Source organism: Aethalodelphis obliquidens, unplaced genomic scaffold (genome assembly GCF_003676395.1).
Source record: "Aethalodelphis obliquidens isolate GAN/ISIS:26980383/991018 unplaced genomic scaffold, ASM367639v1 scaffold90, whole genome shotgun sequence".
NCBI lineage: Eukaryota > Metazoa > Chordata > Mammalia > Artiodactyla > Delphinidae > Aethalodelphis > Aethalodelphis obliquidens.
Window position 1 is genome coordinate 860,153 of NW_020838034.1, and position 68,324 is coordinate 928,476.

The 68,324-nt window shown below is 43.5% G+C and overlaps 4 protein-coding genes and 2 non-coding genes across 31 annotated transcripts; 4 read left to right on the forward strand and 2 right to left on the reverse strand.

Annotated features, from left to right (window-relative positions):
* Positions 1–4,455: 4,455 nt before the first annotated feature.
* On the reverse strand, positions 4,456–8,535 carry CFAP141 (cilia and flagella associated protein 141). The gene is made up of 3 exons (XM_027095112.1): positions 7,898–8,535; positions 5,440–5,569; positions 4,456–4,887 (listed from the first exon to the last, which is right to left on the reverse strand). The coding sequence occupies exons 1-3, from the start codon at positions 8,107–8,109 to the stop codon at positions 4,786–4,788; spliced, it is 444 nt and encodes a 147-aa protein (XP_026950913.1). The 5' UTR covers positions 8,110–8,535; the 3' UTR covers positions 4,456–4,785.
* A 120-nt stretch (positions 8,536–8,655) lies between these two features.
* On the reverse strand, positions 8,656–17,441 carry LTAP1 (lipid transport auxiliary protein 1). Of its 3 annotated transcripts, none has more exons than XM_027095109.1 (7): positions 17,082–17,441; positions 16,589–16,690; positions 12,895–13,012; positions 12,628–12,681; positions 11,804–11,970; positions 11,658–11,716; positions 8,656–9,598 (listed from the first exon to the last, which is right to left on the reverse strand). In XM_027095109.1, the coding sequence occupies exons 1-7, from the start codon at positions 17,145–17,147 to the stop codon at positions 9,403–9,405; spliced, it is 762 nt and encodes a 253-aa protein (XP_026950910.1). In that variant the 5' UTR covers positions 17,148–17,441; the 3' UTR covers positions 8,656–9,402. The 3 variants fall into 3 exon arrangements, with proteins under 3 accessions (XP_026950910.1, XP_026950911.1, XP_026950912.1); XM_027095111.1 differs by having other exon boundaries at positions 9,487–9,598; positions 11,610–11,716; positions 17,082–17,423; XM_027095110.1 differs by lacking the exon at positions 16,589–16,690 and having other exon boundaries at positions 9,042–9,598; positions 17,082–17,423.
* A 149-nt stretch (positions 17,442–17,590) lies between these two features.
* UBAP2L (ubiquitin associated protein 2 like) lies at positions 17,591–60,161 on the forward strand. 23 transcript variants are annotated; one of them, XM_027095088.1, is made up of 29 exons: positions 17,693–17,778; positions 21,783–21,912; positions 23,131–23,208; positions 23,746–23,856; positions 27,441–27,642; positions 28,013–28,108; positions 28,534–28,579; positions 29,102–29,214; positions 31,007–31,066; positions 33,289–33,341; positions 35,309–35,394; positions 37,963–38,134; positions 42,157–42,355; positions 42,964–43,241; positions 43,399–43,571; positions 44,591–44,780; positions 45,510–45,564; positions 45,966–46,140; positions 46,957–47,029; positions 48,098–48,293; positions 48,384–48,472; positions 49,737–49,790; positions 50,415–50,496; positions 51,251–51,468; positions 51,853–51,958; positions 56,689–56,756; positions 57,846–58,043; positions 58,460–58,510; positions 60,030–60,143. In XM_027095088.1, exons 2-29 carry the CDS (start codon positions 21,823–21,825, stop codon positions 60,066–60,068), a joined length of 3,351 nt encoding a protein of 1,116 aa, XP_026950889.1. In that variant the 5' UTR covers positions 17,693–17,778; positions 21,783–21,822; the 3' UTR covers positions 60,069–60,143. The 23 variants fall into 23 exon arrangements, with proteins under 23 accessions (XP_026950898.1, XP_026950896.1, XP_026950894.1 ...); XM_027095090.1 differs by having other exon boundaries at positions 27,441–27,609; XM_027095084.1 differs by lacking the exon at positions 60,030–60,143 and adding an exon at positions 59,363–60,002.
* LOC113614126 (small nucleolar RNA SNORA58) lies at positions 45,070–45,206 on the forward strand. The gene has a single exon (XR_003430456.1). It is a non-coding gene; the product is annotated as a small nucleolar RNA SNORA58 (small nucleolar RNA).
* On the forward strand, positions 50,195–50,330 carry LOC113614125 (small nucleolar RNA SNORA58). The gene has a single exon (XR_003430455.1). It is a non-coding gene; the product is annotated as a small nucleolar RNA SNORA58 (small nucleolar RNA).
* Positions 60,162–61,127: 966 nt separating the features above from the next.
* On the forward strand, positions 61,128–63,894 carry HAX1 (HCLS1 associated protein X-1). Of its 2 annotated transcripts, none has more exons than XM_027095107.1 (7): positions 61,128–61,392; positions 61,918–62,174; positions 62,341–62,528; positions 62,979–63,030; positions 63,158–63,264; positions 63,393–63,483; positions 63,633–63,894. In XM_027095107.1, the coding sequence occupies exons 1-7, from the start codon at positions 61,340–61,342 to the stop codon at positions 63,716–63,718; spliced, it is 834 nt and encodes a 277-aa protein (XP_026950908.1). In that variant the 5' UTR covers positions 61,128–61,339; the 3' UTR covers positions 63,719–63,894. The 2 variants fall into 2 exon arrangements, with proteins under 2 accessions (XP_026950908.1, XP_026950909.1); XM_027095108.1 differs by having other exon boundaries at positions 61,323–61,438.
* The last annotated feature ends 4,430 nt before the right edge of the window (positions 63,895–68,324 follow it).

Here is a 68,324-nt window from a genome sequence, read left to right on the forward strand (position 1 = left end):
CACCATACAATCTGACAATATGCCAGGGAGAGGTGGGCACTGTTCAAGGTGACCAGAGCTAACAGGGAAGAATATAAATGGCTCTAATTAGTCATTATGTCAAGGATAGATGGGTAGTATTAATACTAGGCCCCAACAATGGGGTGACTGAAACACCCACCAGCGTAGAGGGCAAAACTGGAGTCCACTCAGGAGAGCTTCCAGTCAATAGAGGTAGATACGCAGATAGACCATCAGCTGACTCTTGAAGGAAAGCAGAAAAACCGAAGACCCCTACTGTTGCCCTTAGGGAACGGAATGAGAGAGTCCCAGGGACAGGAAGCAGTGGATAATAAGGTGGGGGGATTGAATAAGGAGGAGAAAAACACAAGGACAGGAAAAGATCAGAGCCATATCCCTTCTAGTATAAGGGAAAGGTATAGGAAGATTTGATACTCAGACTTCAGCTCTCTCCTGCTCCCACACTAGCCCTCCAGTTCAAGACTGAAATCCACATAGGTTGCAGCGACTGGTCTTCCAAAGGGGTCCTGGAGAGAAGAGATTCAGTAAAAAAGACAGGAGCCCCAGAGCCCCAGAGGTTGAGGTAGGAAAGGGTGTGATGCTAAATTGCCTACTGCTGTAAGAATATGTTTGACATTTAGTTGGTTCCTAATTAAACAACCCAATATCAAACATATCACACAGAAGCTGGCAGGAGAGTTTTGGTGGTCCTCTGCCTTCCTCCCCACTGCAAAGAAAGGACAGAGCAGAGACACCAGGCACCAAGCATGGCTAGATGGAGAGCCATCTCCTTGGGGAAGGGCACTGACCCTTGCTCTTTGCCTCCCAAGACAGCCGGCTCTTATTCATCTTCTCTTCGTGCCATCCCGGTCCCGGCTCCTCTCCTACTAGTGCCTGGCCTTCGCTGGATCACATTGGCCTAAACCAGGAAGAATATCTGGCAGGGCTCCACATCTGGGCACCTATTCTTCCCCAAAGCTCCAACACGGAGCTTCTCCCTATCATGTCACGGCCCCAGTGCCCAGAGGATCAGCAGTGTCAGCAGGTCCTCATCAACCTTGCCACCTGTTCTCAACTCCCCTCCTGTTGCCCCAAGGCTTTGCCAGAGTGGGGGTGAGGACTTGCACATCCTGCTTTCCCTTTCCAACACCCACACAAGGCTGCTGACAGCCTTTCAGCGGACACCTTCCTGGAACCCTCCTGCTCTTAAGTATGACAGATTAGTAGCCATGAGAAACTTCCAGAAGGCTTGGCTGCTTCTTCCCACCATCTTGTCCCTTCTCACCTTCTCCCCATGTGAGATTAAAGGCATCCTCCTTAAAGCCACCCTTGGGTGTCCAGAAGAGAAGAGTGACCTGTCTCACTAGCAGGCTCCAGCCTGGGCTCCAGAGAAGAAATATGGTCTCTCCCGCCTGGCGGAATTAGAAGTAAGATTTTAGGAGATCAAAGGGAGGGAGGAAACCCCCTCTGACAGGAAACAGCCTGCAGTCCTTGGGACTCTCCTCCTCTTCTGGGGCTTTTTACAACGCAAGCTCCTGGGCTGGCTTCTCTCATGGTCTTCCCTCACAGGGATCCAGCCTGGTGCCTGCTTTTCTGCGAGATTTTTCTTCTGAAGAGAACCAGGTCTGTTGAATGTCATGTGGCAGGCAGATTCTTCTCTCTACTGTGGCAGAAAGGAGCCCGAGTTATAGCTACACTGGTGGGGTGGGGGGCTTGGGTGGAAGTATGGGGTGGGAGGAGGATGCTCTGCTTCAGCCCCCAGGCCTGTTCCATGTGTCCTTGTTCCCATTAGGCTGAACACCTCCACACCCCCTCAACACACACACACACACAAACACATATGCCAACTCGACAGTGCCCTTGGTCTAGATCGATAGCTTGTCCCAAGCCCCAGTCAATTCCTATTGTGTGGCTCTTACCTTCCAGAGGAAGACTAACAAATGGGCATACAAGCTCCAAGGTAGGCACCTGTGGTGTTGTCTTATGGGTTTCAGTCTGTGTGTAATTTTTACTTTCTTGACCTTCCTTTTTATCCTTAACACCCCCTCCCCCAAGTTCTAGTTCCCTTCTCTGGGAACCTTGATTGTCCTGGAGAACCACAGGCTGGAGGGAGAGAGGCTGGGAAAGGGACTAGCAGGAATTGAAAGGACTTTAGTGTTTGGGGCACTGGGGAAACAGAGGCAGAGACAGGAAACATTGACGTAGGGGACGAGTAGCTCTCTTAGGAGGAGACTGACAGGATGGCATATCCAGGCCGAAATCTCAGATTGCCTTTGATGAAAGCTTTCTAGCTCTCCTGGAAGTAACTTCTGTGTAGCCATTTCAAGCAAGACTGAGTCCTTCTGAGCCTGAGGAGTTGGGTAAGGCACCAGCCACAGAGGGAAAAGGGGCTGCGTGGGTATGATGGGGTGAACTACTCAGTTGATGTGATGAGAGCGGACAGAGTAGGCAGAGAGGATCAGAGGAGATGGGCTCCGGAGGGGGCCAGACTGCCAATACTGGAGCCAGCCTGGCACTGACAAGCCCTGGGGAGAGAGGACAAGGTCAGGGATCAAGGCAGAGGGGGCTGGGCATTCTGTGGGCCCAAATGAACAGAGGAAAGAGGAATAAAAGGGGTTGATGAGAGAGTGTGGTGGGAGGTTGGGGGGGCAGCCAGGTAATGGAGAGGAAATAAAAAGAGAAAGACTATCACAGGGCAGGAAAACATCATTATGACTTAGCATTTATTGCATATTATATGCCACTTCTCTGCTAAGTGCTTTATTTAATCTCCACAGTGATCCAGTGGGGTAGGCGTTATCTCCATTTTACATATAAAAAACCCCCTGTGACCCAGAAAGTTAGTTATGTGCTCAAGGCCACACAGGCAGTAAGTGACAGCCAGAATTCAAACCCAGCTCTGACATGTGGAAGCCTGTTCTCCTAACGCCAGGCTATGCTGTCATATATAAGAGGCGGGGGGCAGCTGGGAGACAGATACAAGGGAAGATAAAAGGAGTGAAGGCAAGGTGGACCCGCAGGGAATAGAGGGCGGGGGAACAGGCAGAAGGAATGGGAGACTCAGCCAGGTTTGCGGGTCAAATCCAGGACATGTGTGTGGTTTTTCTCCTATAAAACTCTCATCATACCTGTCATGATTTGGTCAACGCCTGCCTCTCTGACCAGCCTGTGAGCTCCGTGTCTTGTTTGGTGTCACAACACTTGAGTAGTTATTGACTAAAGATAAGACGGCTTGGGAAGCAGGGCTGATGGGGACTGGAGGATGAATGGATATATAGAACAGAAAGACAGGCCTGGGATGGAGAATGACATTTGAGCTGCATAAGGGGGCTGGCCAGGGGGCCAGTAGGGGACCTGTGAAGGGCTTGGTCACGGGGAAATCTCCTAAGAGGGAAGAAGGAGGATACCTATTGCGTGCCAAGCGCTGGGCTTGCTCTCTACATAATCTTATTTAATCTTCATAATGTTCCTCTGAGATGGGTATTATCCCCATTTTCAGAAGAGAAAATTGAGGCTCAGAGATGTAACTTACACATGGTGACACAATTAAGAGGTGAAGTCAGACTTTGAACGCACACCTGACTCCATAGCGTGTGTTTTTCTCTTTATACCTTGCTGCTTCTCTGTGCTCCTCATCAGTGGGGTGTGTAGGGAAAGGAGGAAGGAGAAGCTCTGAGCTAAGATGAAAAATGCATATTGAAGGACAGAGGCAGACTTGGGGGAGGGGGGAAAGAAAAGGTGCGAGTTTTGCAGTGCAGACAGAGCCACATGGAGTTTGAGGGCAGGAAACCATCAGTGTGGAAAGGATGAGTAACCAATGAGCATGCAGATGGCAAGGTGAGGGAACAGGGAAAAGTACATACGATGGCAATTACATCAGAGAGTGAGAGCGTGTTCCTGCACCTGTTACTGGATGCAGGGTGGGAGTCTCTCTGGCTTGAGATGTCATTTGTATGTAAAGCGGATCTTTATAAGTAAAGTTCTCTATGGCCTATAGATGCAAATGATTAATCAGTACTTTTAAGAATTTTGAATGCATTTAGATTTCACATGCTCTTTCCAGTCCCCCATAAATCCCACCATCCCTTATCCCCTTATAACTGCCGGACTCCTGAAGGCATTTGAGTCTGGAACCCCGTTATTTTGCCAAGGTGGGAATTCAGGCAGAAATCCAGATGAAAGAGACTTGTCCAAGGTCTCACAATAACTGCCAAGTCAGAACCTAAAATCCAGGCCTACTGACATCAAGGACCATAGTACCTGTGGATTAATAGCCATATTCAGAGCTATTTGTCCAAGTATACAGAAAAAATCAGTGGAAGTGAGATCAGAGAGGTGGTGAGCAAAATCCAGAAAGCTCTATTAAGATTATGGCAGCTGTGAATAAGCACTTTTGAAACAGATCAAGATTTAGGGCTGAAAGAATGAGCCAGTAGTCCAGGTTTGAACCTTTAAGAACTAGCTTTATTTGTTAAACCAAATCAGGATTCGCTTCTCACATTGTGCCTCTATCCACCTCCCCTCCCCCCACTCACATCAACACTGCATATGTCATTCTGACCACAAGGCGTCACTCTTGTTTTTACCATTGTTTAATAGATTGTTTCCCCTATAGCACCAGGGGGTTGACAGGGGCACCAGAGGTGAGAGTTGGAGCATTGTCTTGAGTCCTGGGCACATAACTAGATCCAGGTGAGTTTTGGGAAGGAAGCTGAAGGTGGTGGGGCTCAAGAAATCTAGGTTAGCAGGTATGGTGAGAATGGAAGGACAATGTTTCAAATGCCATTAGAGTCTCTCCACATAAAAAGCTTTGCCCATCTGATTTAGTTCCTGTTGGTACTGCCGATGCTCCTTTTCAAACAGCTGGTGCAGGGCAGCTTGACGGACCTGGTGGGGAGGGGAGAATAGAGTGTCATGTTTGCCCTCTGTTTACCCACCTTTCTCATTCTTTCTCCCTGGTTGCTTTCCCATCACCTGTGTTCTCTTGGATCTGGACTTAGCTGTGACATAAGCTAGGCAGTAGCATAGAGGCTGAACCATTGGAGGGAAAGCCTACCCATTTTTTTTCCCCATGGGTGAAGCTCCAATGTTCAGCAAATATTTGCTGAGAACATACCATGAACCAGAAACTTTTCTAGGCACCTTGGATACAAAGATGGTGACATGACAGCAACTGGGGACTCCAGGGAGAGAGAGGTTCCAAGAGGCAGGTATTAGGCACTAAGAAGCAGTCTTACCAAGGCGAGAGGAGCAAAGACTAGACTTCAGTTTGGGACTCTGCAACTGGATGCAAAGAATCAATGAAAAGGAGCTTTGGTTTTACAGTTAAAGAGTTGCTGCTCTGGTATAACGGCAGAGACTAAGAGCTTGGGAATCCCAGTGGGCAAAGGCACAGGGCAGTAGGGGCTGAAACTTCAGGTCACCCTTGCTAGAACTCACCATCAGTAATTGCTTGTTGGCCAGTGCCAACTCCTGCACCATAGTGTCCTGCATCCTTAGGATGGCATATGGGTTTCTCCTCTGGCTTAATGTCATCTGCCACAGACAGTGAGTGTGTGAATTACGCCACCTGTCCCAGGCAGAAAGGTAGGGGTTGAATGGGTTAAAGTCAGGAGTGGAGACAAAAACGCCATCAGTGAGGCTGCTTCTTCACCAGAACTTCTGTGCCATCCTGAGAAGACTGCAAACTCCTTGAAAGGATAACTAGAACTGACTTAGAACCTAGTATATTATGTCACTCAATCATCATAATAACCATGTGTCATAGATATTAATTTTTGCATTATACAGACAAGGAAACTTTAAAGTTCAGGTGAGTTGCCCAAGGTCACTTAATGGTAGACCTGGGTATCAAATCCAATCTAAGGATTAATTCCTTCCATCATACCAGTGATACTTAGTCCTGGCTAGGTCTGAATTAAGGTTTTCTAATATATAAGAGGAATATATGTATGTCTCTCACACACACACACACACACACACACACACACACACACACACACACACACACACACACACACACACACACATCCTCTGTTCAGATAATCCTGTTGACTTTTTTTTTTTTGCGGTACGTGGGCCTCTCACTGTTATGGCCTCTCCCGTTGTGGAGCACAGGCTCCGGACGCGCAGGCTCAGCGGCCATGGCTCACGGGCCCAGCCGCTCCATGGCATGTGGGATCTTGCCCGACCGGGGCATGAACCCGTGTCCCCTGCATCGGCAGGCGGACTCTCAACCACTGCGCCACCAGGGAAGCCCCTCCTGTTGACATTTTTTTAAAAAATCAAGTATTTTTTACAGATGGCTGAAAAATTAAATTGATAACAGAAATAGATATTAAACAAAAAGTGAAAGCTTCATTCTTCGGCCCCAGTCCTTCTCAACAAAGTTATCAGTTTCCTGTGTATCCTTACAGAAAACTTCTCTATATCAGCAAGTGTTATCTTTTAATTTTTTTTAACATGAAATCATGTTTACATAAGCAGTATTACTTAACAATTTGGACTTTCTGTATCAGTACAAAGAGATTTACTTTGTTCTGTTTAAAGGCTGTCTAGTATTTTTGTATCATAATTTAACCAGCTACATGTTGTTTCTAGCTTTTTTATTTTCATAAACAATGCTGTCATGAATACTCATGTATGTACATTCTAGTGCTTTTGCAGGTATATGTGTGTAAAGTAAATTCCTAGAAGTAGAGTTGCCAGTTCAAAGGATATGTGAATTTAAAATTTTGATAGATTTCATAAAAAAGGCTTCATAAAAAAGGCTGCATCAGGGACTTCCCTGGTGGCACAGTGGTTAAGAATCTGCCTGCCAATGCAGGGGACACGGGTTCATAGCCCTGGTCTGGGAAGATCCCACATGCCGTGGAGCAACTAAGCTGGTGCACCACAACTACTGAGCCTGTGCTCTAGAGCCCGTGAGCTACAAGTACCGAGCCTGTATGCCACAGCTACTGAAGCCTGTGCGCCTAGAGCCCGTGCAACGCAACAAGAGAAGCCACCACAATGAGAAGCCCATGCATTGCAATGAAGAGTATCCCCGCTCACTGCAACTAGAGAAAGCCTGCGCGCAGCAAAGAAGACCCAACGCAGCCAAAAATAAACAAACAAAATTAAAAGAAAAAAGGTTGCATCAATCTTGATTCCCACTAACACTATATGCATTCTTCTTACCTCACATCCTTGCTACCTCTGGATATAACCTGTGAAACCTTAAAAAACAGGCTTATCCTATCTAATCCCAGACCATCTTAGAATCTTCTGGGTTAAGACGTGTGTTTTTTAAAAAAGCTCCCATGGGCTTCCCTGGTGGCGCACTGGTTGAGAGTCCACCTGCACACGGGTTCGTGCCCTGGTCCGGGAAGATTCCACATGCTGCGGAGCGGCTGGGCCCATGAGCCATGGCCACTGAGCCTGCGTGAGAGGCCACAACAGTGAGAGTCCCGCATACCGCAAAAAAAACAACAACAACAACAAAGAAAAGAGCTCCCCAGGTGATGGAGATATACAGCCTAATCTTTTGAGTTTTCTCATTCATTCATTCAATAAATACCGACTGCATACCTACCACATGGTTAGTGCAATGCTGGGCAACAAATACTTGAATTTTCCTTAAAAAGTAAAAAAAGAAAACAACAAAAACTTGCTCCAATTTTCCTTCAGAGAATGGGAAGCCAGGGACAATAACCATTGCCTACGTAGCCTAACCGAGTGGGCACTACGAGGCTGATCTCTGCTTGTGAGAACAAGGACTGCTTCTTGCCCCTCCCATACCTGTTTGCATTCTTCAGGAGCCCCTAACAAGATGGAGCAGATCTCAGAAGTGGCTTCAGGACAGGAGGGTGAAAAGGTCAATCTGAAGGCTAAGGGAAGGGATAGAAGCAGAGATTACCTGTCCACCATCTTCTTAAGTCCCGGGGCCCTTTGAAAACTCTGCAAGAAAAGGGAGTTCTGTTGATCTGCCTTGATCTCCAGTACCTCACTCAGTACCCTATCATAGTGGGAGACACATAGACCTTTCCCTTTAGAGACAGGGAGTAGCCAATTTCCTAGGGGAGGTGGGGAGAAAGTCCTACTCCTTTCAGAATGGATCAAAGGTAACATGCAGTGGTTAGTATGCAACAAATATCTGAACACCTACTATGTGCCAGACATCATCTCCCACTCCTGCTACTACCCTTCTGTTACATCTGTCCATTTCTGGTAAATTGATCTGGAAACCTCATCCAGGGAAACGCATCCAAACCAGCCCCTTTTCCAACTCTGCATACTTCTACTTTTACCATCTTTTCCACAGACATGTCTACAAACTTGCTTGATGTAGTCTTAGGAGACTGAACAGGCTCTACTTTGTTTTCAGTCACCAAGGTTTCAGTAGTCATAGCAACACTTACACCTCCAACAATGAGCCTAGGCCTAGGAGTTGATTGGTCACCTGGCCTGTTGCCCAGGAGACCTGAAGGGAATCCTCGTTCTCCAGCCTTCTATTAGTGACACAGGCAATTCTATGAGCAAGGACCACAGTCACATTTCAGGATTTCTTCTTTTGTGGTCCCAAGGAGTATCTGTATGGTTCTAGGTCCAGAGAGCATATCACATGCCTGTTTTATTAAAAGACAACTATAAAGGAATGAATCATTTGCTTTATTCTTTAATTGTTCATTTTATTAAATAGTTTATATAAAGTCAGACCAATATATTGGTCTGACCATTCCTTCACACTACCCCACACATGAGGAGGGATGGGATTATGTCAGGTGTCAAAACATTCCCTTTTCACTTTATTCATGATGGTATGGAATGAAAGTAGAAGGCAGATCCTTGCACGCCAGGGAAGTTGTGTTAATGTTTCAACACATCCTGGTTTAAGTGGAGCACCAGGGTAAGTTGTTCCACATACCACTCATGGCCTCACCCAATCTCCCCACCAGTTCCTGTATACCTTTCCCACCAATGAACTCTTAGATGTCTCAAACCCAAATGGTTCCCATTCAACTGTGTTCGAAGGGACAGATACAGAAGACAAGACACCAAGTCCCATCATCCCAACTCTCACCCTTGGGATTATTTATAGTCTGGAAAAGAACAGATGAACCATGATTAAAACCAAGTGAGGATTTTTAAGGAAGCTTTAACAGAAATATTAAGAAAAACATCTGAATTCAACTCCAGAGAAAAGTGCTACCAAGGGAAAATAAAGTCTTAACTGATGTTCTGAAACTGGCCGTAAGAGAGGGTGGGAGAATGATCTCTAGGCATGAACTCTAAGAGCTCTGAACTTAACCAGAGCTTCAGCTGATCCAGTCCGGGCTGCTGAGCCAGATTGACCTGAGGGCTGCCTGGCAAGCACACTGCAGTCTGTCTGGCTTCATCAACAGTGAGAGTTCTTCAGCTCCATCACAGAGTACTCTCCAGTGTGTTATAGTTGTCCTTAAAGCTTTTCAATTCGAGGAAGTGCTTGGCACGTTTACTCTTCTGACTGGAGGGGAGGTATGTCACCTGGATGGTTGTTGGGGAGACTTCAGGAGACTGGGTTAGGTCTTTGGCTGCTGACTGATGTTGTCGCTGAGAGCTCCCACTTCGGGCTTTGACCCTGAAGAAAACAAAGACGGCAGGTCACGGACAGAATGAGGACTAATGGAGGAAAACAATTCAAGGCTTATCCATCCTATAAATGCAGCTGTAGCCACAAATGGTCTCTGTCCTACCTTATAAACTAGTTACTAAAATCTCATCTGGTAGCCTAGAAATAGCAGAGAAACCAATTTTCCCACTGAGTCCCTGCCTCTGACTCAACCTCTTCATTTCACTGTGCTTAAAGAAAACTTTTAATTCTGCTGATCCACCTAATGTGTGCATGCCATTAATATACTCCCAGTCCCTTGAAACAACTGAATAACAAAAAATAATATTGAAGTTAACTACTGAGCACTTATTAGGACATTAAACCTGGTGCTTTACCAACATGTAATTTACTAACATCCCACTATTCCTATAGGGTGGTATCATCCCCTTTTGCAGGTTAGGAAACTGAGGGTCCATCCAGTAAGTTGCCTGAGGTCACAAAGCTAGTAAGAGACAGACAGCTGGGATTCAAACCTAAGTTTGTCAGATTTCAGAGCCTTTACTCTTCAATATACTCATTGAAACTTTCTAGAAACTAGAGATCAAAGAAACTAAATTTTTTTTAAATTGTGGTAAAATACACGTAAAATTTACCATCTTAACCATTTTTAAATGTTTACAGTTCAGCAGTGTTAAGTACATTCACATTGTTGAGCAACCAACCTCCAGAATTCTTTTCATCTTGTAAAACAAACTCTCTGCCTATTAAACAACTCCCTATTCCCCCTTTCCTTCAGCCCCTGGCAACCACCACTCTACTTTCTGTCTCTATGAATGTGATTACTCCAGATACCTCACATAAGTGGAATTATACACTATTTGTCTTTCAAAGAAACTGAATTTTGAACAGGCCTCCTGCCTGACTTCTAGACCAAATGCTCCTTTCCACATGTTCATTTTTATTAGTTTTCTAAGTAGTTTTTACTAGAACCTTTTGTCTTTAGAACAAGGTAGTCTATTTTTAAGAACAGAGAGAAGACAGGACAGACATACCCCTTATCTTCGGAGAAAGAGCCATAATCAACACAGCAGAAAACAGATGTACTCTTTTCACGGCTGGTAACTAACTTTTTATTCTAGACTGGCTTCCCCTCTTTACTCTTTCAGTTACACGTATGCATAAACAACATAATGAAGGTTTGTTAGTACGTATATAAAATGTTCCCAGTGAGGGACTTCCCTGGTGGTGCAGTGATTGAGAATCCGCCTGCCAATGCAGAGGACACGAGTTTGATCCCTGGTCTGAGAAGATCCCTCACGCCGTGGAGCAACTAAGCCAGTGCGCCACAACTACTGAGCTTGCAGTCCAGAGCCTGAGAGCCACAACTACTGAAGCCCGCATGCTCTAGGGCCCGTGCTCCGCAACAAGAGAAGACACTGCGATGAGAAGCCCGTGCACCGCAACGAAGACCCAACACAGCCAAAAAAGATAATAAATAAATAAATAAAATACATAACATGAAAAAAAAAAGAGGAATTGTGATGTGGCCATAACATAAATGGAAAAAAAAAAGTTCCCAGAGAAAAATCATGATGTCTCTTCTATAACACAAGCCCTCGGCAGTTGATTCTTTAGTGACACTTTTTGTTTCAGATAGGGTTACTGATACTTTAAGTGGTAATAAAAATGGTTGGCATTTAATTCTTTTATCGAACCAAGGCACAAAAGGATGACACTGGGGCCCTGAAGAGAAGGCATCTTTGTGTGCTGAAAAACTTTATTTTATTCCCTTTATTGGTGTAATAGGTTATACCAATTCTGACATTTTACTGAGTTGGACAAAAAACAAAAACAAGAGAAAAAGAGATGCACAACAGTAGGAGAAACTTCTCTTATTAGCTTGTAGAGCAGCATCTGCTTTCCAATGTGAGCAAGAAGCTGCTCTAACAGTCTAGGATCTGACAACTCTTATGTTATCATAGATTTTGTTCACAGTGCTTTTGAAGGTCATCTCACTGTGGGAACAGTCCAGCACTACCTGTATTCTCTAACCAGCTCCCTTTGACATGTTCCCCTCCAAACTCACACTGTGGCCAGCTCACTCAGGGCCTCCTGATAGCGCAGGTACTCACTCTGGCCAAAGACCTGAAGAAAGAGGAAGGAAGAATGAGGATCTCTCAGTCTGGGGCATCCCTTTAGTTCCCTGAAGGAAAAAGTGGCCATCTGGCTTACCCCTGTCCCATAGCGGGCTGTCTCATAGCCATCCAGCAGGGTATCAATGAGGGCCTTGCGCACACCCTTGAAAGGAGTACTAGTGTTTCGAAGATCTAGCAGATAGGAGCGGAAATTCTTGCCCATTAAGGAACGGGGATGCCGGCCTTCAGCATGAAATGGGATCTCTATGGAGATAATAGAACAATGATACCCCCTTTCCCATTTGTTTAGTCTTTCTAATTAATTTCCCAAACTTACAAATAGGTCCAATGAGTGAGTTGGGGGGAAATTCTAAGAGAATTCAGAAGACCAGAGATATAGAGCTATGTCTGAGTGGTCATATGGTGGTGGCAATACAACTGTTAAACTATACCAACGACACACAATAGTGTCATTTTCCTATTTACCCTATTTACCCATAGTTTAAGATATTAACTATGTTTTGGTAGAGATAGAGCATTTTTGACAATGGTCATATGAAAAAAATTCAAGAGCATTTCTGACAATGGTCATATAGAAAAGAATTCAAGAACCATCTAAGTAGGCTTGGTGAAAAAGCAGATGCTGCCTGTCTTTTGTGGGAAAACAAGCAAAGTACCACCATCTAGTTCATGAAACTAAAGGTCTAGAAAGGACAAAACAAATCCAGATTCTTTGGAGAAAAATAACTTACATACATCATTTTCCTTAGGTAAAATAGTAACCCAGTACTCTCAAAACTAGGAAATTCCTACCAGCCGGAGATGTGCAGAAAGGACAAATTCTAACACATAAAGTGGGTTCCTCCCTCTCTTCCCCAGGTGAGCTTTCAGGATCCGGAACGGCTGCTGAGCAGCCCTTACCAGAGGCACGGATGGCATCCAGAGCTTTCATCCTGTATAGATAGTTGTAGCAATCTGTTAAGAAAGAGACTGGTCTCAGGTATAACCCTCAAAAGATTCTCCAAACTCCAGGAAGCTTAAAGAGCCTCCCACATCTGACACATACCCAGTAACAAGGACCCACAGCTGCTGAGTCTGCCAGCAGCTATGTTTATAACTCTGAGAGCAAAGGAATTCTGTGTTTGTGAGACCCCTCACTGAGGTATCCTCCAAAAGTATGTCACATACTTTGATTTCCCTGGGTTTCCAGCTGTAGCAGTCTTGCGTCATCATCTGCAAGGAGCTGAGGTTCATATTTGATATCCTGAACCCTGGATAGTCGGATATCAATCTCCTCTTTTAAGTCCTGTTTGTGTGGAGAAAAGAATACACAGTCACTTAGCCTGTACTTTGCTTCCCATCAGTCTGGAAAAGGGGCAGAGCAGGTGAACAACTAAGACAACAGAAGCAGAGAAAATGCTCATTTGGCTAATGAAATTGCCAGGTAAGACTCAAGAATTTAATAAAGAATGGGGTTGGGTTCGCTAAGAACCTCTCCAAACTGCCTATCTCTAAGCTAGATCTTTTAACCTGCCAGAATTCCTTCAAGCTCTACACCATTATTTCTGATTTTCAACTGAAATTTTGGGGGGCGCTGAGTGGCACGCGGGATCTTAGTTCCCCCAGCAGAGATCAAACCCGCACCCGCTGCAGTGGAAGTGCAGTCTCAACCACTGGACTACCAGGGAAGTTCCCTTGACAGGATTTAGAAGAATCTTGGTTAGGTGTCATAAAGAATTTCCTGAGCTGGGAAAAAATGGACATCAACTGGAAGTCATAATCTACTCTAAAAACCTATAAGATCTGTATGTGGTTTAGAAGTTTGGGAACTATCCCTACCTGGTGGACCACAGGATTTCTAGAGGCTTTCTTCTAGAGCACATTTAATTTTTTAAGTAGGTAATTCAAAAAGATAAGAAAGGTGTCACCCCCACTTGCCCAGAAGCAAACACTGTTAACAGTTTCATATTCATCTATCTTAAGAGGGTTGCCAGAGTCCCAGCAAGTATTTTCTTGTGACATTTAGGAACTTCTATTGTGAAATATGTCATTCATAGAATACATTTGACATATACATACACCTTAATTACAAAAGTCATTAAGATGCACACCTGTATGCACTATCCAATTTATGAACTGGAATATGACCAATGACTTGGAAGCATTGTGTGTCCACCCAATTGAATGCAACCTCCAACCTTAACTTCTCAAGTTTTATTTTTCTTTGCTGTTTTATCACATCACCCTGAGGAAGATGTTTAGCTTTGCCTGGTTTTGAACTTTATACAAATGGAAAATATATACATATATATTTTTTGGAAAAATACTTTTTGAATTGCTCTGCAACCTATCTTTTAAAGTTTTAAATAAATTTTACTGAGGTTTAATTTACACGCAATAAAATACATCCATTTTAAGTGTGTAGTCTGACAATTTTTGACAAATGAATACATCCATTCAACCACTATCCCAATCAAGATACAGAGCACTGGACTTCCCCGTTGGCGCAGTGGTTGAGAATCCGCCTGCCAATGCAGGGGACATGGGTTTGAGCCCTGGTCCGGGAAGATCCCACATGCCGCGGAGCAACTAAGCCCGTGTACCACAACTACTGAGCCTGTGCTTTAGAGCCCGCGAGCCACAACTACTGAGCCCACGTGCCACAACTACTGAAGCCCGCGTGCCTGGAGCCCGTGCTTGCAACAAGAGAAGCCACTGCAATGAGACGCCCGCACATTGCAACGAAGACCCGATGCAGTCAAAAATAAATAAATAAATACATTTATTAAAAAAAAAAAAAAAGATACAGAACACTTTCATCACCCCAAAACGTTCTTCATCCCCCTTTGCAGGCAACCTCCCGCTTCATGCCCCAGGGAACACTGATGTGCTTTCTATCGATATAGTTCCTCCTGTTCTAGAATTCCATACAAATGGAATGGAATCATACAGTACGTATTCTTTTGTGAATGGCTTTCTGGCACTTTTTCACCTGGCATAGTTTTGAGATTCATTCATGTTTGTGATTTACTTTTTCCATTCAAAAGTATTTTGGAGATTCACTTGTGTTCATATACTTATCTTCAGTTTATTTTCATTCCTTATAGTGTTCCAGAATACTATTACGTTATTATATATCCATTCTCAAATGGACATTTAGAGTAACAGCTTTAAAAAAATATATATTAGAAACAATGCTGTGAGTATTCTTGTACGTGTTTTCTGGTACACATGAACAAAAATTAATTTCTCTATGGTAGGAGTGGAATTGCTGGGCTATGGATTAGGTACATTTGCAACCTTACTAGACAATACCCCAATATTTTCCAAAGCACTTTTACTAGTCTGTACTTCCACCAGCAATGGATGAGAATTTAGCCAGAACATTTTAGAGCAAAAGGAATCTTGATCTCATCTAGTCTGAGGTTGGGGGATCCTAAATAGTCAAAGGTTTGATTGGCTCATGACATACTGGAAACTAACCCTATATCCTTCTTATGGGAGGCAGCTGGCATTTGGAGAACTGGGAGAATGTGGAAACACTGTTGAGGTTTCAGGCCACAACATCATCTTTGAGGCTTTCCATGAAATATATCAGCAAAGAACAGTGAGAGGAGGGTTACAGTACTAGTTAATGAAAGGACATTGCTCTAGGAGTTTTGTGTCCTAGCTCTAGCCCTCCCACTAACCTGCTTTTCACTCAACAATGAATTATTACTATGTGTAGGCCCTGGCTCTACAGCAGTGAACATAACTGGCATGGTGTATACATTCTTACAGCTTAGAGAAGAGAGAGGCATTAAACAAATAAACATAAAAAAAAATAAATAAACATAAAAGAATATTTGTAGTAAAATGCTATCTGAAAACAAAGATCTACTTTATAATGGGTCATAAGCATTCCTCTTTGTAGCAAATAGTATTTGAGGTAAGTTCTAAAGATCAAATGAGCTAGCCAAGTGAAAACCAGAGGTAGATCATTCTAGGCCACAGTGACAGCACACATAAAGAAATTCAACCAGTGTAGCTGGATCCCAGTGATCAGGGAAGAGCCATACAAAAGGAGGTTGGTAAGGACAGCAGGCAACCTTTACCCAGAAGTGTAAGGCGGAAGAAGCAGGATGGGGGTGGCAGTTGGGGGCATTAAGAGTTCTGTGGGGCATTAGAACATGTTAGGTTTGAGATGCCTATCAGACATCTAATTGGAAATGTTAGGTAGGCAATTGGATACACAAAGATGGAACTCAGGAAGGAGGAATGGGATAGAAATAAAATTTCAACAGTAGATATTTAAAGCCAAGGTAAGGAAAACAATTACCTAAGGAGAAAGTACAGACAGAGACTGCTTCGTTATTCACTTCCTGTATGTCCTCCGGTAAGCTGCTTCCTTTTCTTAGATTTCAGTTGGTAACATGAATGATAGACCTAGATGATTTATGGGGCCCTTATAAATCTAAAGTTTTGCAATGGCAACCCTTCTCACTGATCTGGGGCTAATTCTAACCACTCTAACCCCATCCTAAATCAAAAAAAAAAAAAAAAAAAAAAAAAACCCAAACATTAAACACTGGGTAGTTTAAATTGAACTGGGAAACATCATACCATAGAGAGTTGGGAATTTTCATCCAAGTCCTTCATTCTGCAGATGCAGAAACTGAAGTCCCTGGATAAGCTACTTGCTGTGCCACGGCAGTGAGCAGGTAAGCCAAGACCCAAGATGACCTTTATTGCTCAATATACTAATATAGAATATACTAATATACACATGGGTAACTGAACAAGGAAACACGGGAATTAAGTCATTTCTAAAGGCAAAGGAAATCTCATTCTGGGCCCTAATGGATCTGGAAAACCGGGCCTATCTCATGACTTAAGGACCTACCTTGGGGGCATTGTGTCCCACAGGGACATGAGGTCCCCTTCGGGATTTCATTGCAAAGCGCATGATCTGCCTCTTCACAAAAATAAATAGCAGTACAAACACCTGTCCAAAAGATATGAAAAGTAAATAACCTAGAATTAAAAAGTTAGACAAAAAAAAGGCATGCCTTCATTTCAAATCCCTCAACTCGGCCTCTCACGAATGCTTTGGAGTATAAGCTGGGACAAAGCAAGGCCGTCAGCGATGGCGTGGACATAGACAAGCCTGTAGCGTAGAGGCTTGGGGGTCTTTATTCTAGGGTTTAGGGGGAGGGTTCTCAGCCAGGGGCGGGGCGGTCGGTGACTTATGCTCCCAGGTACTCCTGGGATAGGAGTCAAAGCCCAGAAAAAGCGCAGGTGAGTGGGTGGAGAATGAGGACCGGGAACTGCTCAAGAGGAGGGTCTCTACTGGGTCAGAGGCGACAGCAGGAAATGGGGTGGGGGAATCTCCTCACCAGGCTCCCGTAGGCCATCACCAGCACGACATTCACGCCGGACAGCCAGTTACTGCCGGACGCCATGGCCTCCCCACCCCGCGCAGAACCGCTCCGGTTTACCCCGCTGCCCTGCCTCGTCAGCCCGGGCTGCGCCGAGGCAACGGCGCCTGGGTTCCCTGAAGCGCCCCGGCCATTTCCTTACGGGGAAAGACCAAGGCTGACCGGGCCTGAAAACATGGCGGACGGGGGGGGTTAGGAAAGAAGAACGACGCCTTCCCGCTTCCCCCCAGCACGTGACTCAGGCACGCAATGACAACCGGGACCGACGAGTGCGGAGACGCGGAACTACGCCAGTAAGAGGAAACGGAGGCTATCCGCGCGTCACGTGGTGGAGGCGGGGCCGCCGCGGAGGAGGCGGGGCGGATGCGCGGAGCCGGAATGAGGTGTCTCGTGGCGAGGCGGCACGCGCACGCTTGCGTGCGCGTCCTTTTTCACGTCACGTGCTGGGGGACGCAGGAAGGCAAGTGGGAGGGGGAAGGCGCGAGAGCGAGCGCAAGAGGGAAAAGGAGGGAGGGGGGTGGGGAGGAGGGAACCTTATATCACGTGACAGGGGCGGCGCGGCCCGGGGTGTCAGTGTGGAGGAGACTGAGGTAAAGTTGGGAGCGCAGCGGCGTTGGCGGCGGCGGCGGTGGCGGCGGCAGCGCGGCGGGGCCGGGTATTGTCCGCGGCCCCTTTAAATCCACGATCCCCCTTTTACCCTCCCTCCTTTCTCTCCTACCCCCGCCGTATCCCCCTCCCTCGGTAGGCCCCCCCGCACCGTGTGTTCCCCACTGTACACCCCCTCCTAGTCCTGCGAGCCCTGCCCCCTCCCCCCCCCCGAGTCGGCCGCTGGAGGTTTTGTTTATGGTTGGGTTCGCGGCCTAGTGGGCCGCGCCAGAGCCGGGGCCTCGATTTGGGAGCGTGGCCGGGGCGGGGCTTGGGGCAGCCGGAGGGGGGGGCCATGCGGCTAGAGCCTGAGAGGGGGGAGAGCGAGAAAGAGCGCGAGCGAGCTAGGCCTGGGCCCCGCCTGAGGTAGGGCTCTCTCTGTACCCTGGCCGGTGCCTGTGGAGAAGACGAGAGGGCCTCCTCCTTTTCCAACCCTCTGCGGGCCTCCTCTGATCCGGATCCGGCCTGGTTTGGGGGTGGCGGGGTGTGTGTGGGGGGAGGAAGGGCGATGGGGTGGAGCTGCCCCAAACTCCCCCATGTGGCCCTCAGTTTGGAGTGCGGAGGATTAATTTGTTCCGGGTGGGAGGTAAGGAGGCGATTGGCCCCGGGAGCTCCCGATGTGGCGCTGAGCGGGGTGAGCCTCCCATCCTCCACGCGTGGGCTTGCGTCCCCTCTCCGTTTCCAGCCTCTTTGTCAGCTCCTCTTATTACCTTTCCTTCTTGCTCACCGCTCCAGCTCTTGAAATATATTTTTTTGCTGCTGTCTTTAGCTTCCTGTTTTCCATACTGTAGTTTTGGGTACCCCAAACAATTAATGATGTTATTTGGGAAGCTGGGCCTGAAGGCCCCCATAGGGTATATTGCGCCTAAGGGACGTCATTAGAGCAGTGGGGTATGTGTTCACTCTTCTTATAATGGGACAGGAATTCCAAATTTCTTCGACCCTTCACCTTGTGGACAGTCCTTAAATTGCTTTGCAAACTGATGTCACAAACAGGAGGCCGCTCCTTTTCCACCGTTCTTGAAATGTAGCCATCTCTGGTGTAGGATGTTGTGGAAAGAAAAACACCACAGTAACAGGCCTTTTTTTTGTTGTTATTGTTACCCCTTTTGCCTTTGATTGTCCCTGATTATTAGATGGAGAAATCCTTTTTGTCTTCTCCCCAACCACTTCCACCACCCGTATTCTGCTTTGGGGATGGATGTCTGATGTGACTTGCTGGGATGTGATGAGGGTCAGTGACAACGTGAAATACAGGAGAAGTAAAACGTTTTGGCTGTCTATGGGTTGTTAAAACTGCTTTGAGATCCTACAACCATTGTCCTTAAAGATTAGACTATCTCAGTGATTATTTCCGTCGTGAATGGGAAGTCGGGAAGTGTTGCTGGCATGTAAACTAATGATGAAAGGCCTTAAAATGTACTGTTTGGATTTTGATTTTTAAAACCCCTTGTTGCCAAATGTGTCCTAACTGGGAAGTACTCTTTTTTAAATTAGATTCAAGTTGGGGAAGGGGATGCAGGGATCATTTCCACAGAGCGTCTAGGGGAATTAGTTGCTCTGTTAGAAGTAGCAAGCCTTACCCACCCCCCTTCCAGCTTCATAGTTTCTGAATTGTTTCTCAAATTAGATTGTAAGCTCCCTGAGGGCAGCAACCAAGTCATATTGCTTTTGTATTTTCTAAAGTATTGGACACATAGTAGATACTCAATAAATACTTGTTATTTATTTTTTTCTGTAAAATTTCTCTGGCTATTTTTTTAAGTAGCTGGTTTTCAGAAAACAGTCAAGGGCACTCTTGTGTTGAAATCTGTATTTGTTCCTGCACTATTCCCTTGGTTTCCAATACTTGTCACCTACTTCCCTTAAATATTTTTATGTTTTAAGAAAGAGTACTTAACAAGATTCCTCATCTCCACTGTGATAACTCTGGGTATGTGTCTCTGCTTGCTACTAAAAGGCTACTAATTCTGTGCCCTCCAGTGATCCATCCCACATCACTTACTTTTGATCTTTTGGTCAGTGTTGTTACTACCTAGGTGGTAAAATTGTCTTAGTCACACATTTCAAAGCATTTGTAAGAAAGAAGTGGAAGCTAATAGCAAGAGTGATTAGGAGGATTTTTTTTTTCCCCTTTCCTGAGTAATTGTGTGGCTTTCAAAATGACTTTTTAATGTATTTACATTGATTGGTACTGTACATGCAGTTTTCCATACAGGTAGTCCTGAAATTCATATCCACAGTGTAACTCATGCTCACAAATTGAAATCACATGATGAGTAGAAAGCAATCAATATTTGTAAGTTACAGGAGAGGCCACTCCCATGTTAGAATGTTCATCTTAGAGTCAATTATAATAAAGCCTGATATTTTTTATTTTTCTGTTTGATTTGAATCCAGGCGTACTTGGTTGAATAACACTTGTTTATTGTAAATTAAGTGTTGGAACTTGACAATAATGGCAGCCTGGGAAAATGGACTACAGTGTATCAAATAATCCTGTACTACCTATACATATTTACAGGCCTTTTTGTGCACATTTGTGTAGGGAGAAGAGGTAATGGTTAAAAATTAGCCATGAACTTTCCTTAAAAATATTTCTTGGTGACAGGGAATGTAAAACTCAATTCTTAATGACTGCATCAAACAACAAAGACCTATGTAACATATTGACCCAACTGGCTGAAGAATTTATCCACAGGGAAGTTGGCTTTCTTTGTGACCCAAGAAACAGGTGAAATTCAGTCTCCTAATATTAATCCTTGCATATTTCTTTAGAAGCCCAGCCTACCTGTCCCTCAAATCCATCAATGTCTTCTGGGCAGCTTAGAATTACCCTATATGAAGTATCATTAATGAAAAAAAATTCAATATAGAGCAGAAAAGTATAAACTTGTCCTCTTTGGCAGGGAGTAAAACAATGCAGTGTAACCTTATTTTGAGCACTCCATCATATGATGAATGTTTTCTTTGTTTACTAAATGCAACAGCTGAGATTGCATTATAAAACAAAGTATCAATGAAGGCAACTTAAATTCAGTAGAATCTTTGCTTGTTAGAAGTGTTACTAACAAAACTGATCTGGTTTTGGGAAGGCCCTGTGTGTTCCATGTCTCTAGAGACTCAACAAAGTCATCTTGCTGGCAATAATGTCTCAAGTTTAAAATGACTTCCCAGAAGCACTTTCTTCCAAATAAAACTCTGTGCTAGATGCTTTTGGTTTGGGACAAATTTGGGATTCTCTATATATTAAGGTGAGTGGTGGAGGGGAATTGCAATTCTGGTTTCTTAGAACTGTGAACTTAGGAAACCAACAGAAGCAGCCACAGAAGCAGCCACAAAAACAGCATGTTAGAATTATTATCCAAGGAACTGAGATTCTGGGCAAAGTCACTGGGGCTGATACGTGCCCCCACACCATACTGAGAGATAGAAACTTGAGGGAGGAAGAAAGAGGCTAGGCTTGAGCTTGTCCTTTCCCAAGTGATGGAGGACACATGCAACTTACGTTTAAAAGGTTGTAAGGCAGGTAAAGCTGTTTTCAAAGGTAGGTTGAGTACAGCATTTTAAATTGTTTTTATTTGGAGTGTAGACTATTCCCCTTCCTGGAAGGCTTTTGTTTCCAGGCTTTGCTGATTATCTTTCCTTCTGTCAAAGGGACGTTGGGTATTTTCACCTATTGGAAGACTTGATTATTAACATTGTTTTGCTTACTATCAAGATAGCAAAACTTCACAAAGGCTGCGTATAGGGGACTGTAACCAAATCGTGCTCATAACTTTAAAACAAACCATCACAACACATGTTTTATATATTTCTTGTTTTACAAAAATAGATAAATAGTCATAGTTCTCTAAGGAATTTATCATACTGGAAATCTGTCTTAAGAACAGGTGAATGTTGGTTTGTCTCTTTAAAGAAGTGAAAGTGGTGAAGGTGCTGATGAAAGAGAGGTTGAAAACATTTTGCCCACATTTAACATCTAAACTGTTTTTTTTTTCTTAAATCTTTCAGTATTCTACCTTGTAAATACTGTTATTTGTATATACTGTAAATGATGACGTCGGTGGGCACTAACCGAGCCCGGGGAAACTGGGAACCACCTCAAAACCAAAATCAGACACAGCACAAGCAGCGGCCCCAGGTAAAGAACCCAAGGGATATGGATCCATGGGATAGCCTTGCTGGTTGATACTGGTTTCCATCTAGTGCAGCATCATTCTGTGCTTTGGATTATTAGTTTGGGTTCGTTATTCTTATTTTCTAATCCATGCCTCTTTTCACTTGGGGCCTGATAACTGTTAATGACATGCTGTGATGCAATGGGCTTAATTTACTGCATTATGAGGCTTGGAAAGAATGGGTCCTGTGCTTTGTATCTCTAAGATAGCATTTTCCTTCATTCACCTGGGTTGTTTTAGCAATACATTTCTTATTTCCTAGACCTTGCACTTTGATATCCCTCTAGCCAATCTTTGTCTTGCCACCTTCTTCCTTTCCTTTGCTCTTCTTTTCCCTAACTTGTCTTTTGTTTTCCTCTCTGGTCTCATTGAGGCCTAATCTGATTTTTCCTTTCCCATGAGGAGTTAGCATCTTTACTATGTTCCTTCAAGATTAACAGATGAGACACCCTAGAGTATTGCTCAGTTTTAAAGAGTAAATTAACCTCCTTGGCACCTGGGTGCTGAGGTTTATGAATTCTCTCTTTTTTTTTTTTTAAGTTGGATTTAGATATGATCTTTTTTTTTTTAATAACTAGTGTGGTATTTGTTGGCAGCTAATATGAATGAATTAATTTGCATTTGTTTATGGTCAGTTAAATTGAATATGTAAGACTAGAACTTTCCTCTTATTCATTTTTCTTTCACTTCTTTTTCCAGGTGAATTTCTAGCAGAATTTTAGTACTTAATCTCAGTTGGGGCTAAAATTTCTGACATCTTATAAACATACACTGGATACTTGGAAGATATGCCGAGTGTATCCTCAGACTAAACCTTAATGATAGTCTCATCCCTAAGGAATAAAAGGGTGGCATTGGTCATTGCAGAATCAGGAACAGGGTTTACACATGACTTTGCAAATAAATGAAATTGAATTAAGGCACAGACGTTTCAAAGTGGTGCTGTGACCCCAAAGTGAAAGTCTCTTTAACTGTGAACATAGGTGAAAAAGCTCCCTGCTTTTTTAGAGATTGTAGCTTGAAATAGTCACAGCTTTACTCTTTGTTGTCATGGTGGTAGCGTTTTATTAGTTGGTCATTTGTAACAAGGAGAAGGAAATTGGGGTGGGAGATGATGAATGTTGACTATATAGATCCCTCTTATTTCTCTAAACTGTTGTCTCTTGATCACGCTTTCTTAGGCCACTGCGGAACAAATTCGACTTGCACAGATGATTTCGGACCATAATGATGCTGACTTTGAGGAAAAGGTGAAACAAGTGAGTGTATTGCTAATTTGCCATAAGCTGTGGAAAAAGACATCAAGATCAAAGCACAGTTAAATAGAATTGCTGCCTACCAGGATATTTTCCACTATAGTATTAAACGAATTATGAGTGCTTTTATTGTCTGATTGTACCCCTTTGGACAGATACCTTGTTCAAAGAGGTTTTACCTTAATTTTAATCTCTTGTTTATTGAATGACTTTGCTGATACCATTGTACAGCAGCTTCAAATAGTTGTGGCATCTAGGAAATGTGGCAAGTCATGGTATACTGGATCCTGTATGCTTCTGCATTTGATTCTCTATTAGATGCTGTATTATTCAACTGCTTTATAAATACTTTTGCCCCATCCCTAATCACAGGTTGTTAATATTTTGCTTTTGGAACTAGAGTACCAAAATTCTGCATGTTTTACTTTTTTAAGCCTGCTTCTTTCAAACTCAGTTGTGTCTTCTCCCTTTTTTCCACCTAGTTTTCTTTTGTGGGGAGTGCAGGCTTGTTCATGATGGTTGCTGATCTTTCTCTTTCAGTTGATTGATATCACAGGCAAGAACCAGGATGAATGTGTCATTGCTTTGCATGACTGCAACGGAGATGTCAACAGAGCCATCAATGTACTGCTGGAAGGAAACCCAGATACGGTAGAGTGCTAATAAAGTGTTCTAGAAAGTGGGTCCCTCATTGAGAGGCTAGTAAATTCCAGAAATAGCCAGTGGGGTAACTCACCTTAAAGCACAGTATCTTATTCTCCAAATAAAGCAAGGAACTGTCTTGGAGATTATTTACCGCAGGTTGCAAATACTTAAAATTTATGTACAATAAATAGGAGAAAACAGATAAAATCAGTTTCTTCTAGTTGGCCTGGAAATAAATTATTCATTCTAGGCTAGTGACTGTTTTCAAGATTTGGTTAGTCTGAGTTAGAGGTGCTATTTAATAGCCTTAGTTACTAATCATGGAAGATTTCTGCTCACATGTTTTATTGCTATTGAACAAAGCCGCAGACTACTGGATTCTGATTTCAGAACACTCCCACCAATATCAGCTTTACATTTCACAATACCTTTTCATCATGTGAACTTACTTCTGTTGAATTAGCAGAGAAACAAACTTTAGAGCCTGTTGACCATCCCTGGAGATGACAGGGGATATTGGAGGAACTCTTGCCCTAGAATTTAGAGTTGCTTTCACCTCCTCCTTTCCTTTCTATTTAATGAGAATCCTGTGTTTTGTTATTGTCTTATTACTGTTTCAAATTTTTAAGCCCCTTAAGAGCAGGGATTCTGCCTTACTAATTAATCTTTGGTATGTTCCTGCAGTGTTTAGTAGAGACCTTTATTATTTTTTTTTTAATGAGGAGTGTATCATTTGAAGTTATTTTTATTTACTTGGTCTTACTCAGGGGATCTTTGGTTGAAATTGATAACCAGATTTCATCCTTAGAGAGATTAACTTACTGATGTTACAGTGTCACTTTAGCTGAATGTTGGAGGTTTGTCAGTTTCCTCGAAGCAATGGGAAATAATAGTGAAAAACTATTTTTAATCATTGAATTTAAATTCGTACCTTTTTCTCTTCAAAAGTGTGGTCCTAGATTAGATTTTATATTATGGGCCTTGTTTGAAAATTACTGCCTGGATAATCAGAAAGCAGTTCTGGTTCATCTTGAGTTTACTCCAGAGTAATTGCCTCTGTATTTTCGAGGCAGTGGGGTAGAGGTAGAGGTGAATCTACTTACACTTTTAAAAAGTGTGAATTTTGGGGGGACTTTCCTGGTGGTCCAGTGGTTAAGACTCCAAGCTCCCAGTGCAGCGGGCACGGGTTTGATCCCTGGTTGAGTAACTAAGGTCCTGCATGCTGCATGGCACGGCCAAAAAAAAAAAAAAAGTGAATTTTTTTTTTTTTTTTTGCACAAGTCATATTTTGTTTCACCTTCTAGCATCTCCTGCCTAGTGCTACAAGTCTGACCTTTCACAGTATCAAAAAAGAAAAAAAGGTAGAGAATGTAGGTTTATGCCACAAATAAATAAGCTACTAGTGAAACCAGTGGGAATCAATGTTGGATGTATTTGATTGGATGAGATCGTATTAGAAAACTGGCAGTGCCTCGGGAAGATTATAGTAATTCTTTTTACTTACAGAACCCATCTCGTGCCAGCAGCTGATGTATAACCATAGAGAAGAAAAAGGTGACAGGTTTCTGAAACCTATCAGGTTTTGAGACAGAGTAGCAAAAACTCGAAGAACTGTGTCGAGTCTGGTTTCCAGTGTTGCTGTTGTAGATTTAGCTACAAGGTTACTATAATTTATGAATTGAAGCTACTGTGAGCAAAAATTGACCTACCAGCTATAATGTGGAATCCGGGTGGGTTGAAAGAGTAGGCAACAAGGAGCTGCCGAGTGCTAGGCAGATACTTAATTTTTAGTAAACTATTTCTTGTGGACTTTTTAGAATATGTAGATATGCTTTTAGTATGGTTTTAAATATACTGTTTTTGAACTTAAAAATGTTTAAATTGTGGTAAAATATACTTAACAAAATAGACCAGTTTATCCATTTTAAGTATACAATTCATTGGCATTAAGGACATTGACAGTGTTGGACAACCATTACCACTATCCATTTCCAGAACTTATTCATTTCCTAATTAGAAACTGTATCCATTAAACAGTTAACTCTCCGTTTCCCAACTCCCAGGTTGGGGTAACACCTATTTTCACTACCTCGTGTAAGGTTCTGCCTGTTCTTGGTACCTCATATGAGTGGAATCAAATAATATTTGTCTTTTTGTGTCTTCGTTTAGCAAAATGTTTTCAAGGTTTATCTATATTGTGGCTTGTGTCAGAATTTCACTCCTTTTTAAGGCTGAATAATATTCCGTTGTATGTTTGTAGCACATCTCGTTTATCCACTCATCCACTGGTGGACACTTGGGATTATTTGGAAATAAGTTGTTGTAGACATCATAGTACTTTATTTCCTAAATTCTTTGGCATGTTTCCCTTAAAGGTTACTCTTTTATATGACCACAATATTATTATCAACCCTGACAAAATTAATAGTAGTTTCATACTACTATTCCATATTTTCAAAGTTATTGGATATTAGACACCTGTTGCTGAGCAACAGGGCCATTGTAGTTTGGGTTAGATGGTATCTAGGATAGTAAAGCTCTGATAGTCTTGGTGATTGAACTGGAACTTTTATTTGTACATATTTTCTGCAAAAATTTGTAAATCAATGTATTTGTGTGTTTAAAACTTTAAATTTATAGGGAATTCGCTGGTAGTTAGGACTCCACGCTTTCACTACTGAGAACCTGTGTTCAATCCCTGGTAAGGGGACTAAGATCCTGCAAGCCACACAGCAAGGCCAAAAAAAACCTTCAAATTTATAAAACTCATTTTCCTAAGGAATGAGTTTTTGCAAGACTGTTTAGCTCATTTTCCTTACTGTAAATATTCCCTCCTGCAATCTGGAATGAACTGCTTTGAGGAAGGTTGAATCGTATTGTAGCAATTCAGGATGTATAGGGGAGAACACAGTGAATAAAACCAGGAATGGAAGGCTTCCTATAGTCAGCATGTCTCAAGGCCAGGGCTGTGCTTTCCTGACTGCTATTTGGTCTTCTTTTAAATAAAGGAAATTGGTGTGTGTGAAGGGGGGTGGGTTGGGGAGTAGGTATAGTTGTTTTCCTCATAAATTCTAGGTTGCTGAATTAGAGAATATACTCAAGAGTCAAATGATATTCGTTCATTCTGAATTCAGAGTTAACTTTTACAAACTTTCAGTTTTCTTTTCTGCTTTATTTGACATGGATAAGGCTATAAAAAACTGGGAGTCACTGAATCCAAAGGGAATTAGTTTTTTCAGCCCAGGAAACACACTTGACAGAAAGGTCCAGTAAGTAACTAGGTCCTTTGACTACCACGCCGAGTGACTGAACTGGACAGAGATCTCGGTAACCCTTTTGGAAGTGATCCCTGCAATCCATTTGCTTATAAGCACCTCTTCTACAAAAAGGGCTTTAATTTTGCAGTGATAGGTGTAGAATTTGTTTTGAGGTTCTGTCTATACTCTCCACTTAAACAGAAATAAACTAATAGAAGTTATCTTAGATGTGGATGCTGAGAGGAGAATGGTTAACAGTTGTCCCAGCTTTTATCTCTGGTTTCCTGGTAGCAGCCTATATTGATTAGACATGAATGCTCTGCTCTTCTTTAGCATTCCTGGGAGATGGTTGGGAAGAAGAAAGGAGTCTCAGGACAGAAGGACGGTGGCCAAACGGAATCCAACGAGGAAGGCAAAGAAAATCGAGACCGGGACAGAGACTATAGTCGGCGACGTGGTGGGCCACCAAGACGGGGGAGAGGTGCCAGCCGCGGACGAGAGTGTATGCATGGGGCTTTAACAAAACCAGTTGTGGGTTAGTAATGTCTAGACTTGAGGGATGTCAGGGCTCTGCGAGGCTGGATCTAGTAACCATTATATCATCCTTATGATTTTTCTTAAAATCATCTGTTCTGAGACCTTGGCATTTCTTGCATGTAGCCTTTTCTAGCAACAGCCACCAGTTGAGCATGAAGTTACCTTGTAGCCGTTTGTAAAATTGTTTGACTAGTAACCATTCCCTAGTAACCATCATGTTCCATCCTTCCAGCTCATTTTCTCTTCTTTGTTTGTGTCTCCCCACCACCATGTATACATACCATTTATGTACATACTTTCTATTCACTTTGCTCTGGCCATCTGTGGTGTTTTGTTTTGTTTTGTTTTGTTTTGTTTTTAAATTTCAGTTCGAGGTCAGGAAAATGGATTAGATGGCACCAAGAGTGGAGGGCCTTCTGGAAGAGGCACAGAAAGAGGCAGAAGAGGTCGTGGCCGAGGCAGAGGTGATCAGTTTGTTGGCGGGATGGATATTGGGGGCAAGCTACTCTTATTAGTTTAGTAGGGGTCTACTTTATTTAAAACCAGACAAATTCACATGGACTCTGGATGCCTTAATTGTTGAAGTGTCATGCAAATTCTAGAGACTACTGAGTGGGCAGTGGGAAGGAAGGTAGATGTCATTTCCTCTGCTCTTTATTGTTGCTATTATTGTATTTGCTTGAGGATCCAGCAGTTTGATCAGCAAAGGAACAACCTTGTCAATAATAATTGTCCTGCTGTGTTATATTAACTGATGTGCTACAGAGTGAGAGAAGGAATATCTGATGATGTCAACCACTTACTTTCCAAAGCTGCCTCTGTAACAGACAAGGTGATTTTATATCAACTTCTAAAATATTTCTTTCTCCCTCTTTTTCTCATTCTTTAGGTGGCTCTGGTAGGCGGGGAGGAAGGTTTTCTGCTCAAGGAATGGGGTAAGTTTCATTGATCCAGTGTTAAAGTCTTTAATTTTTCCTTAAGCATTACCATAATGTTTTAGCATGGTTAATATCCTGGTATCCTGAGGATAATAGGCAGCTATAACCAAAATGTGATCAGAAAGATTGCTGGACTATTTCATCAGGTGTGTATAGGCATAGGGCTTATTTCTGGGAGATAAGCATTTACCACCTGAATTACTTTATCTCATTAGAATACACATACCTGCTATTTTCTCAAAATTTTCATGTGGATTTTATTGGTGTCCTAATCCAAAAGGGATAGTGGATATAAATTAAAATTATAAAAAAAAAAGATTATACCATGAAATTTTAGGTAAGCTGGTAAGTGAGCAAAAGTAGGCAGCTTATAGGCTTATAGAATGGGGCCATGGTTGATCTGTACTAGGAAAGAGACAGTCAAGATTCTGATTGCCCTCCTTTTGAGTTAATTTTCACTGGTGCTGCTTAGAGCTCAGAGACTCTTTTAAGTTTTTTTTTTTTTTTTTTTTCTCCCAGAACCTTTAACCCAGCTGATTATGCAGAGCCGGCCAATACTGATGATAACTATGGCAATAATAGCGGCAATACATGGAACAACACTGGCCACTTTGAACCAGATGATGGGACGAGTGAGTGACTTTTATTAGTTTCTTGTCTCTGGGAATCTAAAGAAATAATTTTTTTGAGGATATACTTAACAAAAAAGTGGAGTAGTTTTTGGCTGCTGAGTCAGAGAGAGGAAAGGGGTGACAACTGAATTGCAGTGTACTCTCCTTCGTTTACTTTGTGCCCATGGGCACATTATACATGCTGTTTCACCTGATCTTCATCACTATTTTATGAAATAGACATTATTTATCATCACTTTCCAGATGACAAGACTTAGACTGCAAGAGTGGTTATGAAATTTGTTAGAACTCAGAATTTTTTGACTCTCAAAGCTCATGCTCTTTCCATTACACCATTAGCTCCAATTGTATTTCCTAGTGTTTCTGTTTGGCTACTTAGCTTTGCCTTTTGAAAAGATATCCGGAATTAATCAAGCCACTACTTGTAAAGATGAATAGGGCCCAGAATCAAAGCCCACTGTCAGTTTATTTGTTTCTGCATACAGAGATAGGATTATCTTTTTCCCTTAATTTTTGGGAAATCTCAGTTTATGGGCAAGAAGGAAATCTGGAGACTTTCTGCCTTTCTTTGTTGGATAGTCTTCTGGGTGTGGTAGAGTATTATGGGATTCGCTTTTTTTGTTAGCTGACTTTGATGCATATTTGGGAAGTGTATATATATTTGAGGATATGTTAGGCTTGTGGGATACACCAAGATGTGTTTGGGAGTAAGAGATAACTTTTACTACTTTAAATAAGAACAGCCTCTTGGTTCCAGAGTACTTTCTTATGAGACCAGCTACCTCTTTCTGGCTGAGCCAGCACATGGAAAGCCTGAGAATTTTTTCCTCTTACAAAGTGGGGGAAGGGTTAATAGTAGAGCATGAAATAGGCTCTTTGACTCCTTATCCATTTAAATTTGCCTTACCCCCTTTCAGAAATCAGTTACCTTAATCCTGCATCTTTAGGAAGGTCTTTGGCACAAATCACTTCTCATCTACTGCCCACAATATGCTGTACCTCAGGTCCTGAATGTTACTTGCTTGTTGTTCATCAAGCTATCTTATAAACTCATTTTTAATACAGATTTCTCATTGGTGGAGGCTAAAGTTGAGTTTTTGGCAAGCTAGATATCTTTTTGAAGTCCCTTAACCATTTGGCTATGAAATATCCTTTTCTGTTTTAACTTATACTTTGGAGGCATTAGAACTGCTCTTCATTCATCTCTTGATGGCTTTGTAGAGCATTGGTAACAGTCCGAATAACAGATATGTTTCTGAGCTGTAGTTCGTTCTTGGGTATTTGGCTTTTTATCATTGGCAGAAAAGATAATAGAAGTCGAGGGATTTGTTTTTAGTTATGGATAGAAAATTAGGCATGGAGTCCCAGTCCTAGATTGAAAGCCTTAGCTATTTTCAACAAGGATCTGGTTGGGAAAAGAGAGAGGGAAGAAAGAGGTGTGTGTTTATTTATACCGAGTAGAGAATAGCAGATTTGGGAGGCTAGACTCAGAAATTTTTGATTTGTGGCTGAATGAAAAATTATGTGAATTGCTTGTTAGTGTGAAAGTGTTGAGTATAGTTTCATGCATTCCCTTCAAGTTTCATGATTTGAACTTAAGCTTCATGCATGATCTCTTTTTGTGTTTTCATGATAGCAAATTACAAATTCCCTTTTTAATTTAAAAAGAGACTCAAATCTACCCTTAAAATATCCACAGGTACAGTGGGAATTGTGTGTTGGGGGCAAACATTCTCATTCACAAGCAAAATTTCACTGGTTGTTTTTTCTTTTCTTTTCTTTTTTGTTTCAGGACTTGATTTCATTGGGGTTGAGGGGTCAAATTATCCCCGAAAATTTGAGACTGCTCCTGGTATGATACATCCAGGCGCCTAACTGCCCCGGATATTTAATAGATTTTTATGAACTGAAATATCTGTGGATATGTCATTTTTCTGTTTTCCTGCTTTTTATTTTTCTGCTTTTTTCTCTCATATTCTGTGCCTGTTTTTCCTCCTTAAAAAAATTAGTTTAATGAATATTTAACATTTACATTGTCTGTGCTTTTTGCTGATGGAATGGAAGCCCTAATCTTTTGTTCAGAGCATTTGCACTCTTTCTGTGCCTTAACGCTTCCTCGGTGTAGTCCTTTTCCTTAGCCAAGACCATATGTCCTATATAGGAAGGTGTCAAGTAGCTGTCTACAGTCTTCCTTTCCATTCCAGATGCAGTCGCTAGAGTACAGGGGAAAAAAAATTTCTTGCATTGAGAGATAGCCTCTCAGTAGTAAATGACTTCTTAGATCACTTCCAATTCTAGGATTGTGTGTATGTGTTAACCCAGATTTTGGATTCCAGTTTAGCCCGGGTGGGATGGTTGTCAATGGGGAGGAAAAATGCCATCACTAGAGAGGGAGAGAAGAGTGTGGTTTGTAACTTGTCTAAACTGAGATTGGACTTTAGTTTGATTTGGAGAACATTGTCATTATTAAGTGGTTTGGAATTTCCCTGGCATAGTTTTAATATTGTCCTGGGAAAGGCATTGCACTGAACATGTTTTTCTCTAGGAAATAGGATTTTTCATTATTAAATGTTTAAGAGAATTTCAGACGGGTTTTGTAGGTGTTAGAATATTTCTCTTCAGTGACAGTGAAATCTGAATGCCATGCCTTCATACTTTCATTCTTGTAAGAAGTTTCCCCATTTGGAGAGAATGTTTTAAGAATTATTAAATATATACTGTTATTCTAGAGAAGAAAATAAGGCGTTTTCTGGTCCTTGCTACACAGAGGTTCCTGTTTCTTAATGTGGTTCTTTGGTTGAAGGGAAGAATTTTAGGTCTCATAGAAACTCACCTATATTCCTTGAAAAATGCCAGGTTCCTTTTCTGAGGATATGCGTATACGTAAAGCAAAACAAGGGGAATATGCAAGGTGGTTTGATTATTTACAGACCTCTCCTACAGAAACTGTGTCCCTCCATTGTCTGTGCCATGACTTTTACAGGTCAGATTTTGTGTTTTGTATAGTTAGGACCAGTACGGTAACTATTACACATATTTTATTTTTCAATCTCATCTCGTGTCTTCTGAAAAGAACAGATCCATTGGGGTTTCTTATAGTTAAATCAAAACGATCTATAAACTTGACTTCTGCTGAGTATGCATTTTTAAATTTAATTTTATTTTTGGCTGCGTTGGGTCTTCGTTGCTGCACGTGGGCTTTTCTCTGGTTGCAGAGAGCGGGGCCACTCTTCGTTGTGGCGCACAGGCTTCTCATTGTGGTGGCTTCTCTTGTTGTGGAGCATGGGCTTTAGGCACGTGGGCTTCAGTAGTTGTGGCACACAGGCTCAGTAGTTGTGGCACATGGGCTCTAGAGCGCAGGCTCAGTAGTTGTGTCGCACAGGCTTAGTTGCTCCATGGCATGTGGGGTCTTCCCGGATCAGGGATTGAACCCGCGTCCCCTGCATTGGCAGGCGGATTCTTAACCACTGTGCCACCAGGAAAGCCCTGAGTATGCATTTTTAAATTCAGTTCCCATAGCAGGTAGGTGTCAGTGCTCTCAGTTTGGATTTCAGGCCTTTCCTTCTTCACTGCCCTTTGACTATAATGTGGCAACCATTTGTGTTCCTCTGCCCCTGGTGCCATCTTTCTTCAGACTGCCTGCAGTATTGTCTTATACCAAATAAGTATAGCTTGCATGTTTCAGTTTAAATTGTCTGCTGCCATTTCACTGAACGGACTACTAAGTCAGAGGACTTGAAGGCCCTTAAGAGATTGCTTGGAGCATTGGGTCCATTGGAGTCTTGCTGTCTCTTGCATTTTCTCTCTCTTTCTTACTGTCTTGCTCTCTTTCCTATTACAGCTGTGTAACAAGAACTGAAAGTAGCTGTGAAATCATAATCTTATTAAAACCCTGGTTGTTCTGAGGTATCCCTTTCTAAAAAGTCTTTTCCTCCCTCTGAAGCCCAAGAATCCCTTCTGATTACTAAATTCTAGTTACACTTTTGGCTGCCAAAAGTTTAAAACGTCCGTATTTTCTGCCTGTGCTTTGTACTGGTACTTAAAATTACTTCATTGTTTTTCCTTTATTCCCAGGTGCATGGAGGACTGCAACAGAGGAGTGGGGAACTGAAGATTGGAATGAAGATGTAGGTATTCCCAGGTCATTCCTCATTAGTACGTTCTATCCCTAAGTGGTGTTTAGGGATAGAAAATGGGTATGTTTCTACCCCTCAAAATTCACCCTTAAGATTCTGACCCAAAACTTTTACATCCAAAATAGTGTTCTGAGCCAGAACATTTCACATATGTTATATGAAGGAGACTGGGCATGAACAGGACTCTGTGGAACCAGACTATGGAAAGGGCAAGTGCACTTGTGTAAGTCCAATATCTGATTGTCGGATTTATCCCAGGAAGAGATGGTGGTTGGGTAGGGCACTAGAAATGGAGTTAGGCAGGTAGTGCATTGAGTAATAGCTTCTGGTGGCACATGACTCTCCTTGGAGCAAATCAGTTATTTGGTTCACATTCAGGCATTGGTGTATGGTCCTGTAATTGGCTTAGAGGTGGGTACAGATGAGAGTTACAGTACCAAGTTCTTAAGTTTACAGTCTGGTTGACTCTGGGACCCCTTTTGTTTTTGTACTAAGAGTGCATTGTGGTGATTGTAATTGAGATGAACATGTAGGTTTGGCTATCTTCCAGATTGACTAAACTAGGAAACCTCATAGATGGGTGGCATATAGACAAGCTATATGAATTCGCTGGAGTAGTACCTGAGTAAAAGAATTTTCCTGATCCCTGGTCACAGTCAAGCTTTTGCTATGAATTACAGTTTCCCGTGATCATGGATGAACATTCCTGTACTTGTATTTATTCAGTCAAGACAGAAGATGATAAGAGGAAATGATGTGTCAAACTGTTTTGGTTTTCAGGCCTGAATTTTAAAATTCTGGATGTATCAGCATTAGAGGGTGATTCTTTTCTCTTGTAGCAGAGCTAGACTGCTTTGTGAATACTTTCTAAGATTTGGCTTGTCAGCTTAACCACCTTTCAGAGAATGATATATTTGGGGGAGTGGATTCACTGTTTTTAGAGGGGAGATTTTAATCAAAAAGTTTTTTTAAAAAAATCAGCTTTGGGGGAATTCCCTGGTGGTCCAGTGGTTAAGGACTCCTCGCTTTCACTGCCTAGGGCCAGGGTTCAATTCCTGGTCAGGGAACTAAGATCCCAGAAGGCCGGGCAGCATGCCCCCCCCCCTCAAAAAAAATCAACTTTTGAATAGTAGGAAGATTTATTCCTTACAATTGTTTACCTAATTTTAGTGTTTTATAGTGGAGAGACTAGGTGTAACAAAGTCAGTTTTAAGGCAAAAAATGCCTTTTAAAAATATATATGTATTTATTTATTTGGTTGCACCAGGTCTTAGTTGTGGCAGGCGGGCTCCTTAGTCGTGGTTCCAGCGTTCCTTTAGTTGCGGCTCGCCGGCTCCTTAGTTGTGGCATGCGAACTCTTAGTTGTGGCATGCATGTCGGATCTAGTTCCCTGACCAGTGATCAAACCCAGGCCCCCTGCATTGGGAGCACGGAGTCTTATCCACTGCGCCACCAGGGAAGTCCCCAAAAAGTGCATGTTAAAATTATTCCTCCATATGTCGACTCATCAGCCCTTGGGCCCTTACTGCTCAAAAGCCAAGAATTAACTTATATCTGTCTTCATCTTGGCTGTGATCTTCCTTTCTTTGAGAGGAGTAGTGGAAGATAAAGTATGGTTTGGATTGAGATAGGAGTTGGGAGCTGTAGCGGGAAAACATAAAGGGGCTTTCTCTGTTTTTCTGTCTACCATATTCACCTTCCTGTAAGTTCAGTGCCCATATTATGTGACTCCACTCGATTTTATTAGGTTTCTTGATTCTACCCTCTCTTTTGATAAAACCATTGTGCACAGATAGAAGGGGCTTGAAAGTCAGTCCATTCAGGATTCCTTAGAGTAGATAGTTCTCTCTTCAAAGAGTTTTCCCCTTTTTCTTGATGTTGAATTCCCCTTAACCTGTGCCAGGTTTCTGACTGAAACCTACCTAACACTAGGAGTGACTAATTCCTCTGTTTTCCAGCTTTCTGAGACCAAGATCTTCACTGCCTCTAATGTGTCATCAGTGCCTCTGCCTGCGGAGAATGTGACAATCACTGCTGGTCAGAGGCAAGTGTGTGGTATAATTCTGTATCTTTTCCCAAGGGTATCTGCTAAATTAGTTGTAAGGAAGAATGGCACTGGACCTCTACAGACTCCCATGGTGTTGGTAATAATGATAACCAAATCATATTAAGGTCCTATTAAGTTGATTGGTAGATTTGTAAGAGTTGATATTAGTAATCTACTGAATGGAAATCCATATATTACAATTTTAAAGCTAACTCTCCCCCAAACAGCCCTTTAATACATAGGTCAGCCTTGTCAGCATCATAGGTATTGATTAAAACTTAGAACTTAGAACTTGTAGTAAGTCAGGTAAAGAGAAGCTGAAAGTGGAAAGTTTTCATTTATTTCTGAATTTGCAGAACTGTTCAATAGTTTCTTCTCTTGCTTAATAATTACGGTCTTTGCTTAGCCCACTGAGCACGGTGATAATTTTTTTCCCTAGGATCTGGCTTATGAAATTTTTAGAACTTGAACATAGGTATTGGGGTCAGTAGAGGAAGATAACACTTGTCAGGGAATATTTTTATCCCCTGAAAGACTCTTGGATTATTTCTAGACCTGGGTATGATAGCTGTTGATTCAGAATGTCCTAAAGAGAAGTGCGATAGGAATAGGATGTTCAGGATGTCATTACCAGAGGTAATGTGTTTTTTGTTTTCATACATCTTTATTGGAGTATAATTGCTTCACAATGCTGTTAGTTTTTGTTGTACAACAAAGTGAATCAGCCATATTCATACATATATCCCCTCTCTCTTGAGCCTTCCTGTCCCACCCCTCCAGGTCATTGCAAAGCACCGAGCTGATCTCCCTGTGCTATGCTGCTGCTTCCCAAGAGCTAGCTATTTTACATTTGGTAGTGTATATATGTTGATGCTACTCTCACTTTGCCCCAGCTTCCCCCTTCCTCTCCCCCATGTCCTCAAGTCCCTTCTCTATGTCTGTGTCTTTATTCCTGCCCTGCTACTAGGTTCATCAGTACCATTTTTTTTAGATCCCATAAATATGAGTTAGCATACGGTATTTGTTTTTCTCTTTCTGACTTACTTCACTCTGTATGACAGACTCTAGCTCCATCCACCTCACTACAAATAACTCAATTTCGTTTCTTTTTATGGCTGAGTAATATTCCATTGTGTATATGTGCCACATCTTCTTTGTCCATTCATCTGTTGATGGACATTTAGGTTGCTTCCGTGTCCTGGCTATTATAAATAGTGCTGCAGTGAACATTGTGGTACATGTCTCTTTTTGAATTACGGTTTTCTCAGGGTATATGCCCAGTAGTGGGATTGCTGGGTCATATGGTAGTTCTGTTTTTAGTTTTTTAAAGACCCTCCATACTTTTTTTTTTTTTTCTATGATACCAAATATCTGTGATTTTTTTCCACACCAATTCTTCAATTCTCTGACACCAGCTGGGTGTTCTGACACTAACTCTCCAGAGTTAGCGCAGACCCAAGTTGACGGCTCAGTACCACAAGACTGCCTTTATTTACTTCAGAGGTCAGCTGCAAATGGGCCACCTGCACATTTCTGCCCAGCCGACTACAAATTTGGGAGTTCTCACAGCCCCCTGCTCAGGTTTAATAATTTTCTAGAATGACTCATATAACTCAGGAAAGAGTTTTACTTGCTGTCCCTGGTTTATTATAACCAGTACTCAGGAAGAGCCAGATGGAAGAGATGCATAGGGCATGGTATGGGGGTTGGTGGAGCACAGAGCTTCTAAGCCCTCTCTGGGTGTACTGCCCTCCTGGCACATCGATGTGTTCACCATCCCAGAAGCTCACTGAACCTCATTGTTCAAGAGTTTTTAATGAGAGTTTCATTACATAGGCATGATTGATAAAGTCATTGGTGATTGAATTCAGTCTCTAGCTCCTCTTCCTTCTCTAGAAGTGCGTGGAGTGTGGTGGGGCTGAAAGTTGCAACTCTCTAATCACTTTCTTGGTGTTTCTGGTGACCCGCCGCCTTCTTGAAACTCTGTGAGGGGTCCCACCCTGAGTTACTTTATTAGCATAAACTGTAGTTGAAAGAGACCAATTATGAAAAACAAAAGACACTCCTACTACTCAGGAAATTTGAAAAGCCCCTAGTGTATATTTTCATTATATCACAAGTAACTTGAAATATTTTAAAAATTTGGGGAAAAATTCCCCAAACCCTTCTTGTTCCAAAGCTGCTTGAGGATGCCAGCATTCTAGTATGTGGTTTTATATATTAGATATTGGTAATGACAGGTATTCAGTATTAAAATCATGGGTAAAAATTTGTAAATTTTGGCCCAATTATTGAGCTGCTGTATTAAAAGTAACATTTGATGTTTCACTAAGTTAATTTCACTAAAATTAAAATATATAACATTATTAAGGTTGGCAGCCTCATTGGAGCATAGGTAGATACTGTTGTGGCTCTTACAGATCTGTTATTTTGATGAATTAAGCATTTCACGGCTTTGTGTTTCTGGGGAGTGACTTCATTTTGATCTAACCATAATCTGAGTCGGGTGTTGGGGAATGCTGGAATGTTCAGTCATTGTTCATCAAGCTCCCATCTCTCCACCAGAATTGACCTTGCTGTTCTGTTGGGGAAGACACCATCTTCAATGGAGAATGATTCATCTAATCTGGATCCATCTCAGGCTCCTTCTCTTGCCCAGCCTCTGGTGTTCAGTAACTCGAAGCAGAGTGCCATATCACAGCCTGCTTCAGGGAACACGTTTTCTCATCACAGTATGGTAAGTAGGAAACATGGTGTATCCTAACCAAACTTTTCTGCAACCCCAGCACATACATACATTAATTGCTTTCAGTGATACCCAGAGGTTTGGGGCAAGGTAAAGCGTCTTCTTTTGTCTTCCTAGGCTGACTTGGGTGTAGAGATGTCGAGTTGGGTAGTAGGGGATATAGCTCTAGGAGAGGACTTAGCTTTGGACAGACTGAGTCATCTTATAAAAATGAGTTAGGAGACTTCCCTTGTGGTCCAGTGGATTAGACTCCACGCTCCCAATATACGGGGCCCGAGTTCGATCTCTGGTCGGAGAACTAGATCCCACATGCATGCCACAACTAAGAAGCCCACATGCCACAACTAAGACCCAGCGTAGCCAAAATCAATCAATCAATTAATTAATTAAATGTATTTTTTTTAACGTGTAGGCTTTAAAAAAAGAAAGAGTTAACGTCATTTACTGAATACTTATTGTGCAAACATTGTTCACTGTTATTCTTGAGTGAAAATCAATGACAACCAATTTTAATGCTAATTAGTATTAGTAATACTAATTAAACTTGGTTGGAAGGTTGTAGCAGTTCCCTGTCGTTTGTTTTTTGTTTTTTGGCTGCACTGTGTGGCATGTGGGATCTTAGTTCCCCAACCAAGGATTGAACCGATGCCCCCTGCGTTGGGAGCACGGAGTCTTAACCCCTGGACCACCAGGGAAGTCCAGCCATTCCCTTTTTCTTGATAGAGCAGAATTGTCATATGTATTCATTTAAACCAGACATTTCTGAGCTAGGCTTCTCAAAACTTGGGGTCTTCCTGAATCTGCCCGCTTATTAGCTATTTCTCCCTTTCTCTGTAAGTAGGGATAGGAGTGCTTGCTGTGCCTATCTTACAGGGCTTCAGGAAGATAAATAAGATAATGGGTAAAGTCTCCACAAATGTGGAAGTAGTGGTATTGGTTATTAACCTAGAGCACTTATGGCAAATGACTTGTTGATTCAGAATATTTTTTAAAATTCAAGGTCATCAATTATAGCAAAGTCTAAATAACTAAACAAAGATGGTCAGTAAATCCTAAAGGTACTGCTTTTTCTCTCTTCTTTCCTGTTTATTTTACTTTCCTGTTTATTTTTTGCTGGAGGGTTACTATAGTTGTAAGAGGTAAGAAACTATGTGTATGCATATACTTTTATTTTTCTAGTAGTAAGGTTAGAGTAATTCAGCTGTAAAACTGCTAAGTCAGCCTCTAATCCAGAGCTGTTAGGTTTTTAAAAAAATTATTTATTTTTGGGTCTTCATCGCTGCGCACAAGCTTTCTCTCGTTGCGGCGAGCAGGCGATACTCTTTGTTGCGGTGCTCATGCTTCTCATTGCAGTGGTTTCTCTTGTTGTGGAGCATGGGCTCTAGGCGCACGGGCTTCAGGAGTTGTGGCACAAGGGCTCAGTAGTCGTGGCTCACGGGCTTAGTTGCTCCACGGCACATGGGATCTTCCTGGACCAGGGATCGAACCGGTGTCTCCTGCATTGGTATGCGGATTCTTGACCACTGTGCCACCAGGGAAGTCCCACTCTGTTAGTTTTTAACTGTTGTCTTAAAATAGTTTTTTGTGTTAATAGTAATTTGGTGGTTGATATTCTGCCATGTATGAGTGGCCACAGGAGAGAAAAGGTGGCAGAGAAGGGAGAGGAGTGTTGGGACTAAAAAGGAAAAGAAGGAAGAAACAAAATGGGACAAAGGTCGTAGGAAGATGTAATGAAGATCAGAAAATAACTACCAACACCTAAGATATATGACTGGAAAATGGGTTAAGTGCTCTGTGTCACTTTTAATTGCCTTTAATGTCTGGAGTTGAAGATTTACACCTAAATCCAAATTCTCATATCAAAAATAAGTTTTCAGTATACTTCCACTTTAACATTCTGTTTAATGTGTGTCATGTGATATGTGAAACTAAACATAAGTGCTATTTTTTCTCATTACCTGCGTTAATCAGTATGCTATTTAATGTAGTTCTTTTCCATTGAGGACAGAGGTTAGAGGATTAATTTCCCTTAAAATTTAATAGATGTAAGTAATATAGGAGCCCTTCCCCATTATAATATATGAATGTTAGGTAATTTTCTATACCTTCAGTGTTTCACGCTTGCAGAATATTTGGTAATCATGCTGTGCGGGATCATCTCTCTGCCGCAATCCTGTACTTTCAACTAGATTTCCAGTGTTTTTGTACTTGTTTGTATAGTCTTGGGATACAGACTGAAGTGGAAAAAAAAGTCTTACGTTGGGTTGGACAGATGGGTTTTGTATAAGCACCGCTTAATTGAAGATCATGATGTGCTTAAGTAAGAACCTAAGAGAGACTAGACTAAATCTCCTTGGAGGTTCTTTAGAATAGTCAAGGCCACATGGTTAATCTTCTGGTCTAGGCTGGTAGTTTTACTTGGTAGTAGGGAATAGAGAGAATCCCCCAAAAGCATTAAGAGTAAATTTTGTTTTGTCATCACGATTACCCTGTAGAACTTGGATATACACAGAAAACAATAAAATCAGATTGACTCATTACTTGATCATTTAATGCAGAAGTTGAGATAGCTCCTTGATTTTGCTTCTTTGTCTCTATGCTAGTTATTAGAAACATTGAGATGAAGCTCAGTTAGTTGTTTTTGTTCCTTTTGAGCTGTTCAGTGGAAGGGGCAAAGACTTTAATGGCTGAAGTGAATTTTTTTTTTTTTTTTTTTTTTTTGCGGTACACGGGCCTCTCACTGTTGTGGCCTCTCCTGTTGCGGAGCAAAGGCTGCAGATGCGCAGGCTCAGTGGCCATGGCTCACGGGCCCAGCCGCTCTGTTGCATGTGGCATCTTCCTGGACCGGGGCATGAACCTGTGTCCCCTGCATCGGCAGGCAGACTCTCAACCACTGTGCCACCAGGGAAGCCCCTGAAGTGAAATCTTATATCACCTTCATGTTAGCTTAATAATCAAGTATTAGTTGATTTAAAAATTCAAAGGGGAGAAAACCCCTCCAGTTATTAAAGGAGTCCCTGAGAAGGAAGGAGGGGAAAGTGATGGTAATGGTATAAATTTTAATGGCTCTTTTTTTTTTTTTTTTTTTTTTTTTGTGGTACACGGGCCTCTCACTGTTGTGGCCTCTCCCGTTGCAGAGCACAGGCTCCGGACGTGCAGGCTCAGCGGCCATGGCTCACAGGCCCAGCCGCTCTGCGGCATGTGGGATCTTCCCAGACCGGGGCACAAACCCGTGTCCCCTGCATCAGCAGGCGGACTCTCAACCACTGCGCCACCAGGGAAGCCCTGGCTCTTATTTTTTTGACTGCTTGTTATGTGCCATGCACATATTAAATGCTTTAATCTTGTTTAATCTTCCTACACCTTTATGAGGTACTACTTTTATTCCTATTTTCAGATGAGGAAAATGAGGTACAGACCAATTACAAGTAATTTTTCCACAATTATTTAACCAGGATTTGAATGTAGACAGTCTGAGTCCAGAGCTTATGCTGTAATGGACTATTCTATTTTGTGACATTTTTTTAAAAAAATTTATTTAGTTTTTAGTTTTGGCTGTGTTGGGTCTTCATTGCTGTGCATAGGCTTTCTCCAGGTTCGGCGAGTGGGGGCTACTCTTTGTTGTGGTGCGTGGGCTTCTCACTGTGGTGGCTTCTCTTGTTGCAGAGCACGGGCTCTAGGCGTGTGGGCTTCAGTAGTTGTGGCACGCGGGCTCGGTAGTTGTGGCTCACAGGGTCTAGAGCTCAGGCTCAGTAGTTGTGCGCACAGGCTTAGTTGCTCCGCGGCATGTGGGATCTTCCTCGACCACAGCTTGAATCTGTGTCCCCTGCATTGGCAGGCGGATTCTTAACCACTGCACCACCAGGGAAGCCCCTGGACATTCTTTACTTGTCTTAACTGTACTGACTCTTAACAGGGATAAGTGTTTTGTTTTTGTTTGTTTGTTTGTTTTTTGAGTAGTTGAACAAAGTTGCTTGGATGTGGATTCCTCTAATCTCTGTGTTGATCTACAGGTGAGCATGTTAGGGAAAGGATTCGGTGATGTCGGTGAAGCTAAAGGCAGCAGCACCACAGGCTCCCAGTTCTTGGAGCAATTCAAGACTGCTCAGGCCCTGGCTCAGTTGGCAGCTCAGCATTCTCAATCTGGAACCACCACCACCTCCTCTTGGGACATGGGCTCCACCACACAATCCCCATCGCTGGTGCAGTATGGTGAGAAATATGGAAAGTGATTTGAATTCTTTAAGCATTGGAGCATTACTGCCAGGAGGCTAGCAGGAGTAGGGGTAGAGAATGTGTTCTGAAGTGAGGAGAAGGGCAGCCAACTGGCTCTTTTCCCACAGTGATTTCCCCTGGTGAGATAGGCTTAGTTCAGAAAGCTGGGGAGTAATAATTAAATACATAAGTTGCAGCTGTATATCTCTATATCTCTTTCATCAAATTTAGCCCTGTACACATTTGCAGTCTTCTGTTGACCTGAGGATGTTTTGGGTTTTCCCTAGGTTTATCTGTAGTATTTGAAAACATCATACTGCCTTTGGGCTTTTCCATTTTAGGACCTTACACTTTAAACATGGACAATTCCTGAATTCCTTTCTTACATAGGCAGGATAATAGTTTTGATTTCATTAGGTTCTGCTTAACAAATAAAATCCAATGATTGCCACCTATAGAAATGAGATTAAATCTTAAAAGAGGACCTGTTTATATGAGTTTCTGATTCCTGGGGGCCTAGTTCATGGCTCTGGAGCAGGATAATAGCATTTTCTTGAGGTTCACGAACACCTCTGGCCTCATGCTTATTGGATTTCCTCGTGCAGATTTGAAGAACCCAAATGATTCAACAGTGCACAGCCCCTTTACAAAGCGCCAGGCTTTCACCCCATCTTCAACCATGATGGAGGTGTTCCTTCAGGAGAAGCCACCTGCAGTGGCTACCTCCACTGCTGCACCTCCACCCCCGTCTTCTCCTCTGCCAAGCAAATCCACCTCGGCTCCACAAATGTCTCCTGGGTCTTCAGACAACCAATCGTCCAGCCCTCAGCCGGCTCAGCAAAAACTGAAACAGCAGAAGAAAAAAGCCTCCTTGACTTCTAAGGTATATTTGAACTTTTAGATAGATATTATTTTAGGGCAAAGGGGTGTGGGATTTGAGAATTGAGATTGTAAGGGTGTAATTTGGAGGTTTAAAGCAGAAGTTTTTTATTAGTCTTACAGTAAGCTTATAGTAAACCATTACTTTATCTTCTTTACAGATTCCTGCTCTGGCTGTGGAGATGCCTGGCTCGGCAGATATCTCAGGGCTAAATCTGCAGTTTGGGGCGTTGCAGTTTGGGTCAGAGCCTGTCCTTTCTGATTATGAGTCCACCCCCACCACGAGCGCCTCTTCAAGCCAGGCTCCAAGTAGCCTCTATACCAGCACGGCCAGGTAGAGGAAACAGCCGTCATAAGACTTCTTTTATCAGACATTTACCAGTTTTTCTAAATCTCCTGCTGATTCCTAGAACTCTGGACAGGCCAAGCCTCTGATTGAGTGAGAGAAAAGTAGCCAATTTTAGCATTTTGTTGAGCATTTTAAAATATTGTTACTAGGTTTTTCCTAACTCTAAACAGAAATGTATCCCTTGGGCACTTCTAGAATGTCCAGGCACAGTTCCTAGAGACATGTACCCCACCTTTAACAGTACCTTGGCCTCTACCACAGCTAAAAATGTGTTTGACACTTTTAGCCCCTTGGTGTGGACTTAAGCCTACGAAGGGTGTAGCTTTGAACTCCTAGGAAGGAGGTAACATTAATACATTACACAAGTAAAAGAAACCTTTCCAGTAGAACCTTCCCTGCCTCTTCTGATAGCTATCAGGGAAGGCCATCTTAAGCAGTAGAAAACCCTGGAGGAATTTTTTTCAATCCTTAGAATTTAAAAATAGAGATGTCTTGCCCCAGCCTAGCTCTGTTGAATCATAATTGCTGTTAATGCATATGAATATTTTAAAAGTTCCTTTCAAGAGAATTTTACTTCATAGGGTTTTTGAGAGGGCCAGGAGCTCAGAATTCCTTAAAATGAACATGAGCAAAAGGTGATTTTTCCCATGTTTAGGGTTCATGTTATGATGGTATCAAAGGGACCGAGAGTAGTATATCCTTTCTACTGACTTTTAGCCTCTTTTTCTAATAACAGCAGCATGTAAGGGAACAAGAAATTTTTCTCTTCCTTTAAGAGTTGAAAATGTTTTTAAACTGGATTCTTAGCTTAGATCCCTGGCTCTATAGGATGTGGAAATTCCTACTGTTCTCAGGAGAAAATTGCGGCAGTTTCTTTTATTTGTTGCTGGAATTTTTCTTTTTGATTGTAATCAACTTACACAAGTAGTGGATCTCCACTGTTTTAGTATCAGTGGATCTGCTCTATTCGTCTCTCTCAGATTTTCCTTCTCCATTCCCCACAGTGAATCTTCATCCACAATTTCATCTAACCAGAGTCAGGAGTCCGGTTATCAGAGTGGCCCAATTCAGTCGACAACCTATACCTCCCAAAATAATGCTCAGGGCCCTCTATATGAACAGAGATCCACACAGACTCGGCGGTACCCCAGCTCCATCTCTTCATCACCCCAAAAGGACTTGACTCAGGCAAAGGTATTGGCTTCATGAGCCCCTGGGCATTGGTTAGGAGAATAGTGGGCAAAATCTCTGAAATATTAGTGTTTTACTTCTTGACAAATGGTGCTAAGACACCTCTGAAGTGCTGATTGAGAAGCTGAACCACATTTTTGTGGTTGGTGAAATAAAAGTTCTCTTCACTAACCTTGGAGACTCAGAGCCAGAAGATCATTCTCTTTGCACTAAAGATTCATTCTCTTTAGTAGAATCAGTCTCAATTACCTGTTTTCTCTTCTTGGAAGATCTGATTGCCAGCCTTCTGTGGGTGCATATCAGTAGACCTCACCTTGCTATGTCTTGGCTTGGTGAGGGGGACAGCATATGCTAGAGGCAATGTGGAGTGACTGTCAGATGCAGCCAGCAGAATAGGTGGTTTGGCTGAACTGTCATACTCCCACATCCTCCCCCAGGGATCACTGGATTTGGACCTTTCCTATGTCTGTTTGGGGTTTGGGATCTCTTCAGCAGTTTGGGCATTGCCTTCCGTTGCCCTGGGTCACACAGGGTTGGTATATCTTACTATTGTTGTTTTTAAATTTTTGTTGTTTTTACTTTGTTTGGGTAGTATACATTATGTTAATCCTTTCATTGTAGAATTTCTCTGAAAGAAATTGGTTGACAGAAGTTAAGCTGAGTCAATGTGCTAACTTGACCTATTCACTTGAGTTTGTCTGTTTCTTATTCCTCTTTTTTTTTTTTTACCAGAATGGCTTCAGTTCTGTGCAGGCCACGCAGTTACAGACCACGCAATCTGTTGAAGGTGAGTGTTCTCCAGGCTTTTTCCTCTCAGCTGTAGTGTTTTTACTCCCCTTTAAATATTTTTGCATTTCGTAGATTGTTGTGAAAAGAGCCCTGCCTCAATGATCAAAACTTCTGGTATAGTCTCAGCTTGGTTTTTTCTACCTTGCTGTTTAATCTCAAACTATCGTAAGTTTCAGGTTCTCTGTCTTGTAACAGTGATAATCCTCTGGGTTCTCTTTATTGGACAAATGAGATCAGTGCTGTGAAATGCTTGGAATTAAAAAAAAAGGAAAAGATTGTACCTAAATGTTAGTGGTCCATTACTAAATAACTCACACTCTTGTCTTTGGGACAGCCTAGGGCTGTCGTCACCTCTTAATAACTTCCTCTGATGAGGTGAATTCCTTTCTTTATTTCCAGGTGCTACAGGCTCTGCAGTGAAATCTGACTCACCTTCCACTTCTAGCATCCCCCCTCTCAGTGAAACGGTATCTGCAGCTTCCTTACTGACGACAACCAATCAGCACTCATCTTCCTTGGGTGGCTTGAGCCACAATGAGGAGATTCCAAATAGTACCACCACACAACACAGCAGGTGATTTGGGGTGAGGATGGAGGTTTGGGTTGGTGAGTAGTAATAACAGAGCTCTCTGGTTCTATCTTGTCCTCTCTGCCTAGCAGAGACCACATTAGCTAAGTGGGTAACCTAAAAGCTATGGGAAGTAAAGACAGAGGAGGCTTTTTTCCCTTTTTCAACACCCATTCTTGCTTTAACTGCTCACTACTCTTGGCTGGCCATTGTGTTTACCATATGATCTCAGGATCTCCTTGGTCCCATATTATGCCTTCTTTACCTATGTTCTTCTTTTTTTTTTCAATTGATGTATAGTTGATTTACAATGTTGTGTTAATTTCTGCTGTACAGCAAAGTGATTCAGTTATACATATTTTCTTTTTTATATTTTTTTCCATTATGGTTTATCTCACAGGATATTGAATATATTTCTATGTGCTATACGGTAGGACCTTGTTCATCCATTCTATATATACTAGTTTGCATCTGCTAACCCAAAACTCCCACTCTATCCCTCCCCACCCTGCCTGCCGGCAACCACAAGTCAGTTCTCTGTGTCTGGCCTGTGTTCTTTTTTTTTTTGCGGTACGTGGGCCTCTCACTGCTGTGGCCTCTCCCGTTGCGGAGCACAGGCTCAGTGGCCATGGTTCACGGACCCAGCTGCTCCGCAGCATGTGGGATCCTCCCAGACCGGGGCACGAACCCGCGTCCCCTGCATTGGCAGGCGGACTCTCAACCACTGCGCCACCAGGGAAGCCGTGGCCTGTGTTCTTGACTGAAGCTCCAGGTCAGGTAACCATAGCCCTATGGCTAATGGCAACCTCTTTTACCTTACAGCACGTTATCTACTCAGCAGAATACCCTTTCGTCATCAACATCTTCTGGGCGCACTTCGACATCCACTCTTTTGGTAAGTGTGATGCTGTAAAAGAGGAAGTATGGTCTTGTTTACACTTAAACAACTATCCAACTGTAAGAGTCTCCCAAGAAGGGAGTCTTGAAAATTTCTTCATGAGGTGGCAAAGTGATAATTCATCTGAAGTTGCAGGAAAGGAGTAAAAAGGATGTTTGAAGCCGAGAGAGGCAGAAGAATCCAGAAATATTGCAGAGCTGTGGGCCAATTCTCAAAGCCCTGGAAGTGACTTTTTTGAATATATGACTTTTTTTTTTTTTTAACACTTAATTGGGTGGGACTTTGTATGCTATGATAAATTCTGTAAGAACATCCCTTTCTAACTGGTACAGCCATTTTCATTCATTGGTCTGGGGTATGGCAAACATGAGTCCTGAAAATAATCAGTTTGAGTCTGGGCATCCTATGAAAGTAGAGGCCAGATGAGAGCTTTTGGCCAAAGAATTAATTTCACTGTTGTGATTTTATAACAATTTGTGGAATTAAGCTGAGATGGTAAGGAAGAAAACTAACTTCAGGAGGACCTGTTTTGGGCAAAGGTGTCTGGTTTGTCAAAAGCCTGGGGCAAGGTAATGAGGGTTAAGGCTTTCTCAGGAATCTCTCTTTCCTCAAGTGTACTATTTCAGGTTTAAATTCATTAGAACTTGTACTTCTTTCTAGCTTGTGAACTTGTCTGTTGTGCTGGCCTAGTGAAGAAGAATGTGGGAGAGAAGACTATGATATATTTTTCAGACCTAAACTATCTTTTGTCTCCTCATTGGCTAGTCAGTGTTCATTTCTAGGGAGTTTGTCCCCACTCGCTCTGTTGCCTTTCTGAACAGGGTGATAATGTGCAGTGGGTCTGTTGTTACCATCCTTACCAGATGAATGTTGGGGAATGTGTAGCCAGACAGTATTTAGTAACTTCTTCTAATTACTTTGGCAGAGAGCATCCTAGTACCCTGCCTCAGCCTTTTTAATTGAGAAGTTGGTGTGATGTAATCAACAGAAGGGATTGTCTTTCCTGACCTGTTATACTAATCACTGTTTCCTCCTCCTCTCTTCCACTGCACCGCCTTTTTGAAGCACACAAGCGTGGAGAGTGAGGCGAATCTTCATTCTTCCTCCAGCACTTTCTCCACCACATCCAGCACAGTCTCTGCACCTCCCCCAGTGGTCAGTGTCTCTTCCAGTCTCAATAGTGGCAGTAGCTTGGGCCTCAGCCTAGGCAGCAACTCTACCGTCACAGCCTCCACTCGAAGCTCAGTTGCTACAACTTCAGGTAGCCCTGCATAGAAGATGAATTGCATTCCTTTGGTATGAATGAGCAAAGTAATAGTGTGACAAGATAAAAATATAATTTCTCTTTCAGGAAAAGCTCCTCCCAACCTCCCTCCTGGGGTCCCGCCGTTGTTGCCTAATCCATATATTATGGCTCCAGGGCTGTTACATGCCTACCCGGTAAGTGAGACTGAAGGATCTTCTCCAAAAGAGGAAGGTGGTATGGCTGTTCTTTATGGCTATGGCTTCAGGTGGAAGAATATAATTAAATAATAAATGAGTGGTTGTCACATGTAAGCAAACAAGTTTTTAATCTTTGTAGTTTTGGGAAAAAATAATTTTTTAGAGAGGAAGGACTAAACGTAGACCAGGTCCTCTACTGTGTATTTTGTCAGGTGAAACACAATTTCTGGGCCTCAGAAGCCAAAGGCCAGAGTGTCTAACTGGAATCCCTTTCTATTTCTTAGGGAATTATTTTCTCTAGTTGGATAGATTCCTAATTTCTGGGGGTCTATGCTGTCTCTGACCTAGTCAGAGTAGAGTTCCCTGACTTAGTCTGGGGCTATCTGAGAATAGGTGACTGACAGTAGTAGCCTTTTGCTCTGCTGTGTCTTGTATCAGCTTCGTGTATTCAGTGCCTATTAAGATGAAGGATATTTAATAAAAAAAATTTTTTTAAACGTCTGTTTTTCAAACTTATGTTTACCAGGGGATTAGAGCGGGGGTGGGGGGGAGGGATAAATTGGAAGATTGGGATTGATATATACACACTACTGTATATAAAACAGATAACTAATAAGGACCTACCATGTAGCACAGGGAACTCTACTCAATACTCTGTAATGGCCTATATGGGAAAAGAATCTAAAAAGAGTGGATATATATGTATAACTGATCCACTTTGCTGTACACCTGAAACTAACACAACATCGTAAATCAACTATACTCCAATAAAAATTTTAAAAAAACCAAAAACTTGTTTTTGCCTTTGGAGAGTCTAGAAGAATATCATACATATGAAACATCCATTAGCACTTTTTTAATAGCTAATACACTACCTTAGTACCCAAACATTAAAGAGTAGAGTAAAATGCGAATCCTTTCTGAAGGAGATAAATTTTAAGCCATATTTTGAAGGGCAAAGGAGGCAAAGACAGGTAGAATAAAGCAGGCTATATATGTATGACTTGTGCGTACCCTACTGCTACCCAGAGGCCAGCCTAGTTGAATCACTGTGTAGCTCAAGGAAAGCTTCAAGACCTTTCATGAATCATGTAATCTCTTTGTATTTCACTTCTTTCTTAAAGAAAATGAAGGAAATAATTTATATCCTCTTCTTCTTAAGAATGAGGATGAATGTTGATTTATCTTGTCTCTTAGCTCCTTGGTTTGCTACCGTCATGACCAGTCCTCATTAATATTGTTACATGTTTGTATCTTTCAGCCACAAGTATATGGTTATGATGACTTGCAGATGCTTCAGACAAGATTTCCATTGGTGAGTATATGGTTGTAGAGCTTAGGAAAAGAAAGTGATCTTAAAATTAATGTTTGGATTATTCCAAATGTTCAGTTGATAAGTCACAGACTTGGCTCTTTCTCAAGCCATACCTCCATACACATACTTTAAGATATATTAGAATGTACTTCGAGAGTGGTTCTAACAGAAGGTAATTTTTTTTTTTTTTAATCAGAGTTGTGACATCTTTGAAGTAAACACATTTTAACCTGTTATAAAGCTCAGAGTACTGTGGAGCTCTTGGGATGCTTCCTGTATGTCTCAAACACTTTGATGAATTCCAGAAAGAAGATCTGTTTTCTCAGTAGTAGTAGACTATGAGGGATAATATCTAGAGGTTTGAGAATATTATTGGTGCTGATGGACTTGAAGTGTTTCCTGGTGGGCATACTTGTAGACCTTGCCTGACTGTCCCCATGGCCAGGCAGGGGGGACAGTGTATGTAAGAGTAATATGGAGTTTGTGCCAGTTCAAGCCAGCTTAATCAATGGCTGGATAAATTGCAGTACTCCAACATTCTCTTGCTTCTCACCCTGAATGACATGTCCTCACTTCTGGGAATGAGTGGCATTGAGTCTCTGCTCTTTTCTCTCTCTCTTTCAGGATTACTACAGCATCCCATTTCCCACACCCACCACTCCGCTGACTGGGAGGGATGGTAGCCTGGCCAGCAACCCTTATTCTGGTAGGATTGGGATAGGGAGGTTGTGTTGGCCTTGGTGGCAGAAACCTGATTAGTAGAAGGAAGGGGTCCAGTTCTCACCTTAATTAAGATCTTTGACAGAAGTACAAAATGGATGTGGTAAATCAGGGTTGGTAGATTCAGAATCCTGCTGAAGATGGGCATGTAGCAGCTTGGCTTCTCATCCCACTTTCTGTTGTCTCCCTGTGACTCCGGATGATGTGTTGACTTCTCAGCTATTCTCTAGCTTTTTCCAGGAAGTACTGTGGTTGAACTGACCTTCCTCTACTCATCTCTGCTCCTGTTCCTTACTCATGTGGCAGTCTCATTGCCTTGTTAGGCCAGGGCCTGACCTATTGTTGACCTTATTGCCCTGTCATTTTCCCTGACCTAGCATTGTTTTTCAAGTCCAGCATGGAGTTTTCCCCATGGAGGGGAAGCAGAGAAGGAAAGGAGGGGGTGGGGTGGAGAAGAGATGAAAGAAAACAGGTGGGCAGGGAAATCATACAGGAGCTTTATTCTGGGAGCTGGTTTCTGTCACAGTATTGCACAGTCATGCAACATTAGTCCTTGACTAGCACTGTGCAGATTGTGTACTGAGCAGTGCTAAATGGAGCCGCAAAGAAATGGAATTCAAAGCATTGGACTTTAATAGTCTCTGAAGGCTCTCTTGGAATCATGTGAAACCAGAAGAGGAAATTCTGCATTGGTGTTGGGGGGTGAAAGTGGCAGATACATTTAGCCTCTCGTGTCACAGGTGACCTCACAAAGTTCGGCCGTGGGGATGCCTCCTCCCCGGCCCCGGCCACAACCTTGGCCCAGCCCCAGCAGAACCAGACACAGACTCACCATACCACGCAGCAGACATTCCTGAACCCGGCGCTGCCTCCTGGCTACAGTTACACCAGCCTGCCATACTACACAGGGGTTCCGGGCCTCCCCAGCACCTTCCAGTATGGGCCTGCTGTGTTCCCTGTAAGTACTTGGGCTTGGTCTTTACTTGTGGTGAAGAGTCCTAGCCCTGGACACTATGCTAGCTGCTTTCAAGGCTAGATGACTTTTTAATAATGAATGAAGAGGAACAGTTTCCACCTCTGGCCTCTTTCTGGCCTGGGAGAGGGAGTGGGGCTGGGATTGGGGTAAGGAATTACCCATTCGTAGAATTAGCTAAAAGGGGAATGTACAGCTTTGCTTCCCTCAGACTCTCATTCATTCCCTGAACCCATTTTGCTAAGTAAACTGTGGACAGCACACATCAGAGTGGGTAGCCATCTGAATGCCCAGTCTCTGGAGTAGGACGGGTCGGTTGAATGGTACTTTGCTGCCATTTCACTGTAGTTCTGGCCTATTGCTCTTCAGGTGGCTCCTACCTCTTCCAAGCAGCATGGTGTGAATGTCAGTGTGAATGCATCAGCCACCCCTTTCCAACAGCCAAGTGGATATGGGTCTCATGGATACAACACTGGTAAGCTCACCTTGACCCTGGCTGTCATTGGTGTCTGTGGGATGTCATTAAATGAGTTTCAGGGAGGAAGATCTGGTGCTTGAGAAAACAGGGTTGATGAGGGTGTGCTGCTGCTCCATGTATGATTGTTAATGTCTGCCTGACTTGGGTGTCTGTCTGAGCAGCACCAACAGAGGAGCTTAATACTAGAATGTGTATTCACTACTCATGACGGGAATGCCCTGGCGCACGAGTTGGCTGTTAGAATATGTTGGCTGGCCTAAACTTTGGGTGGGAAGCAGAGGGCCCCCAGATTTTACTGAGATGTCAGTGGAGGCAATTGTTAACGTTTAAGGTACTGGTAGTACAATAGGGGATATAGTCACTGAATAGAAGAGTTAAATGGGTTCTTAGCTAGCATGCTGTGGTAGCTTTGGCTTAAATCTCTTTGTAGTACTGCTTTTCTCATGTGGCCCCTTTTTATCGCCTATCTAGAGGGCCTAAGATGTGGAGAGAAAGGAGTAGGGCATGAATACTCAATAGAGGGAGAGTTGGACCTTTAGGTTCCTTCATTTGTATGGCTGGTCTCTTGCAAAGTCCATTTGCACCTCTGATGGCAGGGAGGGAAATACGGGAATCCTCTGAATGGGTGCTGACCTCAAAGATATTTAGCCTATCCCCTGCTCCCGTACCTGACACCTACTCTCCATTTTTGGAGGACAGGGAGTAAGAGTCTTTGAATAAAACAATTCCATCTACTTTTTTCAGTGCCTTGTAGATGTGTATGGGGAGGAGGTGGTTGCTATTGCTTGGGGTTGGAGTTGAGGGTTGTCCTTTAAAATTCTTAGTTATGGTTACATGGTGATTCGGATGGAGCTACATCTGTGTTCTTCACCCTTGTATGGGCTCCAGGTGGTTAAAATTGCCCAAGGTTTTCAATTATTGGGAAACTGAGCTGAGCAAAAGGGCAGTAGGTCTGGGATCTAACAGGTGGATCTTTGAACTGTGTTGTATGACTTAGAGTGGGTCAAGATTTAAACTAAAGAAATCCTGAGAGACCCCATTGAGATTTAATAATGCCCAGACTCCTTGTGCCTAGGGCCCCCCTCTCACTGAGCAGGTCCACCCTAGTCTTTGGTGGGGAGGATTATAAGCTTTTGTCTTGGAGTGGCCCTATTCCAAGAATATTAGATTTAGGTCTTAGCTGGACCAGGTTCAAGAATTTGAAGAGGTAGATGATTGGTTATAGAAGAAAATGGCATAACTGATTTTGGAAATCCTAGCTTCTTACTTCCCTTAAGATTTCAGAGACCTCCTATAACAGCCCTTTAAGAATCCCCAGTTCCCAACCCCACAGAGGGCTCTTGTCATCCCATTCCTCATCAACCTCTAAATTCATTTATTTTTATGTATTTGATTCCTTTTAGGAAGAAAATATCCACCCCCTTACAAGCATTTCTGGACGGCAGAGAGCTAATTTGGCCCAAGGCTGGGGGCTGTGTTTTGTGTGTGTGTGTAAATTTGCACTGAAGTCTTGTTTCAGAAACCAGACCACTGAGGAGAGCCTGCTGAGCTGTGGCCATGGCCTGCGTGGCTTGGGGAAATGAGTTGGTGGATACCTTCTGGGCTTTTGAACTTGCCCTTCCCCCATTTCCCTCTCCCCCATGTGTCTGACCCTGTCTTACCCATTTCGAATTCAAGCGGTGCAGCACCTCCTCCGAAGCATCAATGCACACACCTGCTGTTGCTTTTGATTTCTGGAAGGCATGTAGTTCCAACTTGTAACAAAATATTTGTAGTCTTCAATAAACTGTGGTATTTCTTTAGCTAATTCTGGCGTTCTTTCCGTGCATGTCTTTCTGGACACTAGGAGCCAATGTTGTGCTGTGGATGAAGGGTGGAGGGTGGCCTTTTCAATCAAACCCCAGCATAGCCAAAGAACTGTTAACTTTTCAGTATGGTGATTTTATTAAGGTGGGGGAGGGGAATTGGCCTCAGTTCCCAGCCTGTTGATTGGTTAGTCAAGAAAGCTATTTGTAGAAAATGCCCGATTCGCCATACTTATTATAGCTCTTCACTTTTCCATTTAGATCTTCCCCTTGTCTCTGACATAAGCAGAGGAGAAAGGACAAAAAAGTTCGTGTCATGTCATTGTGAAAGGCTGAAGAGATGGTGTTCAGAGCTGTTGTTAGGAAAGTATCTTCCAAGGCTTAATTCCCACATCTGGTTCCCAAGGGCCAAGTGGCTGATTGAGATCAGATAAAGTCATTAGTGACCAGCTAGTTGATGACTCAGGCTGTGGAAACTGTTCTAGCCTGGAACATTGTTCTTAGTCCCTTGATGGCTTTTCAGGGATTGTGGATTATTAGTCGTTTTGCACTTGTGGGTATAGCTAAGAATGTGTGGGAGAGATTTGGTTAGACATCTCCTTGACTATGGAAATTCTCATCCCCTCTCAATCCAACTGGTACACCATCAGCCCTTCATTCATAGAGTTAACTTGGACAGTGAGAACCCTGTCCTTGGTTAATTGGAAACCCAGGTACTTCACTTTCTTTGTATTTGTTCCCAGCCCTCTGGAGTAATTTTGTACTGTGAGTGTGATCAGCTTTCCCAGGGGCTGCCATGCTGGGAGAGATTGGTTCTTGTTTCTCCTCCCGGCCATCCACATTGTGTTTGTATGATCAGCACTGCTTGGGAGTGGGGGTAACCAGGGGGTGTTGACTGTTGGAAGGAAAGCAAGAAAACTCCGTAGTCTGAGGAGATTGCTAATTACTGGTGAATGATAGGTAGGGAAACCAATGCCCATTATTTTCTAGGGTCTCAGGTGCTTACACTGAGGCCATTTAGGGCTACTACACAAAGTATTCTCTTTTTTCCAGCATTTCCAGTTGTTTCAACCAACAGGCCAGTTAAGGCCTCTAGACTAGAAGCTGTGTTTTAGCTAGTCCACCCTCTGGAAGGGATGAGACCAGGTAGGGGCACATTGGAACTAAATTCCTCCCTACCACCCGGCTTGAGAGTCGGCCATTTCTCCCATTCTGTATGGGATGACCAAGTGGTGTCAGCAAGTGTTTGAGCCTTTGCAGTAAAGATCATTGTCTCTTCTGGTTTCCCTCAAAAATGTTCCATTTATATCCTGTCACACCTTACTCTCAACCCTTCCACACAAACCTCCTCATTAGCTTGGCTTTTTCCATAAATGAACTCCTGTTCTGAAAGTTATGCCTATTACCAGTGATTTGCCAAATGGACACCTAGGGCTTGCAAAGGGAAGGGAAAAAACTATTCCGTTAGTTCCTGTATTGTCCCCTTTTTCTTCAGTGCCTTTAAAGTGTAGAGTTGATACTTTGGAGATGGGGAAGTATTTTCTCATGCTTGGTTTCTGTAGTTGTGTTCTTTTCCTAGTTGGTGTTTGCTCCTCCCTAGAACTATCTGGACTTGTGATGTGGGAGGGTTCTCCAGGGTAAGATGCCACTTCTACTGGGAAGATTCTAAAGTGGCTGTCCAAGGTGGGCTTAGCTTTTGAAGGCTGCCTTGGTCTAGAGAGGATTTGGGTTCTGGAGTTTGAAGAGAGATTGCTGTTGAATTGTGGGTGAATGGAGAATTCCTCATTTGTGATTTGGTCAGTTTAGTGCTTCCAAAAAACTCTGAACAAAGTGCTCCTAACAACAGAGGAGAACGATCCAAAGACATAAACTGAAATGCAAAGTTTTTCTGAGGTTTCATTTTATCTCACTTCCTGAAAACTAACAGATCTTTAGAAAGGATGCTCTAAATTCCTAGTTAAATTTGAGTTACTTTTCCTTCAATATTGGTATACAGTTTCTCAAGTAAGTTGCTGGGTTATTTTACCTGATGGCTTTTTCCTATCCTTAACTTATTGCCCCATACCCTAGGAGGTACAGTATGTGCATTTCAGTTTAAGGAGTACAAATCAAAATGGAGAATTGTACTATTGTGGTTTCCTTAAAATTGTAGTTGGTGGTAGGGAGGTTTTCAACAGGAAACATATGCAAGTTGCTGGAGTATGGATTAGAGCTTTTAACTCATGGAAAAGCTGAAGTTGTAAACTAGAATGACAGTTGGATTTTTGTGTTCCACCTAGGCTGTAGGAGAGAGCCTACCCCTATCTACCTTCCTTACCCCTCTCTCTCCATGCTTTGGCTTAAACTGAGCAAATGGAAATTAGCCTTTGCGCCAGCTCTTTAAATCATAAGTCTGTAGCATAGAATTGCCAAGACTCTGGGGAAGCTGGACTAAGTAAACTGAGGCTCCGAGAATGAAAGTGCTCTTGGGGGTTGAATAGGAGTGCTCCTCTAATACTTACCTTATGCTGCGGAGGCATGGATTTTGAACCCGTTCAGGAGCAGCACTGCTGAACTGAGTGGAGTTGGGGTCAGTTGATTTGAAATGGACGTTAAAAGTTTAATACAATCCTGTTGGGCTTTGGCACAGAGAAGTGTTTTGAAAACCATATGCTAGTGAGGTTTGGCTATATTCCTTAGTCCTCCCCAATACAACACACCTCCCTCTCACATAAATACTCAGTACACATCTGGAAAGGGCAGGAGAACCTAGGGAGCTTTTGTGTCGTGAACTCTTATCCCTCAGGACTGACATGAAGCTGGAAAAACAGACCAAAATTCCCTTGCAGTGCTATAGCTAGAAGGGCTACACACATCATCTCCCAGGGATGGGGCCAGGCAGCTAGCTGAGCTAATCCTCCTGTCTGTTTCCTCCTCCCCCAGGTGTATCAGTCACCTCCAGTAACACAGGCGTGCCAGATATCTCGGGTTCTGTGTACTCCAAAACCCAGGTAGGTGCCTGGCTCTGGATAGAAGTGGAAAAAGAGATGACATAGAGGAGGTGGAGTTGGAATGATAGAAGTACAGTGAACATGGGAATTCCCTGGCTTTCCAGTGGTTAGGACTTGGCGCTCTCATTGCCATGGCCCGGGTTCAGTCCCTGGTCGTGGAACTAAGATCCCGCAAGCTGAGTGGCGCGGCCAAAGGGGGAAAAAAAAATACAGTGAACAAGAACACCACTAAGAGAGGTGTCAGGAAATCCATTCTACTAGAAAATGAGTGTCTCTAAACCTCAGTTTCTTGAAGAAGTTTAAATTTAGCCCTCTGGGAAAAAGCAAGAAAAATGTTACAGGAAGCTGCAGTGTGGTAAATTGTTGTGATATGTCATGTGATTTACTGTGCAACTGTCCTGGCCCTTTACATACCCACTCCCAACCTTTTCATAAGTTTCCGAGAGAACACATATGGAATGAAGGGAAACTAGTTCTTGCCATTCTTTTTGTAAGTATATCTATAAACAGGAGAGGACACAACCCAGTAGCTAAAGTGAGGCATCTGAATTATCCACAGATTTGTATTGTGTTGCTCCCCCCAACACACACCATAAATAAGTAAAAGCTTGATGTAAAGTATTAGGAGTTATGGTGGAGCCTTTCATGGCCAAGACCATTAACACTCAAGAAACCTCAGTGTGTATTCATTTCTTTTGAAATATCCAAGGAGTTCTAATTTTTACCCAACTCCAGGGGTATCGCTATTTGTGCTAAGAGTAGTTAGCAGATTTCACTGTGTTCATGAATGATGTTAGAATTTACGAAGTGCTGTCACATCTATCCTCTCATTTGGTCCTTACAACTGAGAGGTTAATAGCATCCCTGATTCATGTTAAGAGAAAATGAGGCTGAGAGATTAATTTTCTCAGGTTCACACAGCTGTTAAAGGGTAGAGCTGAGGCTAAGACCTGAATGTCTGACTTCAGGTGCAGCATTCATTCTCTGACACCATGCTGCTTTCTGAGGGTGGGGGATCTTGGGTTCAGAAATTCTGAGGATTAGTTTGCTGATCCCTTTTACTCTCTCTCCTCCCATTCTCCTGGATAGCAGTCCTTTGAGAAACAAGGTTTTCATTCCGGTACTCCTGCTGCCTCCTTCAACTTGCCTTCAGCCCTAGGAAGTGGGGGGCCCATCAATCCGGCCACAGCTGCTGCCTACCCACCTGCCCCCTTTATGCACATTCTGACCCCCCATCAGCAACCGCACTCCCAGATCCTTCACCATCACCTGCAGCAGGATGGCCAGGTAATAGCCCTTCCCCCTCTTTCCTTTCCCTTCCTTTTCCTTCCTATACCCTAAAACTACCTCCCCTTTCCTTTTCTTACCCTTCCTCACCACCACCTTCACCCAGTCCTCCCCAGCGCCAGCCATGGGCACACAGCACATACAGACACAAGCGCACACAACACGAGTGGCCGGCAAAGGAGATGTCAGAGAAGAGGCCAGATTGAAACCTTTTTTGCCCAGTTCCTTTGGTGCCTTTCTCCTCCACCTCCTCCCATAGCACAGTTGTCCTCATCCTATCAGACCTGGGTCACACCTCCCCTCTTACCTCTCCCAGCCTTCCCCCTTCCCTGACATTATAGCTTTCCCTTCTAATGGTGGAGTTCTATTGTCAAAGTTTGTCCCTTTATTTTCCATATATCCTGGTTCTGCCTCAGCTACCATATTTGCAGATGATTCTCTGTTGCCAGCGCCAGCAGGAGGAGCAGGTAATGAAACTGAATGATGATATGCTTGAACCCACTCCTTTTCAGTCCCCATTTCACCTCCACAGTCTCAGGGAACTTGAAGAGAAAAGATTGCACGGTCACAAATCGGGATACACAAACACAAACACCTTGCTGAGCTCTCTGGCCTCCCGTTCCTCTTGTCCTCCTCTCCTCAGTGTCTTTTTCTTTCTACCCTTCCCCGACTCTTGAAACACTTGGTTACTGGAATGGAAAGGATTCTTGGGGCAGCATCTGGAGCCTGGGGCCTCAGACTGTCTCTCTTACCTTTCCTGAAATGGGCTCGCAGATGTGATGTGTGGTAGGGGTGGGGAGCCCTGGGGTGGTGCAGGTGACCTCTCCCCCTTCCTCATAGGTGGTTGCGGAGCTAGAATAAGGGCTGCCTTGCTCTCAAAGACAGATGTCCAAATTGAGGCATTCATGGGGATCAGTGAAAAGTGAAATCACCTTGTGATCACTCATCTCCAAGAGGCTATAATTCTCTCTAGAGAGTAGCCTTTCCTCAGATCAGGGGATGGTGGGTTTGGGGGGTGAGGAGAAGGTGAAATTGAAAATTAGTAGAACTGATGCACTATCTTGTCTCTCAAAGTATCCCACCCTCTTTTCATCTTTCCCTTATTTAAAGTTTTAAAGTGTTTTTTTACTTGTCAGAGGTGCTCTAACTGCTGTATAAAACAAATTTCCTATGGTTAAGAAGTAAGCTTCAGAGTAGTTTCTAAGCAAGGGGAATGGGAGAGTAAAACAATTTCCAGATTTCCACCTGAAGATGTCATAAATTTGTCCCACTAACTAGACATCTTTTTCCTCCCCATTCACCCTCCCATTCCCCTGCAGACGGGCAGCGGGCAACGTAGCCAGACCAGCTCCATCCCGCAGAAGCCCCAGACCAACAAGTCTGCCTACAACAGCTACAGCTGGGGGGCCAACTGAGGCCCTGACTCTCTTCTCCCGGTCCCATCTTCTGAGAGGGCTTCTCAGCCTGGCAACTATGGAAACAGCATCAAAGAGAGAAAGGAATGTGGGGGGGTTCCACTGCCCCCACCCCCAGCGGCCCATCCCATGCCTCAGCTTCATGTCTGTCCCATTCCCATACCATCCCCACTCTGTTGTATGTATTATAGGATTTGTATTTTCTCCTTTTTTTTCTTCCTTTCCTCTCCTCCTCCCCCCTTGCATTCAAGATTATGAAACTTTGCTGTGGGCCCTGCCCTCCCTTCTCCTCCTCCTGTTCACCCTGGTGGTGTGTGGGTGAGGTAGGGAGGGGGGACCCCCAAATATATATCAGCCCAACAGCCCTAAGTCTCCTCCTTTATTATTAGGAAACAAAACAACAACAACAAAAAAATGGCGTCATGAATATGAACAGCATTGTCAGATGAATTAGTTGAAGTGTTTTTTTTTTTTTTTGTACTGTGTCCTCAAATTTAATGGATTAATGTGTCTTGTATATATAAAAAGAAAACCTCTACCTTCAGCCTCTGCCCATTCTTGCTCCGTCTAGGATATCCTCAGTCTCGTCGATGACCAGCTTGATGAATAAGTATTACTGTACCAACTGGGCCTTCTCTAGCAGGCCCCGAAGGCAGTGGAATAAAATGAAATCTTCGCCCTTTAAGAACTCCTCTGACCTTAATGTGCTAGTATCTTGCCCTTGAGGGCATTCCCTTCCCCCCCTCCCCTAAGAATTACACAGCGTGGTGCCTGGAAAGAATCACTGCAAATCTTCATTTCCTCCAGATCTACAGCAGATTTTAGGCAGTGAAGGGATAGCAGATATTGGGTGGAAAGGGAAAGGGTTAAGCAGGAGTTGAAAGAAATGGCTTTGTAGAATCAAAGTGTAATTTAGATGGATCCAGGCAAATGAACTGGAAAGAAATGAGGGCAACATGCACTGTTGGCTAGCAAAACTGAAGCAGTAGTTCTTACTTCTTGAGTGCTTTCACTTCAAGTAGCTAATATCCAACCCCTTGAAAAGGAGTCTAGAGCAAGGCCAGGGTTGGGATGGAGGTGGGGGTACAGGGAGGGGGAGGCTTTTAAAGTCAGTGACCCGAAAAAGGGGATACTTATAGCCCCAGATTCTCTCCCAAGACACTTCAATAGATTTCCCTTGCTCTCTTACAAAGTCTTTATCCTGGTGGTTGCAGACCCTGCCTGAAAGAATTAGGAGACTCCCGTATAGTTATGACAAAAGCCTTAATAGCTGGAGAGATGGAGTTAAATCCATGCGTTCCTCTGTTTTTATCTTTTACTCAACTCTGGGGAAGTCACTATACTAGAAGAAGCTTAATGCAACATTTTGTCCATCCCTCTAATTAATATTAGACTTTATTTGTATCAGTCAAGAAACAAACTGGACGGAGGAAAGGGGCGAGGTGGGTTTAGAAGGAAGACTGGTCGTCCATGGGTTGGTGAGCCGGCGGTGAGGGTGGGTCTCGGTCCGGTTCATTTGTGCGGGTGGGCTGCCCTCTGGCGGCTGCCTCCGGTGCCATCCAGTGTCAAACCCTCGAAACACCCTGTTGGAGCGGGTTGATCGGCAGGAAGGAAAATTGACTTAGGAGGCAGGTGATCGTTGTAAAATGAAAATTCAGTACGCCCGCTCCCTTCACAGGAAACAGTAAAAGAGAAAGTCTTTGGAACGTGATACGCCCGTCCGCCCTGCCCCCCCCAGTCCGGCTTACGGTCGTTTTACGACAGTGTCCGATCGCAGGCTTGCTTTCCGGTAGCGTGGTGTGACGCTTCGCTCAATTTCCGTCAGCGTATCTCTGGCTACCCCCAGCTGTGGGGTTCGAAAGTTCGAGTCCCACTGCGGGAATGAGCCTCTTTGACCTCTTTCGGGGCTTTTTCGGCTTTTCTGGACCTCGGAGGTGAGAGCGGGTCCGGGCCAGAGAAGGTGGGGCGGGATCCTCTGAGGTGAGCTTGACCCCTGACACCCTATTTTTGGAAAAACATCCCTTTCCCTACTCTTTCAATTCCTGCGGAGAGAACGGAAGTCAACATTGAGCGCTCACCCCGCGACAGTAACCAGGGCAGTCGTTAAGAGGAGAGGAAACAGCCGCTTAAACCTTTCTCCAGTCTGGGGTGATGCAACAGGGGCGCGGGTGGGGAAGACAATAGGGCTTTGGGGAAGAGAACAGTGAGCAAGTGAGCAGGACCTTGGGAGAGAAGGGAGGGGCTGGGGAACAGTGAAGAAAAGCCGAGCGGAAGCGTTTGGGGGAGCCGCGAGGTGAGGGCTGACTTTGATAAAAACAAAACAAACCCGATGGCCAGTCCTCTTAACCCTCACTTCAGCTTCCTAGATCGCAACTCTTGTCTCACTTTGTCACCCATTAGCTGATTTTGTGGTTTAAGTAGTGCTGAAATCTTGGTGGCCGATCTGCCTCCACCCCTAGCCACAGAGATCCCTTTTTTGGAGGGATGACTCGCGATGAAGATGAAGATGATGAGGAAGAAGAAGGAGCCACGTGGGGCCGTGGGAGCTCGAGATTTGAGGGTCCCCAGCCCCCCGAGGAATTTGGCTTCGGCTTCAGCTTCAGCCCAGGAGGAGGGATGCGTTTCCACGATAACTTCGGCTTTGATGACCTAGTACGGGATTTCAATAACATCTTCAGCGAGATGGGGGCCTGGACCTTGCCTTCCCGCCCTCCTGGTGTGTGGATGCCCCGGGGGAGAACCTGTGGTTTCTGCTGGGTCGGTGGGTGAAAAAAGGAACCTGCAGAGAGTAGTTGGGAGTTGGGAAGTGTGAGAAAACTGATGATTTCAAGGAGATTTAAAAGAGTCCAAGTCCCCAGCATCCACCTGCCACCTTTCTGCAGAACTTCCAGGTCCTGAGTCAGAGACACCTGGTGAGAGACGGCAGGAAGGACAGACGCTTCGGGACTCAATGCTTAAGTATCCAGATAGTCACCAGCCTAGGATCTTTCGTGGGGCCTTGGAGAGTGACGCAAGAACTGAATCCTCCAAACCAGCACCAGGCTGGGGCTCCCAGAGACCTTTTCATAGGGTGAGTACATCTGGGCCTGAAGTGGGAGCCTGTGGAGAAAACTGACTGCAAAGACTGGAAACCTTGTTGGAATCTTAACAGTCTTGGGTTGGAGTCCTAGGCCCTCCACTTGGTGTATTTATCTGTTTTCTGTATTAAGCTTCTTGTAGGATTTTCTTTGGGGGGAAATGTGAGTTCTGCTTTTTGTTTAAAAAAATTGGTCTAAATGATTCTTGGACAAAGCAGATTTCTTGAGGGAGGACAGAAAAGTATCAGTTGAGGAATGCTTTTTGGTAGAGGGATACATAAAACAGGTAGGAAGGTGGAAGGTGGAAGTAAATAAAGCTATCCTGGCTGGGATTATTTCTGCTGAGGAAAAGTAGTTTTGGAACTTGGAAATAGTTTGGGTTCTGTGACCCCCTCAAATTTGATTGAAAGGTGTCATTTGACCTACTTTGGCTTCTTCTGCAGTTTGATGATACGTGGCCTGTGACCCCCCATTCTAGAGCCAGAGAGGACAATGGTGAGTTTGGAGGGAAAGGACATTTACCAGCCCTTTGTTCTCCCTCCCTGAAATTTCTTCCGGCTACACTTGTTCCCTTCTTTCCCTTGGACTCCTTCTTTCCTCTTTCCTCTCTCTGCCCTTCTAGATCTTGATACCCAGGTTTCCGAGGAGGGCCTTGGCCCAGTTCTGCAGCCCCAGCCCAAATCCTATTTCAAGAGCATCTCTGTGACTAAGATCACTAAGCCAGATGGGGTGAGTTGGGAGAGACGGGTAAAGGGAACTATGGTCAGAGAATGTTCTGGAAAGGGAGACCTATGTAAAGAAATCAGTTAACTCACCTTTAGTGATGTTAGGGATATGGTGGGGGCTTCTCCTTGTAGACAGTAGAGGAGCGCCGGACTGTGGTGGACAGTGAGGGCCGGAAAGAGACCACAGTAACCCATCAAGAAGCAGGTGGCTCTCCTAGAGATGGTAAGTAAAGAGTATGAATCAAAGGGATCCATTTCTTAATTCCTCGGGAAAGGGAAACCCTTAATCCTCCTACCCTTTAACATTATTATTCTCCTTTGCCCCTGTCTAGTCTCTTTCATTTAGCCTCTGTGTATCACTTTCTTCCTTAGGTCCAGAATCACCAACACCTCCATCCCTGGATGATGCCTTTTCCATCCTGGATTTGTTCCTAGGACGTTGGTTCCGGTCCCGGTAGCCTTGTTAACCCTCAGAGGCCTTTAGGTTCTTTTCGCCTCCCACCCTTTGCTCACCAGCAATGGGCTTAGTTCTCCTCCTGCCACGTCAGCACCTTGGGTGTGTGGAACAGTGAATTGGGGGTATGTCAGTATGTCACTCACCCAGACTGACCAATAAAACCTTTATTTATGCTAATTCCTTAGTCTTGGCTTTGTCATGGCTGTTCCACTTTCTCACACTATCCAGGGCTTCCCAAATTACCTTGGCCCACAAAAAATTATTTCTTAATTTTTTGCTTTACTTTCCAAAACCTGATTTTGATAAGTAAGGGTCAGGTATCTCTAGAAGATGATTTTCCTTATGAAGAGATAAGATAACTAGTGATAATTCCAGGGAAATTTCTATATGGGGATGCATTAGATTAAAAAAAAGGAAGTATGTGTATAAGTATAGAGGAAAAACTGCTTCCCTAGGTGTGGGAGCACTATGATTGGATAGTTCATGAGATAATTTGATGAAGTACATGGGCAAATATGTTTTCCTTTACTGGCTATATTTTTATTTTCTTGTATATATTAGGGAAAATATAACTAGCAAAACATTATTGGTCTCTTCAACGAGTGGTACTGGGAAAGCTGGACAGCCACATGTAAAACAAGTAGATTAGAACATTCCCTCATACCAGATAGAAAAACTCAAGTTGTAAATGTAGGGACTTCCCTGGTGGTGCAGTGGTTAAGAATCCGCCTGCCAGTGCAGGGGACATGGGTTCAGTCCCTGGTCTGAGAAGGTCCCACATGCCGTGGAGCAACTAGGCCTGTGCGCCACAACTACTGAGCCTGTGCTCTAGAGTCTGTGAGTGAGCCACAACTACTGAGCCCACATGCTGCAACCACTGAAGCCCACGCACCTAGAGCCCGTGCTCTGCAGCAAGAGAAGCCACTGCAATGAGAAGCCTGTGCACTGCAGTGAAGAGTAGTCCCCGCTTGCCACAACTAGAGAAAGCCCGCACACAGCAACGAAGACCCAACACAGCCAAAAAAAAAAAAAAAAAGTTTTCAGGGACTTCCCGGGTGGCGCAGTGGTTAAGAATCTGCCTGCCAATGCAGGGGACACGGGTTTGATCACTGGTCCGGGAAGATCCCACATGCCGTGGAGCAACTAAGCCCGTGAGCCACAACTACTGAAGCCCACATACCCCAGACAATGAAGCCCGGGTGCCCTAGTGCCCATGCTCTGCAACAAGAGAAGCCACCACAATGAGAAGCCGCACACCTCAACGAAGAGTAGCCTCTGCTCACCGCAACTAGAGAAAGCCCGTGCACAGCAAAGAAGACCCAACGCAGCCAAAAAATAAATAAATTTTTAAAAATTATATAATGTGGATCCCACATTAACGGATCAAGTACTCTATAAGTCCTTATAGAGTGATATTAGCTGAGACCCTATGGGCAGGAAAGGCAAACCTATACTCAGAGTAAGTGTCAATCCCAGTCAAAAGTGATGGGGAATTTAGTGTCCTTGTCCCTAAGTGTCTGCTTCCTCTCCTCGAGAGATAGCACTGTATTAGGGACTTAGTGTTGGTATTTGTTAATGGCAGATTGCACGTTGGCCACAGCAGTGGTTAACTGAGCCGTGGTGAGTAGGAGCTCACACTGTTGGACCTGTGCATAGCCTGTATCCTACCACCAGTTACTCTACTCAGTGTATTCATTGTTCAGAAGTGGGTGGCTGATGACAGGCAGTGGCTAAGTCATTCTTCCTACTTGGTTGTTCAGTGCATCTGTGATGGATGCTTTCTGGTGGGCGTTAACGTATAATACAAAGACCTTTACACTTCAAGACTACTCCCATAGGTCCATCCTCAGACTTTCTTGTCCCTGATCTTCCACTCTGTCTTTTCAAGCGCCTGACCAAACCACCAGGCCAGTTGTGACTGTGTATGTTCTTAGCTTCTCTTTCCACGCAGAGTGGATGACCAGACGTACTGTCCAAATCTCTGTCCCCTGGGAGGATTTCCGCTCACCACTGTCTTTCAAGGCCACTCTTGATTTGTTGCAATGCGGCAGCAGTCAATTTTTGGCTTTTGCCCACAAACTGCCAACTCATGTCTGAACCAAGCTTATTCCTTCTCTGATCCCTCTTCACAAGGGATACATGTCATAGACTGAATGTGCCCCCCCTACCCATTTCATATGTTGAAACCTAACCCCCAATGTGATGGTATTTGGAGGTGGGGCCTTTGGGAAGTGATTAGGTTATGAAGGTAGAGCCCTCATGAATCAGATTAGTGCCCTTATAGAAGAGACCCCAGAGAGCTTCCCTGCTCCTTCTGCCACCTCAGGACACAGTGAGAAGACAGCTGTCTATGAACCAGAAAGTGGGCCCTCGCCAGACCCCGAATCTGCTGGCACCTTGATCTTGGAATCAGCAGCTTATAGAGCTGTGAGAGATCAATTTCTGTTGTTTATAAGCCACCCAGTCTATGGTGTTTTGTTATAGCAGCCTGAATGGACTAAGACAATCCCCAATAGGGTCATGTGAGCTGAGGGAGAGATACCTGGTAAATGACATGAGTCTGGGCCACTTACTTTTCAGCTGGCTTGTGCCCTCTGATCCTGCTTATGCCTGAACCCAAAGATGTCACTTCCATTTTACAATGTGTTCTTGCTGGGCCCACCCTTCCTAATGACATGGAGAATTAGGCAGAGCCCAGCTTGTGATGGGCAGTTCTGGCTACTTGGTCACTTGATGAATTGTAATCAGATGCTCTGTCTCTATTGGAGCCCAGTAGCACTGTAAGAGCTGCTTTTCAAAAGGTATGTATATCTCTGCTGCAGATGGCATGGCTTTGCTCCAGAGCCCTGTGGGTCTACATTATGATTCTCCTATTAGAGCTTGCCAAACCACACACGGTATCTTTTCCTACTACAGATACTCTAGTCTCACTGGGTCTGCTGGGTCACATGTCTGCAGAGGCCTTTTCTGCTTTGGCCCCACTCGAAGTTGACAGCCTTCAATGGTCAGAGTTGTATTCTCAAGTGTGAAATACGTCGCTCCCAAATCCTAAGTAGATTGGTGATGTGTTTTTTTCTCAGTGGTGGAAGGTAGGAGATGCAATAATCAGTCCTTTACTTCAGATTGGATATCCAGCATGTCCCAGACCACTGGACCTCTCAAAACTTTACCAAGGTGGCAGTTTCCTGAACCTTTATAGGATTGTTTCCCACCTTCTGAATACATGTTATCTTTCCAGGCCCTCCAATATACTTCCATTTCTTCCTCTTCTTATCTGATTGGCATGATGTTATATATAGAGCTGACTCTTGCACAACGCAGAGGTTAGGGCCTCTGACCATCTGCCCAGTCAAAAATCCAAGTCCCCTCCAGGGACTTCCCTGGAGGTCCAGTGGTTAAGACTTCGCCTTAACCACTGGAGGGGGTGCGGGTTCGATCCCTGGTCAGGGAGCTAAGATCCCACATGTCTCGCAGATCCAAAAAAAAAAAAAATCCAAGTATAACTTTACAGTTAGCTCTCTGTATATGTGGTTCTGCATCTTCGCATTCAACCAACTGTAGATCGTGTAGTACTGTAATACATATTTAATGAAAAAAATCCACATGTAAGTGGACCTGAGGAGTACAAACCTGTGTTGTTCAAGGGTCCGTTGTATAGTGGACAAATATGATGTTCTTCAAAATGTCCAGATAGTCAAGCTCCCTTCAGATTATATTATGACAGAGGACCAGAGAGTTTACATAGTCCTGGGGTAAGACCATAAGTGTTTATCGCTAGACTTCCCACGTGGATGAAATTCCTTGGGATCCTCCTTTCTGATCTGGTTGGGATGCAAAATAACATATTCACCAGATTAATGGCTACATACTACCAACCAGAGGCTGTATTAAACTGCTCTATAAAGTTACCATTTGGGACACAACAATTGCAATTGGAGTTACTATTTGAATAATTTTACCGTAGACCACTGCCATCTGCCATGATCTATCTGGTTTTTGTAGGAGCCAAACTGGTGGTATGAAAGGGACCACCTCTCTTATGTTCTTTACATCTTTGAGGGTGGCACTAATCTCTTCCATTTACCCTAGGATATGGTATTGTTTTTATTTATTATCTTGGTGTGAGGTAGTCTCAGCCCTCTAATTGGCCTTCATCACTTACTCCACAGGTCAAGAAACCAATATGAGTGTTCTGCAACTTCAAAGAATGTCCATTTCAATTATATGTTGGGGTGTCAAGGAAGTGACCACCTGGTGGATCCTTGGTCTCAGTGAATATCCTGTGAACCAGACCTGAGCCCAGGACTCCATTTATTTATTTATTTATTTATTTATTTTTATTATTTTTTGCGGTGCGCGGTCCTCTCACTGCTGTGGCCTCTCCCGTTGCAGCTCCGGACGCGCAGGCTCAGCGGCCATGGCTCACAGGACCAGCTGCTCCGCGGCATGTGGGATCTTCCCAGACTGGGGCACGAACCCGTGTCCCCTGCATCGGCAGGCAGACTCTCAATCACTGCGCCACCAGGGAAGCCCGCAGGACTCCATTTATTATCTGGACCCCATATGCTCCTACTCTAACAAGGGGTCGTGGTACAGCTTTGGGTTGT

What these genes read in the sequence shown, in the direction of transcription:
- CFAP141 (XM_027095112.1), bottom strand. Translation starts at nt 8,109, where the DNA reads ATGTTACCTTTGATCCATTCTGAAAGGAGTAGGACTTTCTCCCCACCT. An exon ending in CTTAAGAAGATGGTGGACAG is followed by an intron (nt 5,570 to 7,897) that starts GTAATCTCTGCT and finishes TGCCTGGGACAG; the next exon opens with GTGGCGTAATTCACACACTC. An exon ending in CCAACAAGCAATTACTGATG is followed by an intron (nt 4,888 to 5,439) that starts GTGAGTTCTAGC and finishes CCTCCCCACCAG; the next exon opens with GTCCGTCAAGCTGCCCTGCA.
- LTAP1 (XM_027095109.1), bottom strand. Translation starts at nt 17,147, where the DNA reads ATGGCGTCCGGCAGTAACTGGCTGTCCGGCGTGAATGTCGTGCTGGTG. An exon ending in TGGGACACAATGCCCCCAAG is followed by an intron (nt 13,013 to 16,588) that starts GTAGGTCCTTAA and finishes CCACACAAACAG; the next exon opens with GACTTAAAAGAGGAGATTGA. An exon ending in GGAAACCCAGGGAAATCAAA is followed by an intron (nt 12,682 to 12,894) that starts GTATGTGACATA and finishes CTTTCTTAACAG; the next exon opens with ATTGCTACAACTATCTATAC.
- UBAP2L (XM_027095084.1), top strand. Translation starts at nt 21,823, where the DNA reads ATGATGACGTCGGTGGGCACTAACCGAGCCCGGGGAAACTGGGAACCA. An exon ending in TTGAGGAAAAGGTGAAACAA is followed by an intron (nt 23,209 to 23,745) that starts GTGAGTGTATTG and finishes TTTCTCTTTCAG; the next exon opens with TTGATTGATATCACAGGCAA. An exon ending in ACCACCACACAACACAGCAG is followed by an intron (nt 46,141 to 46,956) that starts GTGATTTGGGGT and finishes TTTACCTTACAG; the next exon opens with CACGTTATCTACTCAGCAGA.
- HAX1 (XM_027095107.1), top strand. Translation starts at nt 61,340, where the DNA reads ATGAGCCTCTTTGACCTCTTTCGGGGCTTTTTCGGCTTTTCTGGACCT. An exon ending in CCCAGAGACCTTTTCATAGG is followed by an intron (nt 62,529 to 62,978) that starts GTGAGTACATCT and finishes CTTCTTCTGCAG; the next exon opens with TTTGATGATACGTGGCCTGT. An exon ending in TAGAGCCAGAGAGGACAATG is followed by an intron (nt 63,031 to 63,157) that starts GTGAGTTTGGAG and finishes CTGCCCTTCTAG; the next exon opens with ATCTTGATACCCAGGTTTCC.